We start from the raw sequence: 72,089 nt of genomic DNA, 5'->3' as shown, positions 1-72,089 counted from the left end.
GAACACCGTAGAGAAAAAGCTTAGAATTGATCTTGCGGATGTTGAAATGATCGGATCCACTTGAAGAGAAGCACGTCAGTTGGAAAAGAGTTGACATGACAACCTCAGTGATCAAGAAGGATTAGTATCCACATATGAATATGAGAACACCACTTAGAAAAGGTAGGGAATCAACAACTGACAATGAAGCAACTCGAATACCACAACTTAAAACAAAACAAAGGACTAGCTTGCAGAATAAGCCGGAACAAACATATGATAGAGATTTCGTCCGAAGTTTTCGTGGTGGGGCCCACATGGGCTCGATCGTACAGCACCATCATGTACAAGGCAGTGCACATGACATACAAAGCATCCCCGAGTCGGCATAGCCAAGGACTCTTTTAAGACACTATGAGACCACTGTAAAACTAACCGTGGAAAGGCGGACCACTAGACGTCGAACCCCAATCTCATATCATGCATCTGTCGAAAAGATACCCTAGGAGCTACTTGAATTCCCACTTGTAAACTCCCGAAACTGTCTAGTTATGCAATCAGGTGTTGGGGATACAGGGGACACAATATATCTCACCCAAACTAACAATACCTAGACCCAGCTGTATCCATCCTTCAACACATAACCAAGAAACCTTCGGAAATCATTTACCTCAACCTTCAAAAAGCATCCGTTATACGAGTTATGGCAATACTCCCGAACTCCCGCCCTAGTACTGGGTGGCGTCGAGGTGATCTCACCAACAACTGCATAAAAGAGATTTTCGATGTCGGCGGAACTCAAGTATTCCAGAACTACAACGATAAAATTGTGACGACAACACCTCGGAGCTCAACTCCCCGGGACACTGCCACAACCCCTAAATGTTAGGAGGCACCAAGAACAATGTTCTCATCACAAAACCATCGGAACGATTCCAAGATACCCACGTGATCCTAAATTTATTTTAGTGAAATTTGAGGAGAGAAGAGTCAAAACTTCTACGTCAGGAGACCTCACCAGAGCGACGAAGGGACTGAGGAGTAAAAAGAATCCTACTCTCTGATATATATAATCCTAAGACTCAAAACATTTTTTTTCTAGACTCAACAACGCCAGCGATTCGATCAAGCAGGGGGCTCCTAAGTCGGGGATGGCCCTGATTACCAACTTGTAACGCCCACGATGCGGCTATATCTCCCACGTATCGGGGCATGACTTAGAGGCATAACCGCATTGTAGGTTTTGTCGCAAGAAGGGTCATCTTCACACAATCCCATGTAATGAACAAGAATGGGATAAGAGAGTTGGCTTACAATCGCCACTTCACACAATACATAAATAAATTGATACATCATCCAAAATACAAACATAGACCGACTACGGTCAAATCCAAAAGAAAAGAATATAACCCCAAATGTTAGATCCCCGATCGTCCCAACTGGGCTCCACTACTGATCATCAGGAAACGAAACATAGTAACGACCAAGTTCCTCGTCGAACTCCCACTTGAGCTCGGTTGCGTCACCTGCACTGGTAACACCAGCACCTGCAACTGTTTTGGTAGAATCTATGAGTCACGGGGACTCAGCAATCTCACACCCGCGAGATCAAGACTATTTAAGCTATAGGAAGGATGGGGTAATGAGGTGGAGCTGCAGCAAGCACTAAGCATATATGGTGGCTAACATACGCAAATGAGAGCGAGAAGAGAAGCAACGCATCGGACGAGAAGCTAGAAGTGATCCTGAAACTACTTACATTCATACATAACCCAGACTGTGTTCACTTCCCGGACTCCGCCGGAAAGAGACCATCACGGTTACACACGCGATTGGTGCATTTTAATTAAGTCAAGTGTAAAGTTCTCTACAGCCGGACATTAACAAATTCCCATCTGCCTCATAACCGCGGGCACGGCTTTCGAAAGATAATACCCTGCAGGGGTGTCCCAACATAGCCCATTATAAGCTCTCACGGTCAACGAAGGATATTCCTTCTCCCGGGAAGACCCGATCAGTCTCGGAATCCCGGTTTACAAGACATTTCGACAATGGTAAAACAAGACCAGCAAGACCACCCAACCGCGAACAGCTGGAGAGTTTTATTCAAGGCGAACTGTCAAGGGGGTCCCATAAATCACCCAACCGCGTAAGGAACGCAAAATCAAGGAACATAACACCGGTATGACGGAAACTAGGGCGGCAAGAGTGAAACAAAACACCAGGCATAAGGCCGAGCATTCCACCCTTTACCAAATATATAGATGCATTAATAAAATAAGAGATATTGTGATATGCCAAAATATCCATGTTCCAACATGGAACCAACTTCATCTTCACCTGCAACTAGCAACGCTATAAGAAGGGCTGAGCAAAGCGGTAACTTAGCCAAACAACGGTTTGCTAGGAAAGGCTGGTTAGAGGCTTGACATGCCAATATGGGAGGCATGATAAACAAGTGGTAGGTAGCGCAAGCATAGCAATAGAGCAAACAACTAGCAAGCAAAGATAGAAGTGATTTCAAGGGTATGGTCATCTTGCCTGAGATCCCGCAAGGAAGAAGAACGAGTCCATGAAGAAGACAAACGAACGTAGTCGAACGAATCCTCACAACTGCTGAACGAAACCGAAGCTAACGAGAGGAGCAAACCGGAAAGAAGCAAACAACATGGTAAAACACATAAGCATAAACATGGCATGATGCACAACCAAGGATGATGCATGTCCGGTTTAAAGATGCATGGCATGGCAAAGTGCAACAAACAATACTACAAATTAAGTGGAGCTTAATATGCAACGAGTTGCATATGGACGAAACACCACATTAAGTTATTTAGTTCTCTCTCGATTATGTACCCAACAATATTAAATGTTGATTAACATGGCAAGAGGTGAAGCATAATAAAACTATCTATTTAAGAAAGTTTAAATGAGGCCGGAAACAACAAACAACAATTCCAGAAAATCCTCATATGCATATTTTGGAATTGGTACTGTTCTGCCCTAAACCATATTTTAATGTTGTTAAGCAGTAAAACAAAGTGCACCAAGTTAATCTATGCATTTTTCTACCCCATTTACATATAAATTTATTAAAATTGGGGCTACAGTTATTTAGTTATGAAATAAATCATTTTAACGTGGCATCTAAGCAAATTTAAACAAACAATATTTTAAGCATATTAAACAAGGATAGAAGCAGCATATTGTGAAACTAAATGCAATTCTAATCATTTTACATATATGACATGTTTAATTTGGATGCATGGATAATTACTTATTAACACTTTAATATGATGGCATTTTTTCTATAATTATGCATGCACAGGATATTTAGCAAATTCTTCCAGGAAAAAAAACTACACTGGGTCGAAACTGATGGAACTGGGCTGCTCACATTGGGCCTAAAGGCCGAGGCAGAGGAGGCCAGCTGGAGCGCTGGGCCTCGCACAACGGAGGGGGCCCGCTGGACCGAAGCAGAGGTGGCCCAGGCACGGGCGCTGGGGCGTCGTGGTCGAGCTCTCGCGCTCGATCTGGTCAATGAGATGGGCCGCTCGGTTTCGATGCAGAGGAAGCAGGCGAGCATAGGAGCCCGGGGATGGATGGGCGAAGGGGCGCTGGATCCGGGCGATGGCAGGAGGTGAAGGGCGGCAAGAGGTTGCTCTCGTTTGTGGCGGCGTCATGGCGGTCCTGGGTTCCTGGACAGAGAGAGATACATGAGGAGGAAAGGAAGACTGAGAGGGAAAGGAGCAGGGGCTTGGCGCTCATCTGCTGGTCGTTGCTACCGGCGGATCGATGCGGCTAGAGAGCTCCGGCTTGAGGAGGCCAGGGGCACAGGCACGGGCCTGCAGGAGGTCGCGGGAGGAGGCTGCGGGCTCGGGCGCGGCGCTGGTCAGGGAGCTCGGGGGTGCGGGGACGAGGTGGCTCTGGACGGCGCCGAGGCGGGGCTAGATCTGCTGCGGGAGGAGTTCGGCGAGGAGCGGCTCGGGAGGCCTCAAGCACGAGGAGCGGGGATCTCGAGGTGGATCGTGACCGGGCGGCGGCGGCGATGGGGACAAACCACCTAGAAAATAGGGTTGGGATGATTTGGTAGGTGATGGTCTTATATATAGCAAGTGGATTTTTAGGTAGGGGTATTTGGTCCCTCCATTTTAATCGGACGGTCGAGAAATAAATAGATATGGAGTCTAAATAAGAAAACGGAGATGTTTTATAGATGTTTGGGTATGATCCAAATCCAACGGTGATGACTGAGCGGTTCTGGTTCGGGGCAGTTTCCGGACTCGTGTGAGGGGTTTGAGCAATGTGTAGAGAGGGTCAAACGGTCGGGCAACAAAAGAATGGTCGGTCATGAGAAAGGTCAACAGAGACGAGGAAGAAGCGGCAACTATCAACGGGTGCAAGTTTTTTGAAAACATGCGATGCAATGCTCATGATGAAATGATGAATGCAACAAACAAAATAAAACACACGGCGAACACGAAATATATGAAGGCGTCTGGAGCATCGGTCTTGGGGCGTTACAACATTGCTTCGGCGTTTATGTATGTTGCGCCGGAGCTTGCCGGTGCTGTTTTTGGGCTCGGAGGGGCCCGTTTTGTTGGCTATTGTACTACGAGCCAGCCAACTATCCTCTCCCGCACAAAAGCGGGTCATGAGTGTCGTGAGGGCTGCCATGGACCTCGGCTTTTCTTGGCCGAGGTGGCGAGCGAGCCATTCGTCCCGGATGCTGTGTTTGAAGGCTGCTAGGGCCTCGGCATCCAGACAGTCAACAATCTGGTTCTTTTTGGTTAGGAACCTAGTCCAGAATTTTCTGGCTGATTCTCCAGGTTGTTGAACTATGTGGCTTAAGTCGTCGGCGTCTGGTGGCCGGACATAGGTTCCTTGGAAGCTGTCCAAGAAGGCTTCTTCCAAGTCATCCCAGCTGCAGATAGAATTTTCAGGCAGGCTGTTAAGCCAGTGTCGAGCTGGCCCTTTGAGCTTTAGTGGGAGGTATTTAATGGCGTGGAGGTCATCTCCTCGAGCCATATGGATATGGAGAATAAAATCCTCGATCCATACTGCAGGATCGGTTGTGCCGTCGTATGTTTTGATATTGACGGGCTTAAACCCCTCGGGGAATTCATGATCCAGTACTTCATCTGTGAAGCAGAGAGGGTGTGCGGTGCCTCTATATCGGGCCGCATCGCGGCGTAGCTCTGATGGAGTCTGTCTGCGGCATTCGGCCCGGGCGTGGTTAGGTTTGTCACGTCCGAATAGGTAGCCGTCGTTGTGCTTCGAGGCACGTTCTCACGATCCGTACATCGATCTTGTATGTCCTGCTCTACTGTCCAGGGTCTGCCGGAGGTCGTACGTATGACCCCAAACTCTTTCGTCTCTATTTTTACGGGGCGGTGGGGCAGGCTGCTGTTCGGCCTGAGTTGCTGCTTTATCCCGACCGCGGGGTGGCCGGTCGGCCGCCCTGTCTTGACCACATGGTGGTCGTTCCGCATTACGCAAGGGAGATATGTGCTCCGGCGCCTCCTCATCGAATTGAGGTAGCAGTCTGCGTTTCGGGTAGCTCTCGCCTGGGCACTTGAGGTTGTATTCTTCGGCTGTCAAGACATCAGTCCATCTGTCGACGAGCAGATCTTGTCAGCTTGAAGTTGCTAATGTTTCTTTTTCAGGCTCCTTAAAGTGGCTATGAGCTGAGGCTTAAAGTGCTCCTGCTCCAGAGGATCCTCAGGCACGATGAAGTATTCGTTGCCGAGGCTTGTCTCCTCCTCGGAGGGTGGACGGTAACTACCGTCCTCCGAGTCATCTTCTATGGCCTGTTCATCAGGGTTATCTTGCCTGTTGTCGTGTTCCTCCTGTTCAGATGCAGCTCCGACAGGGTCTTCATTGTTTTCGGCATCGCCCGGAGTACTATTTTCTCCGGTGCCAGTGTTGCCATCCTTTGAGCGACGGGGCTTAGAACAGCGTTTGGGCCGCCGGCGCTTGGACTGCGTCTCAGCGGGTTTATTCACATCTGGCTCTTCTTCGTCGTCGCCAGATCATTTACGTGTATCAACCATGTACACGTCGTACGAAGAGGTGGCCGTCCAACGTCCAGTGAATGGCGGGTCTTGGCCTTGCTCCTTGTCGGCATCGTCGTCCATACCGTCGATGTCTTCGGAGCCATAGTCAAGCACGTCGGTTAAGTCATCGATGGTGGCTATGAAGTGGGTGGCAGGTGGGAAGCAAAGTTCCTCGTCATCCGCCTCTAGCTCGAGCCGAACATAGTTCGGCTGTGAGTCTTCCTCCAAGGACAAGTTCTTTAAAGAGTTTAGCACGTCACCAAAAGGTGAGTGCTGGAAGATGTCTGCGGCGCTGAATTCGAAAATCAATAACCGATCCAGCTCGGTGTCTGCAGGCGTACCTGGTCCGGCACTTATAGCCGGAGATGAGTCAGGAGTTCCATTGACGCAAACATTGCAAGATGTCGAGTCCGTGTGTGGCTCCAACACCACGGACTTTGTGGCCTCGAAGGGCATGATCTGCTTCGGTTCTAAGGCCGTTGCAGCAACAGGAACCATCTCCTGGATGTGATCCGATGACAGATCTAAGTCATGTTCATCGGGGCGAGGGAGAGCAATCACTATGGTCTCAAACCCACTGAAGATCAAGTCTCCACGGGTATCCGCGATGTAGTTCAAGCTTCCAAATCTGACTTGATGGCCAGGGGCATAGCTATCGACCTGCTCCAGATGGCCGAGCGAGTTGGCCCACAATAAGAAGCCGCCGAACACAAAAATATGTCCGGGGAGGAAGATTTCTCCTTGGACAGGATCCCTATCGACGATTGAAGGAGCCATCGAACCTTTCGTCGACGGCACAGTGGAACTCTCAATGAAAGCACCAATGTCGGTGTCAAAACCGGCGGATCTCGAGTAGGGGGTCCCGAATTGTGCGTCTAGGGTCGATGGTAACAGGAGACGGGGGACACGGTGTTTACCCAGGTTCGGGCCCTCTCTATGGAGGTTATACCCTACTTCCTGCTTGATTGATCTTGATGAATATGAGTGTTACAAGAGTTGATCTACCACGAGATCGTAATGGCTAAAACCTAGAAGCCTGGCCTGTATGACTATGGTAATGTCTATCCTTTCCGGACTAACCCCTCCGGTTTATATAGACACCGAGGGGATCTAGGGTTTACATAGAGTCGGTTACATAAGAAGGAATCTTCATAATCGGTCGCCAAGCTTGCCTTCCGCGCCATGTAGAGTCCAATCCGGACACGGGTACAGTCTTCGGCCTTCATGTCTCCACAGCCCATCTGTAACACCCCGTATGTAACTTGCCATATTTGTAACTCCGACTCTTGCCATTTTCGGCTATGTGATATGATTTTCCCTCAGTTGTCGGGTTTTGTCTTTCGTTTTGTATTTTGTCTTGTCATGCATTTTCATATCATGTCATCATGTGCATTGCATTTGCATACGTGTTCGTCTCTTGCATCCGAGCATTTTCCCCGTTGTCCGTTTTGCAATCCGGCGCTCCGATCTCCTCCGGTGCACCCCTCTTGTTTTCTTTCGTGTGCGTGTGTCAAACTTTCTCGGAATGGAACGAGGCTTGTCAAGTGGCCTTAATATACCACCCGGAGACTACCGGTCAAGTTTCGTTCCATTCGGAGGTCGTTTGGTACTCCAACGGTTAACCGGGCATCCGCAATGTCCATTTGAGTGTCCAGCAAAAACCCCCTCTAAAACCAGCCCAAAACCCACCAAACTCTCTTCCATGCTCTAGGTCGTTCGATCACGATCGTGTGGGCGAAAACCGCACCTCATTTGGAGCCTCCTAGCTCCCTCTACCTATAAATATGTGAGCATCCCGAAAAACGAATCGCAGTCTAAACCCTAACCCGCTCCTCCGCGCCGCCGGACACGTCCGCCCGGGGCCGGACATATCTCCGCCGACGGCCGCGACGAATCGCGCGCCGCCACGTCATCAGCCCCGTCGCCGCTGCCGCGCCGGCCCGCCGCGGGCCCGCCGGTCCGCATCGCCGCCGCCGCCATCGCCGCCGCCTGCGCCGCGCTCGGTCGCCGCCGCGCGCCGCCCCGGCCGCCGCCGCCCGCCGGCGACCGCCGCCCTCCGGCCATCCTCTCCTCTGCCGGCGCCGCTCCCTCTCCCTCCTTCCTCGCCGGCAGCCCGAGCCCGAGCACGAGCTCGCCGATCCAGATCCAACTCTCGGTAGCCCGTTGACTTTCTCGCCCCCCTTTTTTTTTCTAAGTCCTAATTATTTTTCAGCAAGTGCCTCTGGTCGTATAGCTATAACTCCGTGCATGTAGCTCCGATTCGCGCGTGTAATATTTCAAATTGTTCTTCTCGTGATGCTCTTCATTTTGTTCAATTGCACCATGTTCATTAGAGGTCATCGTGATACCCAAATCTCTGTTGGAAGAGGGCTAGTTGCTGTTATTCTCTGGTTCTTGACAGAACTTGGAGATTTGTCATTTTTGTATCATTTAATCTGTGCATATTTTGAGCATGAGCTCTACATGTGTTTTGAAGTATGCCATGCCATCTTTCCAGTGGTGTAGTCCATGTATTTTGTGATCTCTGTGGTGACTAGCACAAGCATGCAAAGTAGGCCCCGTAATATTTCTGATTTCAGGGACTTAGTGAATTCTCCAAGTCCTTGTCTGCTGTAATTTTGTTCCCATGTAAACTTGATGCTACAGAGAGATCCATGTAAACTTTACTTCCAGAGCACGCATATGCATCGCATATCATATCTTGCATATCATACATGTTTTGCATCATGTTGCTTGCGCATTTCTCGTTGTTGATTGTGGTTCCGTTTGCTTGTGTTCTTGTCTTGGGTAGAGCCGGGAGACGAGTTCGTGAACGAGGAACCTGTCGAGTACGCTTACGAGGATCAAGCTTTCAACAACTCTGAGAACCTTGCAGGCAAGATGACCACCCCTCGAAATCACTTCTATCTTTGCTATGCTAGTTGTTCGCTCTATTGCCATGCTCGCTACCTATCACTTGCTATATCATGTCTCCCATTTTTCGCCATGTCAGCCTCTAACCATCCTCTCCTAACAAACCGTTGTTTGGCTATGTTACCGCTTTTGCTCAGCCCCTCTTATAGCGTTGCTAGTTGCAGGTGAAGTTGAAGTTTGTTCCATGTCGGAACATGAATATGTTGGGATATCACAATATCTCTTATTTAACTAATGCATCTATATATTTTGGTAAAGGGTGGAAGGCTCGGCCTTATGCCTGGTGTTTTGTTCCACTCTTGCCGCCCTAGTTACTGTTATACCGGGATTATGTTCCTTGAGTTTGCGTTCCTTCCGCGGTCGGGTGATTTATGGGACCCCCTTGACAGTTCGCCTTGAATAAAACTCCTCCAGCAAGGCCCAACTTTGGTTTTACTATTTGCCGCCTAAGCCCTTTCCCCCGGGTTTTCGCGAGCCCGAGGGTCATCTTATTTTAACCCCCTGGGCCAGTGCTCCTTCGAGTGTTGGTCCGAACCGAGCAGTCTGTGGGGACACCTCAGGGAAACTCGAGGTCTGGTTTTACTCGTAGCTTGACTTATCCGGTGTGCCCTGAGAACGAGATATGTGCAGCTCCTATCGGGATTTGTCGGCACATTCGGGCGGCTTTGCTGGTCTTGTTTTACCATTGTCGAGATGTCTTGTAAAACGGGATTCCGAGACTGATCGGGTTTTTCCGGGAGAAGGTTTATCCTTCGTTGACCGTGAGAGCTTATGATGGGCTAAGTTGGGACACCCCTGCAGGGTATTATCTTTCGAAAGCTGTGCCGCGGTTATGAGGCAGATGGGAATTTGTTAATGTCCGGTTGTAGATAACTTGTCACTTGACCCAATTAAAATACATCAACTGCGTGTGTAGCCGTGACGGTCTCTTCTCGGCGGAGTCCGGGAAGTGAACACGGTCTATGTTATGAATGACGTAAGTAGGTGTTCAGGATCACTTCTTGGTCAATGCTAGATGGCGTCCGTTCCATTGCTTCTCTTCTCGCTCTCATTTGCGCAAGTTAGACACCATATATGCTTTTGCCGCTGTAGCTCCACCTCACTACACCATCTTTTCCTATAAGCTTAAATAGTCTTGATCTCGCGGGTGTGAGATTGCTGAGTCCCCATGACTCACAGATTCTACCAAAACAGTTGCAGGTGCCGACGATGCCAGTGCAGATGATGGCGTCGATCTCAAGTGGGAGTTCGACGAGGAACGTGGTCGTTACTATGTGTCTTTTCCTAATGATCAGTAGTGGAGCCCAGTTGGGACGATCAGGGATCTAGCATTTGGGGTTATCTTATTTTCATCTGGTTTTTGACCGTAGTCGGTCTATATGATTGTATTTTGGATGATGTATGATGATATTTATGTATTGTGTGAAGTGGCGATTGTAAGCCAACTCTTTATCCCATTCTTGTTCATTACATGGGATTGTGTGAAGATGACCCTTCTTGCGACAAAACCACTATGCGGTTATGCCTCTAAGTCGTGCCTCGACACGTGGGAGATATAGCCGCATCGTGGGCGTTACAAGTTGGTAATCAGAGCCATCCCCGACTTAGGAGCCCCCTGCTTGATCGAATCGCTGGCGTTGTTGAGTCTAGAACAAAAAAAAAATTTGAGTCTTAGGATTATATATATCGGAGAGTAGGATTCTTTTTACTCCTCAGTCCCTTCGTCGCTCTGGTGAGGTCTCCTGACGTAGAAGTTTTGTCTATTCTCTCCTCAAATTTCACAAAAAAAAATTTTTTGGATCACGCGGGTATCTTGGAATCGTTCCGATGGTTTTTTGACGAGAACATTGTTCTTGGTGCCTCCTGTCATTTAGGGGTTGTGGCAGTGTCCCGGGGAGTTGAGCTCCGAGGTGTTGTCGTCACAATTTTATCGTTCAGTTCTGGAATACCTGAGTTTCGCCGACATCGAAATCTCTTTTATGCAGTTGTTGGTGAGATCACCTCGACGCCACCCAGTACTGGGGCGGGAGTTCGGGAGTATTGCCGTAACTTGTATAACGGATGTTTTTCGAAGGTTGAGGTAAACGATTTTCGAAGATTTCTTGGTTATGTGTTGACGGATGGATACAGCTGGATCTAGGGATTGCTAGTTTGGCTGATATATTTTGTGTCCCCTGTATCCCTTACACCAGATTGCATAACCAGAAAGTTTCGGGAGTTTATAAGTGGGAATTCTAGTAGCCTTAGGATATCTTTCCGACAGACGCATGATATGAGATTGGGGTTCGACGTCTAGTGGTCCGCCTTTCCACGGTTGATTTTACAGTGGTCTCGTTGTGTCTTAAAGAGTCCATGGCTTTGCCGACTCGGGGACGCTTCGTATGTCATGTGCACAGCCTTGTACATGATGGTGCTGTACGATTGAGCCCGTCTGGGCCCCACCACGAAAACTTCGGACGAAATCTCTATCATATGTTTGTTCCGTCTTATTCTGCAAGCCAATACTTTGTTTTATTTTGTATTGTGGTATTCGAGTTCCTTCGAATTCATATGTTCATTCCATATCTTTTTCAAGTGGCTTCTCAACTTATGGAAGTGTGATGTTTTACTACGGAATTCATTCGTTCATCTTCGTTCGAATGTTTATTGTGAAGACTATATGTTGCAATTTCTATCCGTTGATTCTACTTATCTATTTGTCTATCAAGATGCTAACGGACGTCACCCTCTTCAGGATGGCTCCGCCAACGCGTCCGAATCTGGATCGCAATGAAGGGAGTCAAGCGAACCCTCCGCCACCACCTCCACCTCCGGAGGCATGGCAAGCAATCATGGCAGCCACCAACGCCAATGCTCAGATGATTCTGCAACTCTTGCAAGAACGTACTCAAGGGCAAGGCAATCAAGGCAATCAAGGTCAAGGCAACAATCAGTTTCACTTTGCCACTCTCAACCAGTTTCTCGCAAATGAGCCCAAGTCTTTCAGCTACTGTGCCGAGGCCACGGATGCCGATGATTGGCTCGTGGACATCAACAAGCATTTTGAATGTAGAAATGTCAGGCCTAAGGACTATGTCAAGTTCGCTTCTTTCCAGCTCAAGGACCAAGCTGCTGATTGGTATCTACAATACAAAGATTCCAGAGGAGGTCGTGTGATCACTTGGACTGACTTCTGTCGGGACTTCAAAGCGCACCACATTCCACAAAGTGTTGTTGAGAGCAAGCATGAGGAGTTCCGTAATCTCAAGCAAGGCAACATGTCTGTGTATCAATACAACATTCAGTTTCAGAAACTTGCTTGCTTCGCTAAACAAGACGTTCCTGATGAAGAGAGCATGATCTATCACTTCAGAGGTGGCCTTAAAGAGGATCTTTAGTTAGCTCTCGTTCTTGTTGAGCCTACTCAGTTTGATCAATTCTACAATATGGCACTGAAGCAAGAGGCTGCTCAGCTCAAGTGTGAGGCTTCTAAGAAGAGGGTCAGAGACGCAGTTCAGTCTTCTTCTTCCTCACTTGTGACAGCTAAGCAACAGAAGTTCTGGTTGCCTCCTCCTCCGCCGTTTCGTCAGCCTTAGTAGCAGAAGAACAAAGGTGGCCATGGTTCTTCCAACTCTTCCAACTCTGGCTATCAGAACAAGTCTCAGAATCAAGCTCCCAAGTCCAATGCTCCTTATCACCGTCCACTCTCAGAGGCGTCTTCCTCCTCCTCCTCCTGTCAGATCTTCCAGCAATGCAGTGGTCAAGCATAATCCAAAGTCTGCAAAGGTGAACATGATGAATGCAGCTCAAGCGGAGGAATTTACTGATGTGATAATGGGTAATCTTCCTGTTAATGATATTCCTGCAAAAGTTCTTTTTGATACTGGTGCATCGCTTTGTTTCATGTCAAGACCGTTTTTTGCCAAGCATGAATTCACTTGTTCTCATCTGAGTAAACCCATGGATGTCGTTTCTCCGGGTAAACGTTTGAGTTCTAGTATGATGGTTCCGGATGTTACCATCAAGATGGGCGACTATAAATTTCAGTCTTCTCCAGTTGTTCTTGGTGACTCGGATATTGATCTTATTCTCGGGATGGACTGGCTTTCTAAGCACAAGGCTCAACTTGATTGTGCTGCCAGGGAAATTCAATTGACACACTCTTCTGAGGATGTGATTATTTTTGCCGCTCGTGATGAAACCATTCGGTTTTTCTCTCTCAATGAGAAGGGCGAATTGAATACCATCTCTCAAATTCCAGTCGTTTGTGAGTATCAAGATGTCTTTCCAGAAGAGCTTCCGGGTATGCCTCCTCATCGGCCAGTTGAGTTCGTTATCGAACTAGAGCCTGGCACTGAACCCGTTTGCAAGCGTCCATACAAGCTTGGACCCAACGAGCTGAAGGAATTGAAGAAACGGCTCGATGAACAAGAGCGTCTGGGTTTGATCAGACCGAGTTCTTCTCCATGGGGTTGTGGTGTTCTTTTTGTCAAGAAGAAGGATGGCACGGACCGACTTTGTGTCGACTACCGTCCATTGAACAAGAAGACAATCAAGAACAAGTATCCACTTCCCAACATCAATGAGCTATTTGAGCAACTCAAAGGGGCTAAAGTATTCTCGAAGCTTGACCTTCGTATGGGTTATCATCAGATTCGCATTCGTGAAGAAGATATTCCCAAGACAGCATTCAGAACAAGCTTTGGTTCTTATGAATATACCGCCGTGTCTTTCGGCCTTGTCAATGCTCCTCCAGTGTTTTCTCGGATGATGAATTTCATCTTCAACCCCTATACCAATGAATTCGTTCTGGTGTATCTTGATGATATCTTGGTCTTCTCCAAGAATAAGCAGGATCATGCCAAACATTTGCGATTAGTGCTCGACAAGCTCAGAGAGTATTAATTCTATGCGAAGTTCTCCAAATGTGAGTTTTGGCTCGATGAAGTCCTTTTTCTTGGTCACATCATCTCTGCCAAGGGCATCGCTGTTAACCCCGAGAAGGTGTCCGCAGTTGTGGATTGGGAACCTCCTCAAAATGTCAAGCAGCTCCGCAGTTTTCTTGGTCTTGCAAGCTATTGCCGAAGATTCATTGAGAATTTCTCCAAGATTGCAAAGCCTCTTTCCAACCTCCTACAGAAGCATGTGAAATATGTCTGGTCTCCTGAGTGTGACGTTGCCTTCAACACTCTCAAAGAGAAACTTGTCACAGCTCCTGTCTTGACTCCTCCTGATGAATCCAAGCCGTATGAAGTTTTCTGTGATGCTTGTCTCCAAGGTCTCGGTGCTGTGTTAATGCAAGAGAAGAAAGTTGTGGCTTATACCTCTCGTCAGTTGAAGCCCAACGAGAAGAACTACCCCACTCACGATCTTGAGTTGCCGGCAGTTGTCCATGCATTACTAACGTGGAGACATCTCTTGTTGAGAAGACAAGTGGACATTTTCACCGATCACAAGAGTCTCAAGTATATCTTCACTCAGCCCAACCTCGACCTAAGGCAGACTCGATGGGTCGAAATGATTCAAGAGTACAATCCGAGTATTGAATATACTCCAGGCAAAGCAAATGTCATTGCAGATGCTTTAAGCAGGAAGGCTTATTGCAACAGCTTAATTCTCAAGCCTTTCCAACCGGATCTTTGTGAAGCTTTCCGCAAGCTGAATCTCCAAGTTGTTCCTCAAGGATTTCTTGCCAACCTCATAGTATCTCCTACTTTGGAAGATCAAATTCGTGAGGCACAACTCCTTGATGCCATGGTGAAGAAGGTGAAACATGGTATCGACAAGGGTCTTTCCAAATACAAGTGCTATCACATTGATGACAGAGACACTTTATTCTTCGAGGACCGGATTGTGGTTCCTAAAGGTGTTCTAAGGAAAGTCATAATGAACGAGGCGCACAATTCTCTCCTTTCCATTCATCCTGGAAGTACGAAGATGTATCATGACCTCAAGCAGTCGTATTGGTGGACTCGAATGAAGCGAGAAATTGCTCAATTCGTGAATGAATGTGATGTCTGTCGAAGAGTGAAAGCAGAACACCAACGACCAACTGGTCTCCTCCAACCTCTTGCTATCCCAGAATGGAAGTTTGATCATATCGAAATGGACTTCGTGACTGGTTTTCCCAAGTCCAAGCGCGGAAATGATGCTATCTTCGTTGTCATTGACAAGCTCTCTAAAGTGGCTCATTTCCTTCCAATCAAAGAATCTATCACAGCAGCTCAGCTGGCAGAGCTCTACACCTCCAGAATTGTCTCCTTGCACGGCATTCCATAATTGATTTCTTCTGATCGTGGAAGCATCTTCACCTCTAAGTTCTGGGACTCCTAATTGTCTCCTTGCACGGCATTTATTTTCATCTGGTTTTTGACCGTAGTCGGTCTATATGATTGTATTTTGGATGATGTATGATGATATTTATGTATTGTGTGAAGTGGCGATTGTAAGCCAACTCTTTATCCCTTTCTTGTTCATTACATGGGATTGTGTGAAGATGACCCTTCTTGCGACAAAACCACTATGCGGTTATGCCTCTAAGTCGTGCCTCGACACGTGGGAGATATAGCCACATCGTGGGCGTTACACCATCAGTCCAGCCCATGGATAACAGGCCGGACGCCCGACGACCCCTTAGTCCAGGACTCCCTCACTCCTCAGGAGTGGCCTCACCAGGTTGGCTCGTGAGGGGCAGAGAGATCAAGGCAAGGCAACCCTCACAAGGTTCTCATGACGTGAGCCATGACGATCAAGATCAGGCGGGTGCCAGGCGGGTGCCAGCGCGCAGCGTCCTTGTTTCCTCTTTGGTGCTAAGGAGGCCAGCGCATGCGCGCAGTACCGAGGCGTCAAGCAAAGGTTTCCATATCAGTGCAACGAGACCAAGACCAGCAGGACGGCAAGATGGAGGTCACCATGGAACCCAAGGCGGCGTCACCACCAGAGCCTTCTACAGGAGAAGACCGCTTTTGTCAGGATAAGTTGTACTAGCTCTCCCCTTTTGAATTGGCCGTTGTTGGCTCCCTTCCTGCTTAATATTTGGGGAGAGGACCAGGGCCTATATAAGTAGAACTAGCCACCACCGTAGGGGAACAGATCCGGAACCAACTCATTCAGAGGCATCGCATCTGATCCTTAGCCGCACACCAAGCACAAGAACACCTCAACCTCAGGAGGCTGTTCTTCCCCTTGTACTGTTCATCATTAGCCCAAGAGGCAATCCACCACCACCACACTTGAGTAGGGTATTAATCCACAACGGTGGCCTGAACCACTATAAATCTTGTGTCTTTTGTGTTGTGAGTTCATCGAGTTCGTCCGCGAGATCTTAGCAAACCTAGGGCGTGGATCGGTAGGAGGGAAAGAACTTCGCGTGCACCCCACAGTTCGAACCTTAAGGGTTTTGCCGGAACCCGTGATCCGACATTTGGCGCGCCCGGTAGGTGTGCGCCAAAGCTTCCCTTACGTCACTCCGTGTCGCGTCCCTTCGTCGTCTCCATGGCAGACGCACGCCGTGCCCGCGCTGAGCGATGGGCTGCCCTCGCCACCCGCGTTGCTCAAACGTCCCCTGTCGGCGGGCCACCCTGTCGCTCTCTAACGCCTGCTGCCAACGCCGCCACTGGCCCGGTGGGGAATGAGCAGCAAGCGTCCTCGCTGGACCCGTCGGTGCGGCGGGACGGCCACACCGCCACTCCATCACCGACTCCCGCTGGTTCGTCATCCCACGCTCGTCGCGCTCCCATGGACGCACGGCCCGTGCTCCTCATGGCGCACGAGCTCTTGCGCTACCGCCCGATCGACGACCTCTACGAGGACTGGCTCGACCGCATCACCGAGCTTGTCTGCGCCGCAGGGGGCTCCCCTGCGCCGTCCCTCTCACTGCCTCACCCTCTGCCAGCTACGGGCGACGTAGCTCATGGAGTGCCTCCACCACCTCTGCACCAAGACGGCGCCCTGGCGCCAAGACGTGCGGCTCCGCGGTGCAACCCACCGCGTCCGGCGCCCGCGCGTGAAGAAAGAAGCTGTCAAGAAGTTCCTCGACCGCAAGAGAACGCTCCACCACTCCTCCCAATGCCGTGCCAGGATCGTTTGCCACGGCAAGGCCCTGCGCCACTTGCCATAGCAGTGCGCGGGCATCAAGACAAAGCTCCATCTCCAAGACGGGCCCCGGTGACCACAGCTGGCTGCCGCACCTTCACCCCCGAGCTGCGTAGCGTCGCCTTGCCGGGCAAGTTCAATCCAGATCTGCCTCCTCGCTATGATGGCACCCCTGAACCCGCGGAGTTCCTGGAGCTCTACGAGCTGAGCATCGAGGTGGCCAACAGCGACGAGAAAGTCATGGCGAACTGGTTTCCCATGGCTCTCAAGGATGGCGCCCGCTCCTGGCTCCTGAACCTGCCTCCGGGCTCGATGTCCTCCAGGGACGAGATGCGCAACCGTTTCGTTGCCAACTTCCACGGCACTCGCGACCGCCCGCCGGCCGCGGGTGACCTGCGCCGCGTCAAGCAACAACCATGAGAGACCCTCCAGAAGTACATCCAGCGTTTCAACAACGTTCGTCTCAAGATACCCAAGGTGACAGACGAGGTCATCATCTCCGCATTCTCTGATGGCGTCCGCGACGTCAAGATGAAGGAGGAGCTCGCTATCCACCAGGAGCTGTGCACATCCCTGGAGCTGTTCAGCGTGGAGGCGCCGTCATAGTCGAAGTGGATCGCGAGGGCACCCTCAGCACGGCAAACCCGCGCAACCTCACCCCAGCCGCGGGTCATGAAGATCTTGCCGGAGGAGACCAGTTCAACCTCGCTCCGGTCGCCGGGGTGTCGCAGTCAGCGTGCTGCAACCAGAGCTCGAGGGGTCCCCTCGGCGGCATCACGTCAGAGAAGAACCGCGGGAGGGGACTCCCTACTGCGAAGAGCCCCCGGGGCGTGTACAGCCCGGCCCTGACACGTGGCTTGCACGGTAGGGCTAGACAAGGTGTGTCTGGGCACCCGTGATCCAGCGCAGGACTCACGAGGCCCTACCTCAAGGCGGGTTGCGCCTGGTCTTAGTTCTTGATGGCTGTGTTGTTCCTGCGAGATGGTTAGGCAACCTGCACCGAATAAATTTCCTGAGGTTATCGCACGAGAAGGCCAAGCACCAACGACCCGAGGAGGTGACGTGAACGGGGCCGGGCCGCCAGACAGAGCTCAACCATTGCATTTATCGACGATGCAGGGACGGGCCTGAGCACAGACGCCGTGCCTAGCCTTCTTATGCGAAGGATCCTGAAGAAAGAGGATCAGCGCGCGGCTCCCATGGTGGGTGACAATCAAGGAGGTGATAACAATAGATAGATTATGCATGAAAAGCAAACTAGCTTAGGTAAATGCAAGAACGACACATGCAAGTGGGCTAGATCCAAGCGGCCTTGGGATGATGCAGCCCGAGGGGCGCCCCCAGCAGAGTAAGCTAAAGATGTAAATGGATACATGCGATAGGGGCAGGCCCACGCGGCCTGGGAATGATGCAGCCCGGGGGGCGCTCCTAGCTAAGTTAACATGGAAAATGTCACCTGGTTCCGTTGTCGAATGGGTGTTGGGGTAGCTGAAGGTGCGTGGCGAAGGGGATGCTCCTCATGAGCCACCGAGGCCCTGAGCCTCGGGAGGCTCTGAAGGTCCAGGCGGCTCCTGGAGGACCGTCTCCATCTCCGCCAGGACTGCGCGATGCCTGGCCTCCTGACCTGCCAGGATGCTCCGCAAATTGCACTGGAAGGCGGTTGCCACGCTCCGCAAGCTGAATGGCATGCGAACATAGCTGTGAGGTGGGCCCTCGCAGCGTCCCACGCGCAAAGGCCAGAAGAGATCCTGAGAAGCGGCCCTGTTGAGCCCTGGGATGTCGACGCAGACGCGCAGACCGCCATCCTCGCCTGCATGGGGAGCTGCGCCAGGTGGGCGGCGGTCGCCACGCATGGCTCTTGCATCCTGCAGCTCCTGAGTGGCCTTGGTGATGAATTCCTGAGCGTCGGGCGCTCCTCACCTGGTATCCTCCTGAGGGAAACGTGCCGCAAAGCACGCCTCCACGTGGTGCCCGAGCGCCTCCCTCGTGTTGTTGGCTAGGTCTGAGGCCCTCGAGAAGAGAGCCCCCGAGCCCTGCCCGAGGAGGGTGTCGGGCGTGCCTTCCTATGCGAGGGAGGGAGGCGCCCCAAGCGCGGGCGCCGATCCTGATGTTGCGCCACCAGAGGCACCGCTCCACTGAGGCCCTGTGCAGAGTAGCTGCTTCTTCTTCATGGGGACGGCCTCAGAAGTGTACTGTGCTGCATTGTTGTCGGGGTCTTCGATCGCTGCGGCTTGGAAGGCGCGCTCGAGGGAGCACATTGCGTCTCTTTCTTCGCAGGGGACGGTGATGATCCCGCCGCTTCCTGGCATCTTGAGGATGTTGTAGCCGTGGTGGGTCACCGCCATGAACTTGGGCAGGGTCGGATACCCAAGGATGGCATTGTATGGCAGGCGGATGTGAGCAACGTCAAAGTCGATGAGCTCGGTGCGGTAGTTGTCGCGCTGTCCGAAGGTGACAGGGAGGCGGACCTGCCCTATCGGGGTGGTGGAGCCGTCGGTCACTCCTGAGAAGGGTTTGGTAGGCTGAAGCTGATCGTATGGCACTTAGAGGTTGTCGAATGTCTCGACGGACAGGACGTTAAGACCTGTGCCACCGTCGATGAGGGTCTTGGTGACTTGCATGTTGCTGATGACGGGCGAGCAGAGCATCGGGAGTGCACCAGCGGTGGCCGCGCACTTGAGCTGGTCCGCCGGGCTGAAAGTGATGGCGCACTTGGACCACCTGAGCAGGCGCGTGGCCTCAAGCCTGGGAAGGGCAGCGTTCACCTTGCGAGCAAACTGCTTGAAGATACGCTGAGAGGCTGGGACCTGAGCTCCGCCCAAGATGCAGGCGATGGCACGCGGTTCTTGGAAGGCCCCAGCCCCCTCGTCCTGATGGTGGTCGTCGTTCCTTCTTGGCGGTGGCGGCAGTGGAGGAATTCTAGAATTGCCCTGAGGGCGGTCCTCGCGAGGCTGGTCCCTCCATGCACCCTCACGAGGCTGGTCCTGCCAGCGGTCCTCGCGAGGGCGGTCGCGCCACTCCTGGCGGGGGGCGCGGTCGTCCCAACGTCCTCCACCTCGTCCTCCTCCTCGGTCGTAGCCCCGGTCGTTGCGCTCGAGGTGTCGACCGAAGTGTCCATCTCGAATGGCCATGAGCTCTTGACAGTCGTTGGTGTTGTGGCTGTGTACATTGTGGAAGGCGCAGAACGGCCGGCTGCTCTTCAACGACTCGGGATGGTCACGGCCGCCCTTCGTGTCTGGCTCCGCCGCGAGAACGGCCACTCCCTTGCGCTTCACGTCCTTGGCCTGGGCTTTCTTCTCCTCCAGGTCGGTAGCTGGGAGCTCGAGGTGGGAAAGGCGCCCCTCCTAAGCTCTTGCGCACTTGGTCGCCAGGTTGAACAGCTCCAAAGCCGTGCATAGCTTCTTGTGGATGGCGAGCTCCTCCTTCATCTTGACGTCGTGGACGCCATCAGAAAACATCAAAATGATGGCCTTGTCTGTCACCTTGGGGATCTTGAGGCGAACACTGTTGAAGCGCTGGATTTACTTCTACAGGGTCTCTCCTGGCTGCTGCTTGATGCGGCGCATGTCACCCGCGGCCGGAGGACAGTCGCGAGTTCCCTGGAAGTTGGCGACGAAGCGGTCGCGCATCTCGTCCAGGAGGAGATTGAGCCCGGGGGCAGGTTCAGGAGCCACGAGCGAGCGACATCCTTGAGAGCCATGGGGAACCAACTCGCCATGACTTTTTCATCGCCGTTGGCCGCCTCGATGCTCAACTCGTAGAGCTGCAAGAACTCCGCGGGTTCGGGGGTGCCGTCGTAGTGAGGAGGCACGTCCGGCTTGAACTTGCCCGTCCAGGCGACGCTATACAGCTCAGGAGTGAAGGCGCGACAGCTTGCGGTGGCCACCGGGGCCCTTTGCTGATGCGGAGCCTGCCCTTGATGCCCACGCACCGCCGCTACACGTGGCACGCGGTCTTGTCGCAGTGGCGCTGGGAGCGCGGGCGCATTCTCTTGCGGCCGGGGAACTTCTTGGCAGCTTCCTTCTTCTCACGCGGGCGCCCAACACAGAGGGTCGCGCCGGGGGGCCGCGTGCCTTGGCGCCAGAGCGCCGTCTTGGTGCAGAGGTGGTGGTGGCGCTCCGTGAGCCACGTCGCCCACAGCTAGCAGAGGGCGAGGCAGCGAGAGGGACGGCGCGGGGGAGCCCCCTGCGGCGTTGACGAGCTCGGCAATGCGGTCTAGCCAGTCCACGTAGAGGTCGTCGACTGGGCGGTAGCGCAGGAGCTCGCGTGCCATGAGCAGCGTGGCCTGCGCGTCCGTGGGAGCGCGACGAGCGTGAGATGACGAGCCAGCCGGGGTTAGCCACGGAGTGGCGGTGCGGTCGTCCCGCTGCACCGAGGGGTGCAGTGATGAAGTGTGCTGCTCGTTTCCCGCCGGGCCGGTGGCGACGTTGGCGGCGGGTGACGGGGGACGATGGGGAGGCCCGCCGACAGGAGCGGTCTGAGCGACGCGGGCGCCGAGGGCGGCTTGACGCTTAGCGCGGGCCCGACGAGCGTCAGCCATGGATGCGACAAAGCGAGGGGACGCAGATCGGTGGGAGGAAAGCTTCAACGCACCCCTGCCTGGCACGTCAGATGTCGGATTTCGGGTTCCGGCAAAACCCTTGAGGTTCGAACACTGGGGTGCGCACGAAGATCTCTCTCTCCCTAGATCGCTCTCGCTACAATCGCAAGGCCTAGCTCGACGAACCCAAAGAACGAGAGACAGAAGAGTTTATATTGGTTCGGGCCACCGATGTGGTGTAATACCCTAGTCCAGTGTGGTGTGGTGGATTGCCTCTTGGGCTGCGGATGAACAGTTACAAGGGAAGAATAGCCTCCTGAGGGGAGGTGTTCTTGTGCTTGGTGATCTAGTGTGTGGCTATGGATGGAATGGCATCAATCCCAGATCAGATGCCTCCTATGGTGGTGGCTAGTCCTATTTATAGAGGCCCTGGTCCTCTCCACAAATATTGAGCGGGAAGGGATCCAACAACGACCAAATTCGAAGGGAGACAACTAGTACAGGTTATCCTGACTAAAGGCGGTCTTCGCCTGCCAAAGGCTCTGGTGGTGACGCCGTCTTTGGCTCCACGGTGACCTCCGTCCCGCCGTCCTACTGGTCTTGGTCTAGTTGAACCGATATGGAAACCTTTGCCTGATGCCTCGGGACTCCTCGCATGCGCTGGCCTCTTTAGCACCAAAGAGGAAACGAGGACACTTCGCGTGCTGGCACCCGCCTGGCGCCCGCCTGGCTCCAGTCATCATGGCTTGCGTCACAGGAACCTCGCGAGGTGTCCCTTGCGTTGGTCTCTCCGCCCCTCGCGAGCCAGCCTGGTGAGGCCATCCCGAGGAGGTCTTGTGTCATCCGCCTCGCGAGGGTCTTGAGCGTTTGCTGGTGAAGATGGGTCGTACAGGGCCGCTGGTGGAGCCACGCCGTGGGCCACAGGTAGGCAAGTCTGGGACCCCTGTTCCCAGGACGCCGACAAATTGGTTAGCTAAATGTTCCTAATTTAGTTTCGAAAATGCATGTACGCCACTCGGGTGTGTATCTACAGGGTGCCCACTCTGGGTCGTGGCCCACCCTGGGATTTTGGATCGGCCTAGGCCCCGATTCCCCTATGTTATGCTACGCTTCCAATCTCTACTTGCCCCAAGCCGCTTACCTCGCCGGTGACTTGCCGTCCCCGGATGGCATGACTGTAGGAAGAGACACTAGACTAACAGGAGGTGAGGAGCCGCACGCCCAACAGCGTCGCCACTGCCCCGGCGCACCACCGTGCCTACCTTCCTAGTCTGTTCAGGGCTCAGGGGTGCAGCAGCCACTAAGCCAACCTGATTTATCCTCAGATACGTCCTCAACACTCAGCAGCCACTCCTCATCACCCATTTTCTAATCGATTCTTTACTCACTAGGCAGAACTGTCATTAGGGTTTGTTGTGTACTGAGTGCTACCTACACATAATGGTTCAGATGTATTTCAGTAATCTTTAGTACCTGTAAAGTTCACAGGGTTCAAAATTCCTGCCCTAGGAATAGACACTAGTCATTTTGGATTGTTGGTCATAGTGACAGCGACCCAGATTACTACTGCAGGCTAGGTTTGTTGACAATTTTACTTTACTTCTTTACTCATTCGATATGTTATTCACATCGATTAGTTGCAAACAATAAGTGCTAGATCAACTTCTTGATTCAGATTTTGGATGGTCTCTTACTGTAGTTACAATTCTGCATACTTGTCCTAGTAAGCTCACAAGTAATGATTGATTCACTACATTTATGCTTGCCTTTTCATATTTGTTGTCAATATTTTTTAGGGTGGACCACCCTATTTCAAAATACCGGAACCGCATACATGAGTGAATGGTACTTCTCTGTGTGATCCCTTCCATCATGTGTGGGCAACGAACACTGCATTGTATAGAAATAAAGTGTCATTTCCACCTTTTACATAGACTACAATCTTTTACATGGAATACAATCTACGTACTTGCTTTGTGTCGCACTACCAGCACTTCACCCTTGAAGCTAAACATTATGCCACTCATAATTCCTTAGTTTATTTGTTCAAATACGAATTTGATATGATTCTAATGTTCCCACTTCAGTTTTGAAATGTGTGTCTACCTATTATAGAGACATAAGAGGTTTGTATTTCTATGTGTGGTCTAGTCAGCACGATTGGGGGTGAACTTTGCATATGCAGGGGTTTATAGGGAGACACTCTTCGAGTTGAATCCGCAATGTATTCCATAGATAATCAGACTACTCTTTATGTTTTCATGAATCTCATATACCGAACATCATCATAATGATTATGAGCTTGCGCGTATGAAAAGAATAAAGTAGAACAATGCCATGGCTGTCAAACTTGTAATTAAGGGACTGAAATCATGTCTGGATGCAATGCAATGCAAATGCTCTCCACCTACAGATTCATGCTCAGAATATAATCCTAACAGTGATTCTGAGCAAGAGGGAGACCTAAGTCAATGTAGCTCCCCAGTGGAGGAATCACGGGAAGATGCCCTATCTTATTCACCCATCAAGGTGCTTGCTCTAACTTTCCAAGGTTATATTGGTCGCACATATCTTGCTACTGATGATTTTCATTGCTTCTACTTTGTTGGAATGCCATTAGCTTAGTTTACACATCGTGTATGTGAATACGCCCTACCTTTCCATTTTCGGTACATATTCCATCTGTCATCATACCATATTTATCAATTCAAATGTTGTTCTTGTGTATGAGACGTTCAAAAGGAAGAGGGCGATTGCTGATCATGGAGGAGCACGAGAAAAGTATTTGGAAAAGGTAGTGACACCTGATAAATCAAATAGCCCATTAGGTGTAGTTGCAATATCACCTGACTTACAAAACACGGCCCCAACTCTAGCAGACTCTTGCCCTACTACACTGTTCATCTGTGATGCCCCAACTCAGCAGACCCCAACTGTAGAAATAGTGTGATGATGCCAGTTGACATAGCACCAGCTCTATGACGCAAAACCCCCATTCCAGCAAAGAGTACACCAAATCCAGTTGCCAAATCCCTTTTCAAGCGAGAGAGAGCCGCAATTGCTGCAAGTAGGACTCCTGTTCCATTTCTTCCCAGTTTATAAGACGAAGCTTATATTGTTGTCAGGAACTTTGTGCGCATCTTTCCTTCATGGAAAGATTATACCGCAGACATAGAACAATTTCTAGTCTTCCTCCGCAACTTACGCTTAAGTAATGTATTAATGTCATTCATGGCAATTACTGCATATGTTTCTGCTGACAAAAGACACAAGATTTCATTCTTTTAAATAGGCGAGGACCAAACTGGATTGTCAAGATGAGCAAGGGTTGGTTGCGCTTTCCAAGCACTCGTTGATGAAGAATCGTTTCTACCTGAGGCAAGCGCACTTCGATGGCAAGCCTCTGAATGAAATTTCTGTGAAGTCTCTGGAATAATCTTGTTACACATTGGTCTCATCTACAGCGTAAGGTATTGTCTATGATATCACATCACAATTTGAACTACATTTCTGCATGTGCCTTAATGTCTCACTTGTACAAAAACTGTTTGCAGAATCTCGCAACTATACTTCACATTGCATTGCTCTTGTGAGTACCTCTTGCCCTGTATGACCATACTTACTTTCATATTTGGTTGAATATGTAGCATCACTGCACATGTTAGCCTCGTTATCGTCCATTTGGTGGACATTATAAGATCCGTACGGACTCTTACATAAATTTAGAATCAACCCAATGCTTTTGAAGAGGTTTAGCTCTGTAGTCCTCTTGTAAGGACTGAATGTCGTCTATCACTGTACTTACATTAACAGCTACTCCCTCCGTCCCATAATATAAGAACGATTTGTATAGTACACTAGTTTTAAAAACACTCTTATATTATGGGAAGAGGGATTGGTTCATTTTGTAGCATTCTGCATCTTATCCCCCTCGCCCACCATTTACTAAAAAATATCAGATCTATATTTAATCTTACCAAAAAGTTGAATACACAGACACTGGCAGTGTAGAAGTGTAGCCCATTGCTCTTGTGAGTACATTTTGTCCTGTAATGCTTGTACTTCCAGGGATTGGTACTTGATTATGTAGCATCAATCTGCATCTTATCTTCATTATCCTCTATCCCTTCCAATATTATCATATCTATAATTACTCTCTACAAAATGTAGAGTACAGGCAATGCTTATGAAGAAGATTTTGTGCTGAAATTCTTGCGTTATCCTTCCCTTGACATGGAGAAGGGCATTATAAAGCCGGTGTTAACTGTTAATGTAAGTCAGTCCTTCTAAAGCCTTTATCCTCAACTGCTATTTAATTTGCACATACTCCCCATCGTTAACTGCTATTTAGTTTGTTGTTTCCATCAAAATGCATGTTCGCAACAATCGTAAGTTCCATGTTTTACTTGTAAAACCAAATTCCTTATTCATACCATGCACATTACTCAATACTCCCTATATGTATGCTTGTTTTTGTGGATCTATAATCCAGTGTGTGGTGCAGCAACCCACATTTGCACCTTGTCATCTCATGTTTTACCTTTCTGATGTGGCTAATGATATGAACAACATGCCATGCACATTAACCAAAATCGATACAATGATTGTCTTTGCCCTTCATCTATGCTTGTTATGTTGACATGGTAATCCAGTAGTGTGCTGAAGCTCCACACATTATGAACAATGCCAAATTATGCTATTGATATTTTGAACTTACTCTTTATTTTCTAATTTGAAATTGGATGGAATTGTCAACACAGTTATCATCTTTGTTTATACACGTGCAAAACCTATCATCTCTCTGCTTGTTTCAGGGTGATATGCCTGAAGGAATGCACAAGTCTGCTGAAGGCTGTGAGACAAACCCAACATATATTGCAGCAAAGAAGGCAAAACATCTTGAAGATAGCAAAACAACCCCAAAGTCTTGTCTAGATGCAGTGTTCCAGTTACTTGAGACTAGCAGTCAGACTAGCTCACAGAATTTGTTGTCTGAACCAGTTCAACTTCTTTAGTCCCAAGTTCTAGCATAAAGGCATTCTACAACCCAACTTCGACTTGAAGTCCTATGTCTAAGAAAGATTGCGGAGAACACCAATGAGAACCTCATTGCTAAATAGCTACACCTGGAAGCTATGACCGACATACTAGGCCGGTCTCATAGCCTTGCTCAGCAGCTTGCGCAGCAGTTCCCGCGCAAGGCTAACCTTTCTTGAACTGTCTTGGAAGTGGTGTTGGTTCAGTATGATTTTGTTATGCTGCAATGGTGCCCAGTTTTTGTAATCTGCTTCTTTGTTGCGCTTTATGATCACTGGTGGCGAACTTGGATGCCCAGTGGATGTAATATACACTACTAGGGAAAACCCTAGCAGTAGCGTGGGTATTATGTACATTAGTAGCGCGGGCTCCCGCGCTGCTGATACGGCGGTACAGCTAAATTGTAGCAGTAGCGCGTGTTGGCCCACGCTACTGCTATACATGCATATCGGTAGCGAGCATTGCAGTAGCATGCTACTGCTAATAGCAGCAGCGCTTTATATTAAGCCGCGCTACTGGTAAGGGCGCGCTGCTGCTAACTTTACTCCCCTCGCTACTGCTAATTTTATTTGTTTCTGATTTTTTTTCTACATATTTGTTTTGTATTTGAAGAGGATTTATACAAGAATCTTTAGCACATACAAATGTCATCATCATACACATACAAATGTAGTTATAGCATATACATACAAATAGTCTCATCAAATCATGTCATCATCATAATCATCATCCAACACAAAGTGGTCTCTCGTCATCATCTCAAAAATAGCGATACAAGTCTCGAATACTTGCAACTACATCGTCATCCATCTACACAATGATATATGCGAGAAGAGTTATCACTAGGAGTGACAACGGAACTATGCAGTACTTGAGGCGGCGGTTATGAGTCCTCTCTCACACTAGCGTGAACCTCAAGTAACTAGCTTCTGCTTCTTGTCTCCTTTTGACGCCTTTATGGCTGGCGGCCGAGACCCCCTCCACTTGTGCCTGACACTCAGGCCACTCGTCGTACACTCCCGGAACATTCCCTTTGTACACGACATAGCACTGCTTCTTCGACATCAAGAATCTAGGTACCTGTTAGAGATGCATCTTCATCAAGAGAATGTACAATCATATGTGCAACAAAATATACTTGAGCAACACGAAAAAGAAAGGGTTAGCAACTAGATGCAACATATAGTAAACATACAAATAATGAAAGTACTTTCATCATACGCAAACTAATTAACTAGAGGTACGTAGGTCATCATACCCAAACTATCAAAGTAGTGTTATGCAAGTTCGGCAGGGACCTTGGACATCACAAAGGTTCATCGCTACAGAAAGTATACAAGTTCAAGCATCCCATATCATCATCATCGGCATCGTAAATCACTAGAAGTTCCATCCTTCCATATCACGAGGATGTAACCTAGCTTCTTTAATGGCGTGAGGTCTTGACGTTGCATGCCTATGCGAGTTCGGACGTCAGCTCGCGATATAGGACCGTGGTGGAACATCCCCTTCTCATCAACGATTTATTCCATGATGATCATCGCAATGTCCATCTGGATGCGAAAGAAGTCATCTCTAAGTTTATAATCCACTTCTCCATGAGATACTACCCACTTGCGGATATGATCATCGTGTCTACTTGTCATGCGAAGCTTTTGGTGATCCGTTCTGAAATCCATCATGAGATGGAGGAGGTAGAATCCATCGTTCTTGCTTGGTTTTGGGACATGGATGTAGCAGAAGTTAGTTTTATGCGAGAAACCGAACTTCATATTCCTTTTTTTCCTGATCTGCAGGTGGCCACCCCTAATGCTGAAGCCTTGGAGAACATCATCTAGAATATTCATTACGTGGGTGTAGTCCTTCTTCTTGTAGTTTCTGGTAGGGTCAAAATACACGGCGTGGGAGACTCGCGGGTAAAGAATGATAAGGACGGCGGTCCCGTTGCTGCGGGGAAAAAACACCTCAAATTATTCTCCATATGAGTGAGAAGGAATGATTGAAATGCACGAAAGGGTTGTCCGACACTGACTTACTTTGAATGATAAGGCAGGACGACAAGACTCCCTAGCAGTTTCATTCTCAAAGTCGCCGAGACTCAAGAAGGACTCATGCATGTAGTATGGATCCGCCACATAGATTTGCGATACTTCTTCTCTCTTCATGACGGTCCTCATATGTAGCGCAAAAAGGCGGACGATTGTAAAATCGAGCCGCCTTGTCAAAAACATCTCGAAGATATGGTCAAACCCCAGGAAGAACACCTCCACGAGCCATGTGTCGACGTAGCACTTCCCCTCAGGCACACGAGCCGCGTATGTCGAATATCCTGGATCCTTCGAGGCTAGTAGGCTTTTCTCAGTTGATAGCACATGGTCATGCAGTCTCCTGAGATCCCCTGATAGTGCCTCCAGCGGTTTCGGCGGTAGCATCGGCTCGCCCGTGACATGGAACATGGCCGCACCTTCGACACGTACACGCTCATCAAAATCTGCCGTGTGGCTGCTATGTGCTATGGCTTGTCTGTAGGGAGCTGAGCCTATCTTCCCCAGTCTCTCCCTCTCCTTTTTCTTAGGCTGACCTTCCAAACCCTTCCTTAACCCCTGCCCCAGTGTTGTCGGGCTAAGCACTGTACGACCCCCGACTATTTGAGCCTGTGTTGAGGCGGCGGCATCTTTAGGTGTGTCCTGTGAGGATTGCATGAAGAGAGACTTCTTGCAATCCATGCTAGGACGTTCCTGCCCAGGCAGATCATCCATATCCTCATCAGCATGCCGATAGCCCGAGTCCTCATATGGCTGACTCATCATATCCAAGTCACTGTCATAGGTGCCTGTATTGAGGAAACTCATTGGGTCCTCCTCCATCTCTTCATCCATTCTTTGTTCTACGGGGGCGATTACATTAGCCACTATTGGACCCCCTTCATCACTTCGTCCGTCGCTCTCACCCGACACTACAGGCGCTCGTAATTGCGTAGGTGGGGTGGTGGTGTCCATACCTGGTAGTTGATGTGTCGTTATTGGTGTCCTCTAGGCCGGCTATAGATGAAGAAGATTCTTCGGCCATAGCAGCACCCAACCCTTGCAGCTTCCAATCCGCAGCGGGGTCTCGTCGTCGTCTCCCCCTAGCCGTACTGGAGGAGGCAAATCCTTGCGCCCCTATATCACACTCGACAAGGTATCCCTGAAGTGCCCACTGGGCATCGGCTGGCCATGGAATGTGAGTTCCAAGGGCTTCGTTATCACCCCCTTTCCCACGTCTACCTTCTGGCCTTTGATCAAGTAGAGTACGGTGCACGGAGATTCGTCAGCCTGCAAACACATGTCTGCGGCGTAAAACATCCGAAAGGCAATGAAAATGGAATATTCTAGATATATGTTGGTGCGACATGTAATTACAGTGAGGGCGTCGAGCTCAGCCAAAGACGAAGGCCCGCCTAGCGCGCCAGAGACTAAGGACGGGCTACTATGAGTGGGTGCGGGTGCGGGAGCAGGCCCAGTTGTGTGAGCAGGTGATGGTGCGGTGGTGTTGTTCACCGAGTTGCTCCCGACGAAACTGGGCATGGGGAAATCATCTATCGTCTTGTCTAGATTTTCCTTCGTCCAGTTGATCATAGCCGGGATCAAGTTAGTAGCAAAATCATTTCTGCAATCATGTACAACTGTATCGACTGCCTGCTGTAGCAACTCATTTTTCTCCACGACTGCTTTTTTCGCGTCCTCAGCTGCTTTTTTCTCGAACGCAAGCTTCACCTTCTCGTCGATGTCCGCCTGACTAAACTTCTTTTTCTGCTTCTTGGCTGCCTGACTAAACTTCTCGTTCTAAAACACCTTCCACGTTCAACATGTTTCCTATGATTAAGTCTCATCATTTAATTCTAAAACTATAAAAATGAGAAATGGCATAAAAAAGATCTATGTTTGCCGGAATGCCGTTTCCCAACAAATCCTAGCACAAGTCATGCCAAAATTCACAGAAAATTTCGGAATGACCTTTGCTAAAATGTGGACACATCGAGCGCCTGAAATTCACCGAAACGAAAATGAATCAACATTCCAGCGAAACATAGGCCACTCAGAACATTTACACTGCACATAACCATCATTTTACAAACATCACATGTCCAAATATGACATGTCCAAATTCTAAATATGACATGTCCAAATGACACGTCCACTTCAAATTTGCATATCAAAGGAAGAAAGAGTGATTTGCAACTAAAAAAATTCAGCCTACTTAGACTTGAAACTAAAACAATTCCAAATATCACATGTCAACATAGCACAAGTCATTTTTCTTCATAATATTTGAAACTAAATTCAGCCTACCTAAATAGGAATCTAAAACAAATTGCTTTAACTAGGGTTCATACAAATTCTGTTTTTTTTTTAAATAGCAAGAATTGCTTAAACTAAAAAATTTAAATAGCAATGGTTGCTTTAACTAATCTGTCCTAGGTTTCATACTAATTCTAATTAACGAACTAGCACCATAAAATTTAAATAGGGTTCATACTAACTAGGGTTCAAATTGGACCTAGGGTTCATAATATAGCCAAATTAACCTACTAGTTTGATACCTAGCTAAATTCGTAACTAAATAGGTAACCTAATTAACCTACTACCCTAAATAAAACCTAACTAAATTAATCAAAGAACCCTAGGTAGCAGAGAGAGGAGGGGCAGTGGGGGCTTACAGAGGGTGCAGGGGCGAGGAGGCAGGCCCGACGACGGCCGAGGTCGGGGGGTCGGGGGCGAGCGCCAGGACGGGGGCGAGCGCCGGGGTCGGGGGCGAGCGTCGGGCGCGAGCGCAGGGGTGCGCCGAGGGCAGGGCTCTGGCGACGACGAGGGGGTAAGAGAGAGTGGGGATTTGGGGGAAGAGGCAGAGGCGGGAAGAAGCAGACGAGTGGGGATTTGGGGGGTTAAGTCAACATAGCAGCAGTGCGTTTCGGCAAAACGCGGTACTGCTAGTTTGACTACCTATAGCTCTTTTTCAGAAAAGCGCTACTACTATAACCAATACCTATAGCGGTTTTTCTATTTGTTTTCTTCTTTTTTCCTTTCCTTTTTTTCTCTCCCTTTTCTTTTCTTCTTTTTATTTTCTTTTATTTTCCTTTTTTCCGAGTGAGGGAATCCTGGATTAGGGGGTCCTCGGACAGCCGGACTATGTCCTTTAGCCGGACTGTAGGACTATGAAGATACAAGATTGAAGACTTAGTCCCGTGTCTAGATGGGACTCTCCTTGGCGTGGAAGGAAAGCTTGGCGATACGGATATGTAGATCTCCTCCCTTGTAACCGACTATGTGTAACCCTAGCCCCCTCCGGTGTCTATATAAATCGGAGGGTTTAGTCCGTAGGACAACAACAACCATACCATAGGCTAGCTTCTAGGGTTTAGCCTCTACGATCTCGTGATAGATCAACTCTTGTAATACTCATATCATCAAGATCAATCAAGCAGGAAGTAGGGTATTACCTCCATCGAGAGGGCCCGAACCTGGGTAAACATCGTGTCCCTCGCCTCATGTTACCATCTGCCTTAGACGCACAGTTCGGGACCCCCTACCCGAGATCCGCCGGTTTTGACACCGACATTGGTGCTTTCATGGAGAGTTCCACTGTGCCGTCACCGTAAGGCTTGATGGCTCCTTCGATCATCGGCGACGCTGCGATCCAGGGTGAGGTTTTCCTTCCCGGACAGATCTTCGCATTCGGAGGCTTCGTATTGCGGGCCAACTCGCTTGGCCATCTGGAGCAGATCGAGAGCTACGCCCCTGGCCATCAGGTCAGGTTTGGAAACTTGAACTATACTGCCGACATCCGCGGAGACTGATCTTCGACGGATTCGAGCCCATGTCAGGTGCGCCGCACAATCACGACGAGCATGACTTAACTCTGCCGTCGGACAGTGTTCGGGAGATCACACCTGCAACCACTCCGGCCCTCAACCCGGAACAAATCGCGCCATCTGAGGATGGGTGGATGGACCCCGCCACGGAGGCCGCACACTCAGTGGCGATAGAGCCGAATACTGACTTCACCTCCTACGAGACCCGTGTTGCCGAACCATTGGATTCATCCCCGGCCATGGGCTCCGAGCTGCATGTGTCTGTGCCTATCGAACCCGATTGGGCACCGATCATGGAGTTTACCTCCGCGGATATCTTCCAGCACTCGCCCTTTGGCGACGTGCTAAACTCGTTGAGGTCTCTCTCTCTGTCAGGAGACCCTTGGCCGAATTATGTCCGACTAGAATGGGATGCGGACGACGAAGAAATTCACTCCCCACCCACCACCCACTTAGTAGCCACTGTCGACGATTTAACCGACATGCTCGATTTCGGCTCCGAATACATTGACGGTATGGACGACGATGCAGGAGACGAACAGGAACCAGCATCCACAGGGCGTTGCACAGCCACTTCATCACATGATATATACATCGTGGACACACCCAAAGAAGACAATGATGAGGAACGGGAGGATGCAGCGAAGGATAACCCCCTCGAGAAGCAACCAAAGCGACGACGCAGACGCCGCTCCAAATCCCGCCTCGGCAAAAACAGCGATAATAGCGCAAGAAAGAATGAGACCCCGGTCGACTCCAATGCAATAGAGCAGGACGAGCCAGCGGACGGTGAGCCACTGCCCGATCATGGCGACGCCGAGGGTAGAAATCATCAACCTGTCTCCGGAGAGGAGATTAGTCCAGATGACGATGTACATATCATCCCGGAAAGGAACTTGGAACAAGAGAACCTCCACAGAAGGCTTATTGCCACCGCGAGGAGTCTCAAGAAGCAGAAACAAAGGCTTAAGGATGCACAAAATACACTCATCAGTAGATGGAACAAAGTGCTGGACACTGCGGAAAAGTACGGTGGCAGTCGCCACACAAAGAGTTACCCAAAGCACAAGCTGCTGCCTCAATTCGATGACGAGGCCTTAGAGCCTACATAGCCGAAAAATAAAATGGCTGATCGGTCGGATCGACCACCTCGTGGCCGCGACAGGGCGGCTAACGAGGCCGCACATAAGTCAGCACATGATTTACGTGAGGACTTGCATCAAAAAGACGGCATTACCAGATCCATCTACAGATCTAGGAAGCGCGCTCCAGCGCAGACTCAAAACCGAACACTACAACCGTTAGAACGCCACGATACATCCAAATACAGGGGTGCCGCACACCCCCTATGCTTCACCGATGAGGTACTGGATCATGAATTCCCAGAGGGATTCAAACCCGTGAACATAGAGGCATACGACGGAACGACAGACCCTGGGGTCTGGATTGAGGACTTCATCCTCCATATCCATATGGCTCATGGAGACGATCTCCACGCCATTAAATACTTGCCCCTCAAGTTGAAAGGACCAGCTCGGCACAGCCTGAAGAGCCTCCCCGAAAATTCCATTGGAAGTTGGGAGGAGCTTGAGGATGCTTTTAGGGCTAACTTTCTAGGGACCTATGTCCGACCTCCGGATCCAGACGATTTAAGTCATATATTTCAACAGCCCGGGGAGTTAGCCCGAAAGCTTTGGAATAGATTTCTCACTAAGAAGAATCAAATCGTCGATTGCCCGGACGCCGAAGCCTTAGCAGCTTTCAAACACAGCATCCGAGACGAATGGCTCGCCAGACACCTCGGCCAAGAAAAGCCAAGGACAATGGCAGCCCTAACAAGCCTCATGACCCGCTTTTGCGTGGGCGAAGATAGCTGGCTGGCCCATAGTAGCACCAGCGACCCAGGCACATCTGAAGTCAGGGATGGCAATGGAAAACCATGACGCAGTAAAAGCAGGGTGTTGCCGAGTATCCTAAACGCCTAGCGATAGTCCTAATGACCGTCACCGATTGCCCGCAATCGACGATAATCTCGGGGACTACACCCAGTGGGTTCACTTAGTGTGGCCCCACTAGAAAGTGACTCGTCGATGAGCTAAAAAAATACAAATAGTCTCAAGGTGAAACGGCCACAAGTTCTAAGACTACCACCGACTGTTCCAGTCAATGTTAGCCTCGGGAGTAAACCCAGTGGGTGCACTCGGCGTGCCCCCACTAGATCGTGGCTACTTGGATACACCCCGACTAGACTACGAGTGAATACGACAAAACACACACACAAAGAGTTCAAAGACCCCTCCCGACTAATTCTAGTCGATAGGAACCTCAGGGACTACACCATGTGGGTGCACTCACATTCCCCCACTGGATCATGAACACCCAGTGGTTGTGCCCTGTGCAAACCCACTGACAGGAATCCTACCTAGGGAAAAAGAGAAAACTTCGACTAGAAATAATACTCGCAATGGTACTTACTCAGACGTTGGTCTGCAGCACCGCGGTGGCGTCATAAGCCTCCTTCAGTCGGTCACACATGAACCCCGACCTAGAACAGAGCCTCCTTGCTCGCCCCCGCCTGGTCTTCTGGGACATGGTACAGGGGGAAGGAGGTAGCTGGGGCCGAGGAGACATCGACGCAGGCCTCGGAGCCGGAACCACCACCAACCAAGTCGGAGGAGCCTGGGTAGAACCTGTGGGTGGGATCGCCGCGGTCGAAGGCAATCGGCCTCCGTGAGCCAGAGGACTCAGCCCCACAGCCCTTGCAGCGGCCTTCGCTGAAATGCGGGCCACCTGGCGCAGGGAGGCATCCCGCATGGGCACGTCAACACTCGTCGCTCCCTCCCTGATGGCATCTGGATTGGGCGGACCGGTCCTCTCATCATCATCCAACTAGATGATCTCACGTGGAGCTGCATGAATATATGAACGAAGGAAATCATTAGAGTTTAGACGGAGAAGACCTAACCATCCAAGTCAGTCAGGGCAACATTCCTTTGGAGGAGGAGGCATCCGCCCCATCAGCATCATTCGGACCTGGCTTGCGGGCATGCGGGTCCATTGAAGTTGTCGAGGTGTCGTTACTACAAGGTTCGTCACACTCGGTCATCCACAGGATCAGCACAAAGGTGAGTAAAGAATTGGAGAATACACTCACATCAAAGACACAGGCACCGCAACCTTTCGGGGCTTCGCGGAGACATGCTTGGGCAGCTTGGACTGCTTCTCGGCCGAGCTTTCGGCCTCAGCGCGCGCAAGCTTGGAGGTGCGAGTTGTCCGCCCTGAAGCAGTCAGATGTGACGCCCCTCCCGCCTTGCCACTCGAAGCGTGCTGGGCCTTCGTGCGGGGTTCCTTGGGAACCTCATAAGGCGAGGAGGACTCATCCTCCTCCCCATCCTCCGAGCTCTCGTCTGTGTCACTCTCCTCTTTGTCGTCATCATCATTAGATTCTTCCGAGTAGCGGCGCTCAGAGTCACTCACCGCATCCTCGGGCGACCAGTCAACCACCGGGATATTGGAGATCATGTTCTGGAACTCCAGAAGAGCAGACACATCAAGACAATAGAATCAGATAAACAGAAAATAACGCACCAACAAGCTGACTGAGCAACAGACGATTACCTCAATGGGCGGCAAGTCCTTGTGGAAGGCTGGCACCAGCCGTGTCCCCCGTAGGTTGCCCCGAGCATAGGTGATGGCATTGATCTTGGCCCCCACATCCTTCTCGATGATCTCCTCAGGGTGCAATCGGGTGGGATCACTCGGCCCTTCATATAACAACATGGGGTGAGCCCTGGCTTGCAGCGGCTAGACGCGCCGAGTGAAGAAAGTCTCCAACAAGTCCATGTTGTTTATTCCAGCATTCACAACACTGATCAATGCACTAGACAAGATGTCAACACCCGCCTTCTCCTCCTTCTCCATGAAAAGAGACACAGGGGCTCTTACTATCTCGGACGAATACGGTGGAAGGCCCGATTGATTGTTGGCGCCAGAGACATCCCTGCAGTAGAACCAGGTTCCCTGCCACCCCTTGACGGAGTCAGGAAAGCTCATCTTCGAGAAGGACCTCCCCCACGAACCTGGATGCCTAGGCCCCTGCATAGCTGGGTGACATTGGTCTTTTCGCCAGTCGGCGAGTCCTTCTTGACGGTCATGGACCTACAGGTGAAGATGTAGTTGAAGAGGCCCCAGTGGGGATGGCATGCCAGGAAGTCTTCACAGAGAGAGATGAAAGTCGGGAGATAAATGATGGAACTGCGTGCCGAAGTAATCGAGGAAAGCTCGGAAGAAAGGGTGGGGAGGCATAGAGAAGCCCTGCGTGATGTGGGTGACTAGCAGGAGACGCTCGTCCTCCTCCGGCGCAGGCTCGACCTCACCCGCGCCCGGGCGACGCAACCCGTCATGCGGGATGAGCCCTTCCTCCGCAACCTCCTCCAGTCGCCGAGCCGAGATCCGCGACGGGATCCGGTCCTCGCCGCACCTCCGGCCACCGCGCCAGGGCCTGAAGAGGAGGCCTTGACATCCTTCTTCGCTTTCTCCATCTTGGTCGTGGAATCCCTCGCCATCATTGCACACTCGAGGGGAGAAAGAAAGTGGAGGAGTCGGAGAGAGAGAAAGGGGATCTGGGGTCCCGACCTCAGCCCCAAATCTTTCATATCTGAGGCGAATCGCGGGCCGGATCTCACGCCGCTGATCTCTGGATCGACGGCCCGCGCAATGGAATGTCGCGCAGAGCTAAGGAGGCACATGACAGATATTGTGCGTGAGAATCGAGTAGCCATGCCCCCATTTTACCCACTAGCGCACGACATTACCGTTTCTTAGCATGAACGCGCAAATTCAAATCCCAAGATTTTCGGGACGAGTCAATCCGATTGATTACCCGTGATACCTTTCCTCAAGGATGCATGTCAGTTCGACTAACCACCCTCCGGGGGGACTCGTGCACTCGACGATGTTAAACACCCAACTATAGTCTTCTTCAGGATCGTTATGCGACGATCTTGATGCCCCTCCGTGGGTTCATTTGGCCCTCTCAGTAAGCTCCAAGGCGCAAGACTCGTAAACCTGGATTCGTAAAAAGCCTGCGTTGGCGTTCGCCTGGGATAAGGAGCGGCGTTTCTCCGGAGAGTCAGACCACGCACCTGCGTCTCCACTCGAGTTGTAATGGCATGCTCTCACTCGGGCCCCTAGTCTATCTCCTCCGAGAGACAAAACGAATGCCACTGGGTTTTTCTCGACGTTCAACAATGCCTGGTCATCTGGGTAAACCTGTAGTCCAGAATCCATTGTGCTTTCATCCAAGGAACAACAAGCCACGACTTGGAAACATATTTGGAATGCTCCCGCAGCACTCAGATTCAACCAAGGGATCGGTTTATTTGTCCTACGAAATCCCAACCGATTCGGGGGCTAATGATGTGGTCGCCTATAACAGGTAGGGTCAATGACCCATCATCTGCGACCTACATGTGGACCATCACCATCATAGGTAGGTTCCTGGATCATACCAACATTCGGATGCTGACATCATGAAGTCCACTAGGGCAGCTCGACGGCACTCGGATGACCACAAGTCACTCGGCTGATGGACCACCACTCGGACACAGATGGCAGGAGGGCATTGTGAGAGCTGCAACGGTCGAGGAATCCGAAGTCGTCCACTAAATGGAGTCAAGACGACCATTACATGTAACTGCTTAAGTAAATTCTCATTACACCAGTAACTGACTCATTCAGTGTCATTTATTGCCACGGCGGCGTAGGAGACAGGGGATGCAGCGTAATCTACATTAGCCGCAACCCTCCCCATAGCTAGGCAAGAGAAATCTTGGTAACCATGCATACACATCAAATCAAAGCAAGCCTCACGGCACGAGACGTAGGGCTTAACCTCCACCGAGAGGGGCCTGAATTCGTTAAACACCAAGTGTTACACCTGCACTGTGACGCCCCCGATTCGATCGTACACTAATCATACACGCAAATGTGTACGATCAAGATCAGGGACACACGGGAAGATATCACAACACAACTCTAGACACAAATAGAAATAAAACAAGCTTTATAATACAAGCAAAGGCCTCGAGGGCTCAAATACATAGCTCGATACACAAGAGTCAGCGGAAGCAACAATATCTGAGTACAGACATAAGTTAAACAAGGATGCCTTAAGAAGGCTAGCACAAAAATAACACAATCGAAGAGGCAAGGCCTCCTGCCTGGGACCTCCTAACTACTCCTGGTCGTCAGCGGTCCCACGTAGAAGTAGGCATCCTCCTGGTAGTAGTAGTCGTCTAGGGTGGCATCTAGCTCCTGTGATCCACCATCTGGTTGCAACAACCAGAAAGAAGAAAGAAGGGGTAAGGGGTAGCAAAGCAACCGTCAGTACTCATCCAAAGTACTTGCAAGCATCAGATCTATACTAAGTATGCAATTGTATGAAACGGCAGGGTTGTATCTGTGGACTGAACTGTAGAATGCCAGAATAGAGGGGAAGGCCTAGCCTATCAAACACTAGCATCTTCAAACAACTCCAAGCATATTGTGTCATTCAGAAGAGTATAGAATAGCAGTTTGTATTTAACAAACATGTTGTAACATTAATGCCCAGAGATCCTTCCTCGACTCCCTGTGAGAAAGCAAGGTCGGAGACAACATATCTCAAGAATCCATTTCTAGTTACAATAGATCAGGATACAAGTCTGGACGTCCGTTACCGTGGACACGGTATTCGAATAGATAACTTCCTTGCAGGGGTGCACCACGTTACCCAACACGCTTGATTACTCTGGCCGGACACACTTTTCTGGGCCAATTCCATGATTCTGAAGATCAACACATCGCAGCCCTACCTAGGCTCAGCAGAGAGGTCCCCGCCTGTCTACATCCTAAGCAATCCGGGGTCTTGGGCCCATCGCCCGTTCCACACCGGGTCGTTGCGTGTAGGGCGGATCCAGGCTGCCTGGATGGGGCCGGCCCACCCGTGCTGCAATGCTGAACTGGACGTTTGACAAAGCTTCAGCTGATACTACGACATCGAGGCCCATAAATATTCTCGCATGGTGGTTAGTGGGTAAAGGCCAGAGGCCAACTCAGAACAAACACCCAAACCATTAGTGCTTTAGTAGCTTGCCGAGATGAGCAAAGACTCACGATAATGTGATCCCATCGCCCCGTCTCAGGGACTTACGGCAAGGGCCCAGAATGCTCGGCCATGCCACGTAATTATCTTGCGGGTGCTCTCCGGGCCCGCCTGACTTTCACAAAGGTCTCAAGTAAAGTCAAGATAACCGTGTGTCCAAACATCAAGGGGAAAAACCCAAGGAATCACACTCGGTGGATTCCACTCGACATAATCATCAAGGTGAATGTAGGAGGAATCACCCTCGAGGTCCACACTTGAGGGGTTGCACGACAGAGTCGTATCGGGAGTGGTGCAGGAGGAATCACCCTCGATGACCACGACCGAGTAGCTACACTACAGAGTTATCGTCAGGAGTGCGTTACGAGGTATCAACCTCGGCACTCGATAGTATGTCTGCAGAGTCGAGCAACAAGGGGGTGTGATGTGGTGTGAGGTGTCAGGCTCTGGTCGTCGATCACGTTCATCGAGTCTTTGATGATGAAGCAGGGGCAACAAGGACAAGGTGGGGTCACTGATGGATCACTAACCAACCTATACTAAGTTGTTTAGGATAAGCAGGTAAGGTACAACAGCAGGTATGAAAGCAGGCTATGCGTCAGAATAGTAGCAAACAATTACAGTAGCAAAATCTAATGCAAGCATCAGAGAATGGAATGGGCGATATCAAGATGATCAAAGGGGGGGCTTGCCTGGAAGCTCCGCCGAAAGGGAAGAAGGGTCGTTTTTTTTTGAAAGCTTGGGACAGTGAGGGCAACCCCCACTGACTTTGTATTACATATCAAGACACCAGATTACATGGGGAATAGATTACATAGAGACAGGGGGAGTTAGAGTATCCCTATACATCAAAGGTATAAGGTTGTAAAGCTAGAGCAGAGCAACAATCTGGTCAACAAAGGGCACTAAGGCCTCTTTGATCCTGTGTCTCATCATGCCAAAGTCCCCTTTGAATCTCTGGCTCCACCCATCAATGGTCGACGCCACACTTCTAAACAGCATATTGTTACGTTCCTTCCATATGCTCCAAGAGGCTACGATCAAGACATCCATGAACATTGGCCCGATCCACATATTCTTAGCTGCATGCAGAAGTTGCACCCGGTTGCCATGTATTGGCCATGCGATCCCCAGCTTCCCCCAACATGCTTTGCTGAATTCACAATGGAAGAACAGATGTTCCACAGTTTCCTCGGGTGGGTGGTGGCATAGCAGGCATGCATAGTTATCATCTCTCAGCTTCATGTGTTTCCTCTTGAGCAGCCCCCGGGTGTTCAGCCTATCCGCAAGAAGCAGCCACGCAAAAACCTTCCATTTGTTGTGCATTTTGCTTTCTAGATCCATTTAAACACATCATCCGCTTCCATGTCCCGAAAACAGTGCAGATAGAACTTACTGGAGGCGAGCTCATCCGATCCCCAAACCGTGTGCCAGGCATCATTCACCTCCGTGAGCTCCAACGAAGCCAAGGAGGTTTGCAGAACATCAAGTTCATCTCTAGCCTGAACCGAAAGCGGCAAGTAGAAGTTTTGTACGAGTGTAGGCAACGTCAGGAGCATTTTGACAGATATGTCTTCATGTTTAGCGAAGGAGAAAAGACGGGGGTGACTATCAGCCAGTGTATCACCATGCCAGGCATCTTTCCAAAACAAGGTTGAGCCCCCATCTCCCACCTCGACCGAAGTGACAGCTCTGTAGGTAGGCGCCAGGTTCATGACATCCTTCCACCAGAATGACCCACAGGGACCCGAGGCATGCGGTACTAAGCCGTCATAGTATGTGTTCCAAACAAGATCAACCCACGGAATGTCCCTGTGGTTATAAAATTTGTGCAGTTGCTTAAGCAGCAGGCCCTGGTTTTGGATCTTCAGATCAAGCACCCCGAGTCCACCTTTGTGCTTGGGCCTGCAAACTAAATCCCAGGCTGCCATGGAGACTGCTTTCAAGCCATCATTCGTGTTGTTTGCCCAGAGACAATATCGCCACAGTTTATCCAGATGATCCAGTATTTTCAGCGGGAGTCTAATGGAACACATCGCATAGATCGCAAGAGAGGTAATCACCGAGTTCACTAGGGTGAGCTTCGAACCAAGGTCAAGCAGAGAGGCTGCCGTAGAGAGTTTGCGCTCAACAGACGATACCAGCAGCATGAGGTCTGCGACCGTTGGCCTGGCCGTTCCCATGGGCAACCCTAGATATGTTAACGGCATGGCCCCGATGGAGCATCCAAAAACCTGCGCCAGACGCGAGGTGGTGTCTGAGGCGGTGTTGACTGTAATAAGAGTTGATTTTTGGAAATTAATTTGCAACCCCACTGACGACGCGTAGTCTTGTAGGATGGATTTGATGGTTTCGGCTTGGATCTCATCAGCGGGCATCACAAGGATTGTGTCATCGGCGTACTGGATCACAGGGTAATCACCCTCTCAGGCAGGCATGGGCAGCTGGAGATCCCCTGCTCTGTAAGCGTTGTTGATGGCAGCTTGCAACAGATCGGCTGCGAGCACAAAAATAAGAGGAGACAGTGGGTCTCCTTGCCGCATGCCACGCAAACAGAAGAACCTTCCTGGGGTTCCATTGAGTAGAAATGAAGACTTGGCCGTCAAAAACAAGCATTTGATCCACCCAAGCCACCGATCATCAAATCCCATGCACTTCATAATCTCCATCACCGGGGCATGTTCGATCGTGTCAAAAGCTTTAGCGAAATCCAGCTTCAAGATCGCGATCTCACGCCCCGAGGCTTGACACTGATGAATGAATTCGTACGCCCAAGCAACACAGTCTTGGATCGATCGGCCTTTCAGAAACCCATATTGATTTCGATGGATAATCTTGAGGATGACTCATTGTAAACGGTTAGCGAGGAGCTTGGTCAGGATCTTGAGGCAACAGTTCAACAGAGTAATTGGTCGATAATCATTAGTTGTTTCTGGCGATTGGATTTTAGGGATAAGAGTGATAAATCTCGTGTTCAGGCTCTCAAGATCCAAAGTACCTGCATGAAACTCAGAGCAAAGCCGATAGAAATCATCCTTAATGATCTGCGAGCACGACTTGATGAAACTACCACTAAAACCATCCGGGCCTGGAGCACGGTCGGCCGGCATCTCTTTGACCACCTTGTCAATTTCCTCGTGGGTGAAAGGAGCAGACAGAGCTTGAAGTCCTTCTACCCTTTTGATGATCCGAGGCAAGTCAAGTTTCATGTTGGTCTGGTTGGAACACCCTAGTCTTTCCTTAAACGCCTGAAAGAGCACAGCCTCCTAGCCCACGTGATCATGAATGACCGAGTTGTCAGGTAGTCTGAGAGATGCGATACTGTTTCTACGGTACCGTTCAGTGGCCACTCTGTGAAAGAATTTCGTGTTGCCGTCTCCAAATTTGAAGTATCTGACCGTGCAGCGCTTCTTCCAATAAGCTTTCTGGCAGTCCAACAGATAAAGAAGATGTTGTTTCAGGATAACTCTGAAGTTGGTCTCAGGGGCAGACAGTCTTCTCCTCTCCTCTAGGCCGTCAATCTCTAACAGGGTCTTGTTACAATTATCGATGAGCATCGAATGCTTGGAGATTTTCCTGCTCCACTGCTTGAGATCATAGCGCAGAGTTTTAAGCTTCTTGCACAGCACCGCGGCTGCGTTTGGGGCATAGCAGCGTTTGGCCCACGACCGTTGAACCACATCAAAAAACCCAGGCTGTTTGATCCAGTAATCTTCAAAACGAAAGATTTTGGACTTGGGTATTTTGGATTGTATGCTGACATAACAAGGGACGTGATCGGACGTGGGTTTACCCAGAGGCATAAAAACAGTGTTGGGGTACTTCGTGGCCCAATTAACGGAGGTAAAGTGCCAATCGAGTTGCTCAAGCAACGGATCCGATTGCATGTTACTCCAGGTGAACGAACGCCCCTTGATTGGTAACTCAACCAGGGATTGCCGGCGGATGAACTCATTAAAGAGTAACATATCATTTGCGTCTCCCCCTCCTCTGTTACGGTTGTCCGGCGCACGAATAAAATTAAAATCGCCGAGAATGAGCCAATCTTCACTGTTAGGGATATCAAGGTCAAACAACCAAGTGGTAAAAATCATCCTATTAGGATCGACACATGGTCCATAAATATTAACTAACGTCCACGAATCGTTAGACTGCGTTGAAGTGAGCCTGACGCCGAGTGCAAAGGATTCAAAGCAAATTGGAACACCAGTGAAAACCGAGCTCATCCACACAGTAATAAGACCACCAGAATTCCCAACAGAAGGCACAAATTCGAACATATCAATTTTTTTTGGACAGAACTGCTTAACAAACGAAGCATCAAAAGAGGTGCGCTTAGTCTCTTGTAAACAAACCACTGAACACCCACTAATATCGATAGAATTATGAATCGCCAACTACTTCTTTTCAGAGTTGATCCCGCGCATGTTCCAGCAGAGAACATTCCATTGCTTATTCTGCGACATCTCACCTAGTGCAGCTGCTGGTCTTCCTCCCCTTGATCGCCCTCTAGGAGCTTATGGGAGCTTAGATCCTCAGGTGGAATCCCACAAAGAGTAGTGCCAACAAACTGAAGCTGATGGATAGGAGTCGGGGGAGGCACCTGGTCATCTGTCGCGGAAGAGACGTTGATCCGCAGGTTGGTGCATGGAGCTGTTGCTTTGGAAGAACAGACAACAGAGGGTGCGCCCCTCTGCTTGACCCTGGACTGTCCCCTCTTCATGTCAGTGACCTGGGGGATTCTGAAGCCGTCATATTTCGTGGAGCAAGAACTGCGGCGCAGAGGTGCAGTGTCAATGGGACCCTTTTCCGCCGCGACCATCTTCTGAAGATACTGATTGGTTGGCTTAGCAGCAGATAACATAGGCACTAAAGAATCAGGAGTTTCAATAGATGCTACAGACACCAAGTCATTGCTAGCAGTTACAGGAGAGAGCTGTGTCGCGTACCTAGCCCAGATATCCAACGGGATGATGACTGGCATGTGGAAACATACTGTCATGCTGCCGCCAAGGGCACTGCTCATAGCACACCTCCCTTTGTTGACCGCCTGAGTTACAGCAATACAGAAAGTGAGAGGGTGTATCGGCAGGCACCCATGGCACAGTGTTGAAGCAGAGCAATCTTCGGGCCCCTCAATGCAACGGGTGAATCTGCCCAGAGAAATCACCCAGAGAAATTGCATAAAAGAAAGATCATCCTCAGTTCTCACCCTCATCGTGTGAGAGGTGCCCATAGCACGAACGAAGTGGGCTCCAGGGACTTGTCTGCCATTGATCATAGCACCTGCAGCTTCCTCAATCTCAGAATAGACAGACCATTCATCCTGTGGATCATCAGAGATGTTACTGTCCTGCTCCACTCCATCCATAAGCGAGGGGCCAGTGTATTGAAACAAGGTTCTGAAGCTAAGTCCTCTGTATGGCGTGGTACCACAGGCCAAGCCCCCCAGCCGTCATTTTGCATTTGCTGTTGAAGAGGAGCTTGCTGTTCCCACGCTGCATCGATCTGCTGTTGCATCATCTGCTGGTGATCAAGCATCCATTGCTGCGCTGCTGTCAGATAAGGCAATTCATATGGATGGGGGGATGCATTCATTGGAGGAGCCTCATCCTCATTGCCAACCAGCTCAGGGAGAACATGTCTACCATTGAGGACATACACCGGAACTGACCAGGATCTGCCCATGCCCGGCAAGGTGCCAATACGCTTGACAACCAGACTATGCGGCACCTGTGCAATGTTACTAATAAGAACTCGGACTAGAATCCTCTCCTTATTCTGCCCCGGCCTGTGCCAAAGATCTAATTTCCCAAAGCAAGAAACAGCCTTGTTAATGTAATGATCCGTCTGATAGTCCATTGGGAAAGCTAGAAACAGAACCCAGGCAACATACTGAAAGGGGCACTACCGCATATTTTCTCCTTCATCATGTGGCACAAAAGAAAATGTCATCTCATCATCCAGCGGATCTAACTGGTGTGGGCTTTCCTGAATAAACTGATCCCTGAGCGCTACATCCGCAAATGCAACCATGCCAACCCCAATGGGATACACAAAAGCATCAGACACCTCTAGGTGAAAATCCTCAGTCATGATGCGGACTACTTCATTCAGCACCATATGCTTCTGATGATCAGGAACCGGAGGGGAAGCAGTGACCAAAGCGTACCTTTCATGGCTGAGTGGCGGGTCATCAACAACGATCATATTGCGCGCTAGGCGATTGTCCATCCCACCTCGATCTGGGCACCCATCGGCACGAACTGGAAGGGGCGGACCGGGAAGTTGGCCATGGTGGTGGAGAGCTCGACCGCGGTCGCTGCTGCAGAGCAAGGAAGAAGATTTCCTTGCTCCTCGTTGGTCGACTGGGGTGGCAGAATAGGGAAGTGGCGAGGGGTCGGAAGCGGAGTCGTCAAGCCAATGGCATTCGGGGGAAGGGCCCCAGATACTGGTTTCTTTTTCGGTCGCCAAATCTGTTGAATTTTTGGGAAGTGTGGATTCCGCTTACGTGTCCTGCGCCTAGGATTTGTGGTGGGGATATGCTGCCGCTCCAGCTTCTTCTTGCGCCAAAATAAACGGAGGCAAAATTGATCTGAGCAGTGAAGTGGATCATGGCCCAGGAACGAGCAACGTGTGCAGCATAGGAGTCCTGGGCAAGATGCCCGACGGTGGGCCGGGTTGTTGCATATGGTGCAGGCCATGGTGGGCTGGTCGTGGGGTAATCTCAGGCAGAAACACGCTCGCTCAAAATTATGACAAGAGTCACAGAACTTGGCATTACAGTGACCCACCTTATGGTTCGAAGACCAGCACCTAGAGCAACGACCCAGAAGAATGTGGATAACCTTCGAAGATGGCAAGTCAGATAAATCGCAGATTCGCTGGATGTGTGTCTCCTCAGAATGAGCCTGCCGCAGATCCAAGATACGCTCCAAAACAGCACAAGGAATGTCCCTCCAATTACTCTCTCTGCGTTCCTTTCCAATAAAACTTTTGGAAAGGAAATTACTGCTCACCACGGAGAAAGGAACTTCCAAACTACCAAACTGCACCATTGCATTGGCCGGAGGTTCATCGGAACAAGGATCATGGCAATCATCCGAAATGTGGCCAACAGCATCTTCAAAAGAGCTCATCAAGTTTGTAGAAATCTGCTTAGAGAAACCAAATTTCGCCAATTCCCTGCTAGAAGAAAAATCCTTAGAAGCACTTTTCTCAAGGAAATCCAGGTTGGAGCGAATGGCTTTAGGATCACGAGACCGTAGCTCGTTGATTTCATGTGACGTGCTCCATCTATCAGACCCATCATAGCGAGCAATCCATGGCTGTTTAAATAACCCAAAATGGCAGACAAAGTCTGGCCAAATTCTATCCCTTAGGGCATAGATAAAATGTCCCACTTTGTTCGAGGCCACTGAGAAACGAAAATTCTTGGCACCAATATGGGTCACATTGAAACCAGAAGCAAGACCCCCAATACAACATAGCAAAGCCAATCCAACCGAAACACATGAGAGGGGGAAGGAAGCTGAGGAAAAGGTGGCCACCAAGAAGAATTCCTTGGAGGTAGAGGATGGAGAGAAGTGCACTGTAGTTTTAAAGCGCCTACAAACCTGGTCCTCGACCTTGAGGCCGGGGTTAAAATCCCAATGGAGTAAACCATCCATGATGCCAGCCCATAGATCATGATCGCCGTGGGAGAGGAAGAAGGGTCGTTGTCGACGTAGTCGATCACAGGGGCATCAGTAGCGGTCTCGGGGTCTAACAGAGAAGAAGAGGGGGAAGAAACAGTAAATACAAGGCACACATTTGCATGACATGAAAAATAAGCGGTGCTAGGGGTGTTCAAAAGCGGTGCTACACGATACTAGTGAAGGAAGATAACATCCGGGAATGTTTCCCCAGTGTTAGGAATTTTCAGACAGACGAACCGGAGGGGGGCGGTTCCAGGTTCGCTATGCTAGGTTCGTGTGGCAGACGAACGGGTTGCGTACTCGGATTCGTCTCGTCCTTCTGAGTAACTTTCATGTACAAAGCATTTTCATCCGAGTTCCGGATTATTTTCTATTAATTTTCAAAGATTTAAACTTTTTCTAAAATTGTTATTATTTAATTTAATTCAAAAAATAGAATTATTACTTTGGCGTGACGTCAGCATGACATCAGCAGTTAGCAGGGCGTTGACTGGGTCAAACTGACGTGTGGGGTCGCTCTGTCATAGAACAAACTAAACTAACAGTTTTAATAAACTAATCTAGTTAATTAAGTTAATTAATTAAAATTAATTAAGTTAGTTAGGTAATTAATCAACATTATTATAAAATATATTTTTTTGGAAAAAGGGGCATGGCCCAGGAGCCTACCGGGCCGGATTTAGCGGGTAGCAGGCGCGAGGGTGCGGGCAAACCCTCCTGGGCGATGGCGGAGCCCTCTTAGGGAGGGCGCGGTTGCGCTGGCAGGCTGTGACCGCGGCGGCAGGCGGTGGCGTGAGGGGGGCTGGTGGCCAGGGGCGGGGCAGAGCGGTGTGCGAGGGTGGGGCCTCGGGCTTGGCCGAGCAGGAGTGGCCGGAGGCGTCTGCGTCAGGAGTGCGGTTCAACGGGTCGGCGACAGGGGCGGGCTAGCGTGGCTGGGTGCGCGGCCAAAGAGCCTAGGGCGCGGACCCGAGCGCGGCGAGCGCGCGGTCAGGCGACGGCGGGTGGAGCAGCAGCGGGCAGAGTAGCATGTAGTAGCAGCGGAAGTAGTGGGAAGCTTCGGCAAAGAGCAGTACCAAGCAGAGCAGCCGCGACACAAGCAGCAGTAGCGGCAAGCAGGGAGTAGCATCACGCAGCAGAAGCAATACAAGCAGCGACGGCAACAGGCAGCACAGGCAACAGCGATAGCAGAAGCAGTAACAGGCGGCAGCAAGCGCACGCATACGTGTACGTGGGGTTTCGAGCTCGACGGAGATGGTGGCCTACGGCGTTCAAATCAAACGGCTAAAAGGGGGACCCGAGGGAGAAGCTCGCCCATAGGCACACGGTAGCCGATGAAAAGCTTAGGAGCTTCGGCGTCTCGAGGTAGACAACGACGGTGATCCGGCGATGGGTTTCTCCCCTGCTTGCGTGCGTTGACGTACAGGTAGGAGAGGTCGAGGCAGAGCTCTTGGACATATCGGCGAGGCGGAAGAAGCTCGGTGGCCGCGAGCTTCACCGGGGCGCATCCATGGCAGCTCTCGGCTTCGAGGGAGACAAGGGGGAGAGGCGAGAGGAAAGGGAAGGGGAGCGCTAGGGTTCGACAAGGAAGGGAGGAGGGCGAGGGCGTCCTCTTAACCATAGGGAGGAGCGGGGATGGCCATCACGGGACCAGGGCCGCCATGGGATGGCCGCCACGACCCACGTGCTCCTGTAGCGTGAGGTGGGGGATGAGTGGGGGTGTGGGTTGGGCTGGTTGTTTAGCTAGATGGGCCAAGAGGCTCGCGGGGGAAGATTTCTCGTTTCTCTTTATTTTTTGCCTTTACTTATTTTGTTTGCTGCTTTGCTTTTATTTTTAGTAGTAAACTAGCTTTATAAAACATAGGACTTGGTCCATAATTAGCATTGCATATTTATACACTGCCAAAAAATGGTTGGGGTAATAATTGAATTCATTTGATATTTTTTTAATAAAAGTAATAAGACTAATGTGGCTGTTTTAGTCACTGTTATCAAAAGGGCATTTAAAAACTTGACAAAAGTGTTGGGTCACCACAATAATTAGTTATGGAATATTTGCCACACTTTGAACATTTCACTTTGCATGTTGAGAAATTTGAATTTGAACCAGTTTCGAATCAATCAGAGTTTAACAACAGAAATCATGGTGACATGGCTTCATTAGCAGAGGTTTACTGTAGCTTGATTATCCGGGTGTCACAATTCTCCTCCACTACAAGAATTCTTGTCCCGAGATTTAAGGGGTGGAATAAGGGGGAAAGTTATAAGGACGGATGTCTGAAAGGATCGGCATCTGGTAGTTATCTCAAGGAGGGAGATTTTAGAAGCAACAGGAAACATACCGAGTGTGCTAAAAGGAGGTCCAACAAGTTTCAACCAGGTAGGCTTCCAGCTAATGCCTAAAACATGTGGAGAAGTGGTTCGGAGCAGTGAAGAATAATGTTGCCTCTGATACCAAAATGAAACATGGTGAGGAAGTTAGCTCGTGAATTACATACGAAGCCAAGTGCAAGGAATATTTTAGAATCAAGGTTGTATAGGAGAGTCAGGTTTCGATCCTGTGGAACTATGGGTTAAGGGCCCACCATGTTGGTTAAGAGCAGGAAGGGGGCTAACATTTTGCATGGTCATGATAGCAGTGCAGGTCAGAGGATATCCTATTAGTTATGTTCGCAACAACGTTGGTACCAACGGCAAGGGACGAAGAGAACCATTTTCCTGCTCGCAAGGCGAGGCGAACCAATAGGTAAAGTTCTCGTCCATCAGTGGCTACCAGAATATCATCAACAATAGTAACAAGGTCTTACTGACAGTGCTTGTACACCAAGGTGTATACATAAGCAGGAAATTATCAGTGCTCAGGTATGTTAGGTTACAAGAAAGGTTAAACAAAACAATGGAAAGGAAAGTGTAGACTTGAATCAGTTGTCGGTGTTCTCAAGTGTCTAACAACTTAGAACCCGTGGGAAGTTTGAATCGGCAATAAATAATAGTTGATGAAGAACTCATAAGAAGTTATGTAGTTCCATGATATTCTCTAGATACCAGAGGGTATTGCTCGAAGGTAGATCAAAGTAGAGGTTGGAAAGGTGAAACAATCTGAAGAAGACAAGTACTTTAACTTGTTCGAGAAATGGAATCAAAGGAGAATAATCATGGTCAGAACCACTGTTGCAAATGACCAAACATAGATAGAAAATGAACTTATCACAAGGGGATTATTATTATAACAAGAAGATTCCATGATAAGTTCCACATTGATCGGGTCCATGGGCATGAACACAAAGGTTCAAGGTCGACTCCCACTTCATCAATGCATAACCTTCCATCTACTTCTCGTCTTTGACAAAGTTGTGGAATTGAAAATTTATCCGAAGAAAACGCCAGTAGATATAACCCGCATAAACTTCGGATTCACACAAATTAGGGAAGGCGTAGGTTCAACCCACTGGGGCATCATAGGAACATATACCGCAAACTTCAGGAGTAAATATCTCAAGCTCGGAAGTAAAGCATGGTTGAGGAAGCAGAGAATACAATTTACCAAAGGCATTACATATCCAAAGAGGGGCTCACAAGATTATTGAATCCAACAAAGGATCTGGTGGTCCACAAGGGATCTAATGTGAGCAACAGTACTCAACCAGAAGAAGAAAGAATGCAAGGAGATCAAATTATAGAAGCAACTGATTAATTCAAAGTTCGAATGCAAAGAATGATGATTCCCAAATGAAGGGATCAGAAGCAAGTGCTCTGATCAAGGATGGGTAAGTTGAATCGACTTAGGGGTATAATCGACGACAATTTGATTGGTCGATATCCAGCTCCTGTTCAAAATGACGTCTGAGTGAAGGAAAGAATTCTAGTTGTGACAGATGACTGCGAGCATGAACAAACATATCGAATCAAATGCTCAAAATGACAATGACAAAGGATACTACTGAATGTTGCTAGACATATGGAAGTAACCGTAATGCAGGTAGGCAAGACTTTCCAGAGCAATAGTTTGCAGAGGATTCTTGGAAGATCGGATAGTATGTCAAATTATCTTATGAAGCATACGAACAACTGGGATGAACAAATCCTCGATAAGTGTGAGGAGTTACTCTTAGGTGTATTCTCTCTGAAAAGAACTCGTAGTAGGCACAAAGGATTCTCGGAAACATCAAAGAGTAACTTCAGAATCTTCTGGTGGATCGGGCGATCATCTGTATCAAGTGGCTCTCTGGGAGAAATAGTTTCGAGAACCTACAGTTATAGTTAGTAAAATCTTTGACCCGAATAGAAGAGAGATCAGAGTCCCAAAGTTTAGACAAAGAGTAAAAGATCCTAATCCACCCAATGGCAACATGGTCCTGTAAGCCACACAACCATGTTAGTAAAAGTTTTTCACTTACTAGACTCAACTTCGCCAAGGAGATGGAAAGGGGGGGTTCCTACAGGCAGTCGGCTCTAATACCAGCTTGTGACGCCTCAGATTCGACACTACACTAATCATACATGCAAATGTGTACGATCAAGATCAGGGACTCATGGGAAGATATCACAACACAACTCTAGACACAAATTGAAATAAAACAAGCTTCATATTACAAGCTAGGGGCCTCGAGGGCTCGAATACATAGCTCAATACACAAGAGTCAGCGGAAGCAACAATATCTGAGTATAGACATAAGTTAAACAAGGATGCCTCAAGAAGGCTAGCACAAAAGCAACACGATCGAAGATGCAAGGCCTCCTGCCTGGGACCTCTTAACTACTCCTGGTCGTCGGTGGTCACCACGTAGAAGTAGGCATCCTCCGGGTAATAGTAGTCGTCTAGGGTGGCATCTGGCTCCTGGGATCCACCATCTGGTTGCAATAACCGGAAAGAAGAAAGAAGGGGGGAAAGGGGTAGCAAAGAAACCGTGCGTACTCATCCAAAGTACTCGCAAGCATCAGATCTATACTAAGTATGCATTGGTATCAAATGGAAGGGTTCTATCTATGGACTGAACTGCAGAATGCCGGAATAGAGGGGAAGGCCTAGCCTATCGCAGACTAGCATTTTCAAGCAGCTGCAAGCATCTTGCAACATTCAGAAGAGTATATAATAGCAATCTATATTTAACAAACATGTTGTAACATTAATGCACAGAGATCCTTCCTCGACTCCCTGTGAGAAAGCAATCTCGGAGCCAACATATTTCGAGAATCCATTTCTAGTTATAATAGATCAGGATACAAGTCTGAACGTCCGTTACCGTGGACACGGTATTAGAAAAGATAACTTCCCAGCAGGGGTGCAACACGTTACCCAACACGCTTGATTACTCTGGCCGGACACACTTTTCTGGGTCAGTGCCCGACCTTGGAAGATCAACACATCGCAACCATACCTTGGCTCAACAGAGAGGTCCCCGCCGGTCTACATCCTAAGCACTCCGGGGTCTTGGGCCCATCGCCCGTTGCACCGGGCCGTTGCATGCAGGGCGGATCCAGGCTGCCCGGATGGGGCCGGCGCAGCCGTGCCGCAATGCTGAAATGGACGTCCGATAAAGCTATGGCTGATACTACGACGTCGAGGCCCATAACTATTCTCGCGTGGTGGTTAGTGCGTAAAGGCCTGAGGCCAACTCAGAACAAATATCCAAACCATTAGTGTTATAGTAGCTTGCGGAGACGAGCAGAGACTCATGATAATGTGACCCCGTCGCCCCATCTCGTGGACTTACGGCAAGGGCCCAAAATGCCCGGCCGTGCCATGTAATTATCTTGCGGGTGCTCTCCGAGCCCGCCTGACTTCCACAAAGGACTCAAGTAAAGTCAAGGTAACCGTGTGTCCAGACATCAAGGGGAAAAACTCGAGGAATCATCCTCAGTGGATTCCACTCGATGTAATCATCAAGGTGAACGTAGGAGGAATCACACTCGAGGTCCACACTTGAGGGGTTGCACGACAGAGTTGTATCAGGAGTGGTGCAGGAGGAATCACCCTCGATGACCACGACCGAGTAGCTACAGTACAGAGTTATCATGAGGAGTGCATTACAAGGTATCACCCTGGGCACTCGATAGTATCTCTGCAGAGTCGAGCAACAAGGGGGTGTGATGTGATGTGAGGTGTCAGGCTTTGCTCGTCGGTCACGTTGATCGAGTCGTCGATGATGAAGCGGGGCAACAAGGACAAGGTGGGGGTCACTGATGGATAACTAACCAACCTATACTAAGCTGCTAAGGATAAGTAGGTAAGGTACAACAACAGGTACAAAAGTAGGCCATGTATCAGAATAGTAGCAAAATCTAATGGAAGCATGAGAGAATGGAATGGGCGATATCGGGATGATCAAAGGGGAGGCTTTCCTAGAAGCTCTGCTGAAAGGGAAGAACAGTCGTCGTCGATGTAGTCGATCACAGGGGCATCAGCAGCGGTCGCGGGGTCTAACGGAGAAGAAGAGGGCGAAGAAACAGTAAATACAAGGCACACAGTTGCATGAAATGACAAATAAGCGGTGCTAGGGGTGTTCTAACGCGGTGCTACACGATACCGGCGAAGGGGGATAACATCCGGGAATGTTTCCCCAATGTTAGGCATTTTCGAACAGACGAACCGGAGAGGGACAGTTGCAGGTTCGCAATGCTAGGGACGTGTGGCAGACGAATGGGTTGCGTACTCGGATTCGTCTCGTCCTTCTGAGAAAATTTCATGTACAAAGTATTTTCATGCTATTCCTCATTGGACACTTCCGTCCTTGGCTTATATGACCCGGGGCGAGTTACCTGAGGATGAAACTTTGGCAAGGCAAATCTCCAGGAGATCTAAGTGTATGACTATTGTTAATGATGAGTTACACCGATGCAGTGTGACAGGCATGTTCCAACGTTGTGTTTCTCCTGAAGAGGGCAGTGATTTGTGGCTAAAGGGCTCATGTGGTCATCATGCGGGCATCAAGTCTTTAGTGGCTAAAGCTTTTCGTCATGGGTTTTATTGGTTGACTGCTCACACTGATGCAGAGGATATCGTCAGTAAGTGTGATGGATGTCAGAAATTTTCTCAAAGGGCTCATGTGCTGGATCAAGAATTGAGGATGATTCCAATTACTTGGTCGATTGCCATCTAGGGGCTTGATATATGATGTTTACTATGCAACTTTATTCTCGTAAACATGTGTTGGGCTTCTAGGCGCTGAGTTTTGTAGGACAATAGCAATTATCCCTCAAGTGGATGACCTAAGGTTTATCAATCCGTGGGAGGCGTAGGATGAAGATGGTCTCTCTCAAACAACCCTGCAACCAAATAATAAAAAGTCTCTTGTGTCCACAACACACCAAATACAATGGTAATTTGTATAGGTGTAGTAGTTCGGCGAAGAGATGGTGATACAAGTGTAGTAATGATAGTAGATGTTGATTTTTGTAATAGGAACAATAAAAAACAACAAGGTAGCAATTGATAAAATGGATCACAAACGGTATTGCAATGCTAGAAAATGAGGCCTAGGGTCTGTACTTTCGGTAGCGCAGTCTCTCAATAATGCTAATCTAATTGGATCATATAACCATCCCGCAACGTGTAACGAAGAATCAATCCAAAGTTCTTATCTAGCAGAGAACATAAGAAGAAATTGTTTCTAAGGTACGAAACCACCTCAAAGCTATTCTTTATGATCAATCTATCCTAGAGTTTGTACTAAAATAACAACAAGCTATTCTTTCCGGTCGATCTAACCAAGAGTTCGTACTAGAATAACACAATATGATACGCATCAACCAACTCTAATGTCACCTAGATACTCCAATGTCACCACAAGTATCCATGAGTTAATTATAAGATACACATCAAACAATTTCATATTCATAATACTCAATCCAACACAAAGAACCTCAAAGATTGCCCCAAGATTTCTACCGGAGAAGCAAGAAAGAAAACATGGATCAACCCCTATGCATAGATTACCCCAATGTCACCTCGGGAATCATTGAGTTGAGTGCCAAAACATAGATCAAGTGAGTCAATATAATACCCCATTGTCACCACAGGTATTCATATGCAAGACATATATCAAGTGCTCTAAAATACATAAAAGTATTCAATCCGATAAAACAAAATCTCAAAGGGAAAACTCTATTCATCACAATAAGATAGAGAGGGGGAAACACCATATGATCCAACTATATTAAGAAAGCCCGCGATACATCAAGATCGTGCCATCTCAAGAACACGAGAGAGAGAGAGAGATTAACACATAGCTACTGGTACAAACCTCAGCCCCGAGGGTGCACTACTCCCTCCTCATCATGGTGGCCGCCGGGATGATGAAGATGGCCACCGGTGATGATTTCCCCCTTTGGCAGGGTGCCGAAACGTGGTCTAGATAGGTTTTTCGTGGCTACAGAGGCTTGCGCCACGGAACTTCTGATCTAGGGTTATCTTCGAGAGGATTTGGAATATTTGGGAATTTATAGGGTGAAGAGGCGGTGTGGGAGGCCACTGAGGTGGGCACAACCCAGCAGGGCGCGCCTAGGCCCCCAGGCGCTCCCAGGTGGGTTATGCCCCCCTCGGGGCACTCCTCTGGTACTTCTTTGGGCCACTAGATGTCTTCTGGTCGAAAAACAATCCCCAAAATTTTTTGCTGCGTTTGGACTCCATTTGGTATTGATTTTCTGCGAAGTAAAAAACAAGCAAAAATAGCAACTGGCACTGGGCACTATGTCAATAGGTTAGACCCAAAAAACATATAAAGTTGCTATAAAATGATTCTAAAATGTCCAAGAAGGATAATATAACAGCATGGAACAATAAAAAATTATAGATACGTTGGAGACATATCAGCATCCCCAAGCTTAATTCCTGCTCGTCCTCGAGTAAGTAAATGATAAAAACAGAATTTTTGATGTGGAATGGTGCCTAACTTGTTCATCACATATTCTTTTCTTTTGTAGCATGGACATATGGACTTTTATATGGTTCAAATCAATAGTCTAGTTTTAACATGAAGATTTCAATACTCAAGCATATCAACAAGCAACCATGTCTTTGAAAATATCAACACTAAAGAAAGTTATCCCTAGCCCATCATGCTCAATCATTGATCCAATCATGAAACACACTTGCATATCAGCTACATCCAATGCTCAAGTATGATCATAGTGCTCCCATGTTGGTGCTTTATAAGAGAAGATGGAGAGTCAAAATAAAAAATAAAAATGGCATAAAGTAAATAGATAGGCCCTTCGGAGAGTGAAGTAGGGATTTGTAGAGGTGCCTGAGCTCAAAGCAAGAAAGAGAGATAAAAACATTTTTGGGTGGCATGCTTTTCCTGTCAATGAAAATGATCGAGTAGTTCCCAATGATCTTCATGAAATTTTTTATTTTATCCCTCTTGAATATATATCACTTTGGGACTAATTTCATATATTGCAATTGCTTTTGACAAGCTCAAATAAATTTAAGTGAAGAACATGAGCATAGAAATTTTCATCTCTCAAAATATTATAAGTGAAGCACGAGAGAATTTCTTAAAAAATATTAAAGCACACCTTGCTCAAAAAGATATAAGTGAAGCACTAGAGTAAATGACAAACTACTCCAAAAAGATATAAGTGAAGATCAAGCGAGTAGTTAAGTAAATAGGTAGCTATTTGAGGACTCTCCTTTATTTAAAACTTTTAGATCTAAGTGTCTTATCAAAAAATCAAGCAAAACAAAATAAATGACATTCTATGAATAGCACACATCATGTGAAGAAGAAAAAACTTAGCTCAACCGATACTAACCGATAATTATTGATGAAGAAAGGTGGGATGCCTACCGGGGCATCCCCGAGCTTAGATGCTTGAGACTTCTTGAAATATTATCTTGGGATGCCTTGGGCATCCTCAAGCTTGAGCTTTTGTGTCTCCTTAATTCCTTTTATATCACAATTTCCCTAAATCTTTAAAACTTCATCCACACAAAACTCAACAAGAACTCGTGAGATAAGTTAGTATAAATCAATGCAAAAACCTTATCATTCTCTACTGTAGCAAATCACTAAAATTATTATTTAACATTGCATACTAAATGCCTCTGCATATTTAATAGTCCTATCCTCAAATAGAATAATTAAACAAGCGAACATATGCAAACAATGCAACCATAACAACAATCTGCCAAAACAGTATAGTATGTAAAAAATGAAAGAACATTCATACTTCTGTAACTCCAAAAATTATAAAACTTTGTCACACTGTAGAAAATTTATCATAGCTTACTGTGTGCAAAAAGTTTCAACATTTATCACATTCTGACTTTTCTCGGGAAATTTTGCAACAGCAATAAACTTTCTGTTTTGAAACAGCAACTCATATTCTTGCAAAATAAGCATGGTAAAGGCTATCATTGCCACTTTTATTGAAATAAAGGATGCAAAACATTATCTAAATAACAACAAGAAAATACTAAAAAAATAAAATGACGCTCCAAGCAAAACTCATATCATGTGATGAATGAAAACATAGCACCAAGTGAGGTTATCGATAATGTTGGAGACGAAAGAGGGGATGCCTTCCGGGGAATCCCCAAGCTTAGTTGCTTGTATCTTCCTTGAATATTACATTGGGGGTGCCCTGGGAATCTCCAAGCTTAGGGTCTTGTCACTCCTTATTCTACACATATCAAAGTCTCACCCAAAACTTGGAAACTTCAATCACACAAAACTTAATGGAACTTCGTGAGATAGGTTACTATGATAAAGAGCAAACCATTCACTTTGGTACTGTCAAAGACAAGATTCATAATTGTTCTCACACAATGCCTACTGTATCATATCATTTACACAATTTATATTGGGCAATATTAGCCATAGAGACTAGAAAACAAGCAAACTATGCATTGAAAACAGAATCTGTCAGAAACAGAACAGTATGTAGTAATCTGTACTCCAACCATACTTCTGTAACTCCAAAAATTCTGAACAATTATGAAAATGTAGGAAATTTTTATATCAATCATCTGTAAAAAAATTCAGATCAAAATCACGTTCTAGTTAATTTTTAAAATTCTTGGACCGAGTGCAAAAGTTTCTGTTTTTTCACAGAATCAAGTCAACTATCATCCACACTATCCCAAAGGCTTTACTTGGCACTTTATTGAAAAAAAAGCCATAAAACATGATTACTGTAGTAGCCTAATCATGTTAACACACAAAAACAGTAGGGTAAAATGTTGGGTTGTCTCCCAACAAGCGCTTTTCTTTAATGCCTTTTTATCTAGGCATGATGATTTCAATGATGCTCGCATAAAAGTAAAGAATTGAAACATGAAAAAGAGCATCATGAATCACATGGCAAGCACACTTAAGCCTAACACACTTCCTATGCATAGGGATTTTGTGAGCAAACAATTTATTGGAGCAAAAATCAACTAGCATAGGAAGGCAAAACAAGTGCAACTTCAAAACTTTCAACACATAGAGAGGGAACTTGATATTATTGCAATATGCAAAAGCATACACTACAAAAAAAAGACACATCCATGACATTTTGGGCCGAACGAAATTTTTTTCTGTCATACATATGACACTTCTATGACGATAATTGTGACAAAACCCGGTATCATCATAGATGTGGTGGCCTCCTACTTCTATGACAAAAAATCATGACAGAAAATGGGCTTTTCGTCCTGGGCGGGCCGGAGACGCAGCTGCATGACATTCTTTGGGTCGTCCATGACGGAAAAAACCATGGTAGAAGCGAGGGCGAGGAAAATTTCAGGGAGTTCCCGGTTACGGTGGGAGGTCGGGGGCCAAGCAATGCGCGTTTCTCTCGTACACATACGCACGTGTGTGCGAGGCGTTGGCTCTAACTGAACCCGAGCGAGGCGTTGGGCTCTAACTGAACCCGAGTGATTGCACTGCAGGCTACGCGTTACTGAACCCGAGCGATCGATCGATGGCTGTTAAATAAACCCGATCGAGCGATTCCTTCGCTACTGCTGCTAACTTAAGCCGATCGATGCTGCCTCTGGATGAACAGTGAGCATTGCTGGGGGGGTTTGGATGAATAGTTCCTGGTGGGGGTGGATGAACAGGACCCCGTGGTGTTGCCTCTAGATGAACAGGACCCCGATCGATCGAGCCGGTTGGGGCTGGATGAACAGGACCCCGTGGAGGGCAGGATGAACAGGACTACCCCATGGAGGGCAGAATGAACAGTAGACGGTGGAGGGCTGGATGAACAGTAGCCTGTGGAGGGGTGGTTGAACAGGAGCCCGTGGAGAGGGCTGGTTGAATAGTAGCCAGTGGAGTAGCGCGTGGTGGAGGCTGGATGAACAGGAGCCCGTGGATGAACAGTCGCAGGTGGAGGCTGGAGGAGGTCGACGGTGGATGAACAGTAGCCCGTGGAGGCGGGAGGGGGTTGACGGTGGAGATGAACAGTGTCTCGTGGAGTCCCATTTTGCGGTACGCCACACCCGTCCCGATGAACAGGACCCCCGTTTCGACCGTAGCGCTCCAACACAAGTCCGTTTCCTCCGTTTTGCGGTACGCCACACCCCTCCCTGTCAATAGGACCCCCATTTTGACCGTAGGAGGTCCGTTTTCTCCGTTTTGCGGTACGCCAGACCCCTCCCAATGAACAGGATCCCGTTTCAAACGTGGCCGGTCGAACACAAGGCCGTTTCCTCCGTTCTGCGGTACGCCAGGCCTCGTTTCCATCGGCTGTTCCGTCCAAGCCCTCCCGATGAACACGACGACGTAGTCCGTTCCGACCCAGCCGGTTGGCTCCCCATGAACACGACGACGACGATGTTTCTCCGTTCCGACCCAGCCATGTACACGAGCCCTGGCCGTACGTATGCGCGAGTAGGCGTTTGAGACCCTGCCCGTATGTACATACGTGGCCGTATTTTCTTTCTTGCACATTGGCCGCTGTACGTACGTGTACATGCTACGTGCGCGCCTCTACTACGACACGTGCGCGCCTCTACATCGACCACTATGTACGTACACGTTCGCGACCAGAATGACAATGCTACGTATGCTTCGACCAGGTGGGTCCCGACGGTCAGGCACTTCCTTGCATGCGAAGATGTAGCTGGTGGTCCCAGCAGTCAGGGGCGAATCGTTTTTTTTTGCCCGGACGCACTTCCTTGCGTGTGAAGATGTAGCTGGTGGGTCCCAGCAGTCAGGGGGAAATGTTTTTTCACGAAATACAGTGGCCCGTCCGGTGGGTCCCAGCTGTCAGGCTGAGGAATCATTATTTTCCGTGTAATAAGGAGGCACTTCCTTGCTGCGGCCGTGGACCCAGCTGTCAGCCTCTCCACGTATAGTCCATGTCCGATGGACGTCGTTCCTTGACCACGTTGACCACGCCGAGCCGAGAGCACCAGGGCGGTGGATGACGGCGAGGCCTAGGAAGGGGACGACGCGGAGCCGGGGAAGACGCGGCAGTGGAAGCCCGCGCAGAGAGGAGTATGAGGGTTCACTGGTTCGGCTGCGTGAGGCGGCCGTCGCCGCAGGGCCTGGCTAGCAGTGGGAATAGTAGGGGGCGGTGAGGCCTCCGCAGTAGCATAGCCGGCCATGGGAGGCAGGAGCATGCGGCACGATCGACGCTGCTTTTGGCGGCTGGAGCAAGAAGACCAGAGGTTGAAGAAGTACTACGGCCGTTGGATGGACATCGTACGGTCACTGGAGCTAGAATCGTTCATATTGACTTAAGTTGACAAAGGCCCCCGTCCTAGTCAACTTAGTAGGCCCACAAGTCAGCCTCCCACCATGGTAGGTCCCAGCTAGCAGGGGAGTATTCATTTTTTTGTGCGTAATAAGGAGGCACTTCCTTGCGTGCGAAGATAGAGCTGGTGGGTCCGAGCTGTCAGCGGCGGTAACATTTTTTTCGTGAAATACAGAGGCCCTTTCGGTGGGTCCCTGATGTCAGGTGGAGGAATCATTATTTTGCGCATAATAAGGAGGCATTTCCTTGCGTGCAGCCATGGACCCAGCTGTTGGCCCCTCCATGTAGAGTCCACTTCAGATGCATGTCGGTTGTTGACCACGTTGACCAGGCCGTGCCGAGAGCACCAGGGCGGTGGACGACGGTGAGGCCTAGGAAGGGAATGACACAGAGGTAGGGAAGACTCGGAAGTTGTTTCCCACGCGGAGGGGCGTACGACTATACGAGGTTTTACTGGTTCGTCTGCCGTCGCCGGAGAATAATAGCAGGTGTGGGTGAGTAGAGGGATGGCTAGGCCAGCGATAGGAGTACGGTGGGGCGGTGAGGCCTACGCGGCAGCAGAGCCGGCCGCGGGGAGGAGGGAGCAGGCAGTCCCGCCAGCACTTGTTTGAGCGGCTGGAGCAGGAAGAGCAGAGATTGAAGAAGCACGACGGCCGTTGGATGGCCATCCAACAGTCACTGCTTGTGCGTCATCCTTTTTTTAGGAAAGCCTCAAATCTGTGGAAAACAGCATACAGCCCATCTGCCATTATTTCTAATAATTTACAGCCCATTTGCTAATTATTAAGGTTTTTTTGGAGCCCATATTCCTTTTGTTAGCATTACAGCCCATATTGTGGCCACGGTTAAAAAATTATACGAAATTTTGCATATTTCGGTGCGGTCCGAACTGTTTTTAATCCCGAAATTTCGACTCACATTCAAACTGATTTTAAAAATAAATGTATATCAATATAAAATCCAGCAAATTCTCCACGCATAAAAATTAATGTAATTTAAAATCTCGAAATGAAAAAAAAGATATTTGAAACTAATTGCCGGTTTGATGTGTTTTAAAAATGTACAGCCCATTTCTCATTACTGATGGGCCATTTTCTCGGCTAGCCGAATGAAAGCTCTCCTTGTCTTGAAAGATATGCAGCCCAACAGGCCTGACAAAGCGACTTACTTGGCAAATCACAAAAAAAAAATGGGTCGTGGCCGTGGACCCAGCTGTCAGCCTCTCCACGTACAATACTCTTCCGATGGAAGTCGTTCCTTGACCATGTTGACCACGCCGCGCGGAGAGCACCACGGCGGTGGACGACGGCGAGGCCTAGGAAGGGGACGACGCGGAGCCGGGGAAGACGCGGCAGTGGAACCCGCGCGGAGAGGAGTATGAGGGTTCACTGGTTCGGCTGCGGTGTGAGGCTGCCGTCGCCGCAGGGCCTGGCCAGCGGTGGGAATAGTAGGGGGCGGTGAGGCCTCCGCGGCAGCACAGCCGGCCACGGGAGGCAGGAGCATGCGGCACGACCGGCGCTGCTTTGGGCGGCTGGAGCAAGAAGACCAGAGGTTGAAGAAGCACTACGGCCATTGGATGGACATCGTATGGTCACTAGAGCTAGAATCGTTCATATTGACTAAAGTTGACAAAGCCCCCCATCCCAGTCAACTTAGAAGGCCCACAAGTCAGCCTCCCACCATGGTGGGTCCCAGCTAGCAGGGGGAGTATTCATTTTTTTGTGCGTAATAAGGAGGCACTTCCTTGCGTGTGAAGATATAGCTTGTGGGTCCGAGCTGTCAGCGGTGGTAACGTTTTCTTCGCGAAATACAGAGGCCCTTTCAGTGGGTCCCTGATGTCAAGTGGAGGAATCATTATTTTGCGCGTAATAAGGAGGCATTTCCTTGCGTGCGGCCATGGACCCAGCTGCCGGCCTCTCCATGTACAGTCCACATCAGATGCATGTCGGTCGTTGACCACGTTGACCAGACCGCGCCGAGAGCACCAAGGCGGTGGACGACAGCGAGGCCTAGGAAGGGAACGACACGGAGGCAGGGAAGACTCGGCAGTTGTTTCCCACGCGGAGGGGAGTACAACTGTACGAGGGTTTACTGGTTCGTCTGTCGTCGCCGGAGAATAACAGCAGGTGTGGGTGAGTAGAGGGATGGCTAGGGCAGCGATGGGAGTACGGTGGGGCGGTGAGGCCTGCGCGGCAGCAGAGCTGGCCGCGGGGAGGAGGGAGCAGGCAGTCATCATAGAGAGGTGTTGTGTATGGCAGAGGCCACCAACGATGGGGTGCGAGAGAGAAAATGCCCGTAGAGAGGGAAGAGAAGGTGTGTGCACGTGAGAGGAGTCGACATCAAGAGAACGTGTTTGTTCGAGAGACACCGAGGAAGACTACTATATATCGATGGTGCATGTAGGCGGGAATTAAACAAAGGGATGGTCTTATTGGTTTTGGGGATATAGGGGAAGAGTGAGAGGTGGGGGGTAGCTAGAAGGAGATTGTTAAGTGTGAGTGTGTGGTTTACCCATCCAGGCGGAAGTTATGTGCACAAAAGAGGAGAACGATTCGATGTGGCGTTAGGATTGAGGGTAATTAACTACGTATGGAGACATAGAGACCTTGAACGTGCATGTGTGAGAGGTATACATGTATACGTGGGATGTGTGTGTGGGCGCACGCATGATCGAGATAAAAGAAAGAAGACATAAGTCATAAGATCAACGACATGGGAGAGACGGATCGGTATGACAATATGCATGCATGTGAGAATGCAGGGAAGAAGGCCCGACAATTGAGCATGTGTTTTTGTCTTTAAGAGATAGTGGCGTGGGCTGGAGCATGCATCTATGGCGAGCAGAGGGAGTGAGGCGGAACCATTGTGCAAAAGAGACCAACCTATAAATGCATATGTATGGAGAGACATATATAGTGTGGGTGATAGGAAGCAAGACTCCGTGCGAGAAAGAAATGTTGACAGAGAAACTACAGATAGATACAGAGATGGAGATGCTAGCTAGAGGGACATCCACTAGTTTGGGTGTTGGAGATGACCGTCGGGTAGTTCAAAGGGTGAAGTTATATATGTGTGTGAGAGGGCACTTGACTGCATGTAGAGAGAAACATATGTAGTGTGCGTGATAGGAATCAAGAGTGAGTGCGAGAAAGAAGGTTGATGGAGAAACAGATAAATAGAAAGATAAAGATGCTAGCTAGTGTGCGTTAGAGATAGGAGTCGAGTGGATCAGAAGGCTGGGTTATGTGTGTGGGTGTGAGAGAGATAGAGAGAGGGTGCATGTGAGTCACATACAAACAGATATCAGAGAGAAATGAGATCCAGAGAGACGGAGTTTTGTGTCCGCGAGAGAGAACGATATTTCACAACGAGAGTGATAGCTAGAGAGACATACGAGGGAACGCAAGATATCTCTAGGGAGAGAGGGTGTGTGTGAGCGACATACAAGAGAACAATGGAGAAATACGAGACCCTGGGAGACAGAGTTTGTGTTTGTGTGTGAGAAAGAGACATTGAAGAGGAAGAGTCGTAGGTTCTCATATCTAAGGAGCGAAAGACATATCTGTATGAGGGGTGTGAGAGTGGCACACATGGGAATAGTAGAGAGAAATGAGACCCCGGGAGACAAAGTTTTGTGTTTGTATGAGAGAAAGAGATTCCACATGGAGAATCATAGTTAGAGACACATAGCAGGGACCGAGATATACTTAGAGAGAGATAGAGTGATGAAGGTCGAGGGAGAGAGTACCATCAGTGTGTTACGAAGATAAAAGATCATTGTCGACATACAGGTAGCACGAGAGATACCTGAGAGACGATGAACGCGTATAGGTCCAGAGAGATAGTCCTATATAAGCATGAGTGATAGCTATATGAGACGAATATCTGGATTAAAGGGGATTCAAATATTTAAACTAGAGATCACGACATCGATAATATCATAACGCAAATTGGTGTATCAAACATGCATATTCATTTGAATTTGGGCACACGTGTAATGTTATATAGTTTATCAATATTGGTGATCCATAGATTCTTCAATTACATACAATGCATGGTTTATATGCAATTAATGTCTAAACGGGATTACACTATATGTTGCGTGTGTGAAACACATTATACATGTTTGAGAAGTAAAAAAAAACCCGCATGTAACACACATTAATTGGAGACAGTTAGCGAGGAATGCATACATTGGATTTCAACATAAAGTGTTTCAAATATTTGAAAATCCAAATTGATGGATACAACCTTATGAATCTGAGATCATGCCATTTGTAAACCATATTTATGTATAAATGGTGTTGTGCTTTTGAAAGTATATATAAAAAAATGATGTATATAGAATGTAATTCCAATTGAAAATGGATCCCGCCCGAAAAAAAATAGAATACAAACGGGATTCGAATTGAGTTGGCACGGTAAACATGCACTCTGCAAAATGTGAACGAAGCGGGGAAAGTCGCAGTAACCGCTCGAAACCATAACTTGCGAGATGGAAATCACTACTGCCTATCCCTGCCACGCAAAGCCTATCTGCTGGATTTCTATAGGTTTTGATAGGGGTAGGTTTGTAATTTCACCCAAACGTGATGTAACCGCCTCTCACCCGGATTCATACACGGTGGGCGCCAAAACACAGTGTGTCCTCGGCCGAAATCGACTCCCTCCCCGATTCATATCCATACACAGTGGGCGCCAAAAACAAACTCTCGTCGGCAAATATTCGGTGGATGCGAGATTACCGTCCTATCCCCAACCGACTAATGTTGCTGTGACGTAGTAAAAATTTGAAACGGGGGCTAAGTTTGTAAATTTCCTCGCATTTGAGACAAGCACGCCCTGAATACATGGTTCCCCCCCTTCCTCTCTACCTCCCTTTTCCCCATTCGTACTCCCTGGGCGCCAAAACACCCTCTCCACCCCACCCTCCCCCGTCCGCCATCGTCCGCCACCCCATCCACCGCCGTCCTCCTCCACCATGCCGGAGCTGATAACCCGACGCCACCGTCCATTACAAGAGATCGACCTCTCTCATCCACGGCTTCGGACCGGGATCCTTCCATCCCATCCTCTCGCTTCATCCCCGCCATCGTCCACCTTGCCAGCACCGCTCCTACGACCGTCTCGTCCACCGCGCCCTGCCGCCACCGTCTACCCTCCTAGATCTGCTTCCACGCCGCCGATAGCCATCGCTACCATAGCACCGTCAAATTCTCAGCAGATGCGTACACGGCGCCGCACCAGAGGCGGTACTCTTTCGTATCTGCTCAACTTATTTATCACAGCAAGAAAATAGATCGCCACTTCTTTACTCTTATTTCTTGTCTTGGTTGCGATGTTGCCTTTGTCCGGTTTGCACCTTCAGATCCGCCATGGCACGCTCAACACTATACTTCCAATGCTTATGGTTTTCCGCTTTTATATTCTACACTATTTAAATCATAGTAGACTAAATTTCAAAATTGGGTCAGTCGATTTTTCAGAGCTCGTCGGAGTTCGCCGGTGCAAACGAAGGGGCTCGGGTGGTTGTGGGGCCTCGCCGAACGAAGAAAACTCGACGCGGGTGGGGGTTGGGGCGGGGGTGGGGGAGGGGGTGGCGGAGGAACACAGGCGGCGGGGGCCGGTGGTCCGGCCGGCAGCCCGTGCGGTGTTCTGTATGGGAAGAATCAGAGACGAGGAAGAAGATGTGTTAGGAGACGTAGGATCTTCATCCAACCGCCTGAAATGGTCGAGAGACAGCTGGGAGTTGCATTCTTAATGCACTCTGGTTCATCATGTGTGGGCACTGCGCAACCAACATTTTATTATCCAAAATCTGCTTGCTCTTCTTTACCATGTTCCTCTTCTGTTCTTCTTTAATATGTACTCTCTCTGTTCCTAAATACAAGTCTTTGTATAGATTCCACCATGGACTACATATGGAGAAAAATAAGTGAATCTACACTCTAAAATGTATCTGGATACATCTGTATGTGATCCATAGTGGAAATCTCTACCAACACTTATATTTTGGAACGGAGGGAGTATGATAGTGGTACAGTATGTTCCTTGTACTGAAGATGAGCAGGGACTTTTGTGGTGTAGAGGTCTATACGGCCGGTTGTGATGGACACTTTGAGCCTCTTTGATTCGTAGGATCTTGTAAACATAGGAATAGGATTTTTAGTCACCTGCCCACTTGAATCCTATAAGAATAGCAAGGAAATGTGGGGAGTTGTGTCGCCTTTGAGAATAACACTGATATTAACAGTACCGCACCTTCACTTGAAGAGAGCTGGTATCCGAAGCCTTTCTAGCCATACCGGCAATACTAGCACATATATTCCAGCAAGTTCCACTTTGCTGATTTTACTCTGATGCTTACGATTTTCCCCGTTATATCTACACTATGATCTGTGTAGCTGCTTTGTGTCGCACTAGCAGCAGTCCAGTCTTGAAGCTAAACACTGCAATGACTTACAAAATTGGCACCAAGGCATTGAGTGCCATTCTGGATGCAATGAAACTCATACGCTCCCCACCTGTTGATTCTTGTTCAGAATATGATCCTAATGACTCTTGTTCAAAATTGCCACATATAGAGAGACAGCATGGAATTGCATTTCTTTGGGCGCTGTGATTCATCATGAGTGGGCAACCAACATTGTATGCAATGAAGCCGAACCTCAAGAATATGCTTCTCTTCTGTTCTTTAACATGTTCCTCTTTGTTTATTCTGTATTTAGTACGTACAGTATGTTCCTTGTTAGGAAGGGGCGCAGGGACATCTGCAGTCAACAGCTGATAGAGCTGGCCTGTACGTGATCGATAGGCTTTCAATTACTAGCGGCAATACAACACCGTATTTTCAAGCCAGTTCCACTTTCCCGATTTATATATCGTGGTTATGGTGTACCCCTGTTATGTACACTATGATCTGCCTAGTTGTTGTGTGCTCTTGTTATCATGGTTTGGCAATAAACTCTCTATATAGTATATTATGAACCTATCATCTGCCAGCTATCCTTACTTCTGGAGCCTTTTTTGTGTACTTGTGCCAGATTATATAAATGCACGCACCATATTACAGCACACATGAGCTCTCTCATCAGAATCCAGTGATAGCACACAAGTGTTTACAGGGGCGCCCCTATATTAGAATATCATCTGCATTACAAAGATAATCTCACAACTATTTATGTTTTCATGGTTCTCAGATATTATACGCAATTACAGTGAATATGAGAATCCGCGCATCAGAAGAATATTGTGGAACACTGCAATGACTTACAAAATTAGCACCAAGGCATTGAGTGCCATTCTGGAAGCAATGAAACTCATACGCTCCCCACCTGTTGATTCTTGTTCAGAATATCATCCTAATGACTATTCTAACCTCGAGGAGTCAAAGGCAGATGGCCTGTCCTGTTCACCCATCAAGGTGTCTGTTCTAATTTGGCAAGGTTTTATTGATTGCGCGTATCTTGCATATGTTGTCTTGCATTTCTTCTACTTTGTTGCACCGCCAACTGCTTAGTTTACTCATCATATAACTCGAGATGCCATGCCCATCCATTATCAATACATATTCCATCTGTCATCATACCATGTTTTTCCACTCAAATGTTGTTCTTGTGCATCAGACATCAAAAAAGGAAGAGGGTGATTGCCGAACCTGAAGGAGCACCAGCAAAGTCCTTGAAAAACGTGGTGGTGCCGGAGAAATCAGACATCGCCCCACTTATATTGGTTGTACAACCAGTGACACTAAACGTAGGACCGACTCTAGCAGACTGTACCCATACTTCACTAGCCACACCACTAGCCCCACCACACAGGACCTGCACTCCAGCAAAAGGTATACCGATTTCATTTGCCATAGCACCAGCTGTACCACAGAAAAATCCCACTCCAGCAAAAAGTACAGCAAGTCCACCGGTCGAAGACCTATCCCAACTGCAGAGACGGCCGATTCCTGTAGATTGGAACCCCATTCCATTTCTTCCCAGTTTAAAAGACAATGCTTTCAATGTTGTTAGGGACTACATGCATATATTCCCATCATGGGAAGATTATAGTGAAGACAAACACCATTTTCACATCTTCCTGTCCAACTTACGTGTAAGTGCTATTATTCATGGTTATTATTTTCCTGTTTTCTGCTGATCGAACACATCAAAGATTTACATTACATTGTTGTAACTAGGCGAGGGTCAATCTGGATAGTCATGACGAGCAAAGCTTGCTTGTGCTTTTCAAGGAAGCATTGCAGCAGTATAGGTGTTACCTGAGGAAATCACACTTTGATGGCAAGTCTATAAACGAATTTCCGGTGAAGGCTCCTGTGCTAAATTTAGAAGACATTGAATGGAAAAACCTTGTAATGCACTGGTCTCGTTCCCAGGATGAGGTACTGTCTATGAAATCCAATGACAATTTGAACTTCTACTTTACTGCATGTGCCTTACGGATCTTTTTTGCATGAAATCTGCTCGAAGAAGAATTCCGGTTTGAAAAGAACGACAGGTATCGCAAATATGCTTCCCGCTGCTTTGCTCTTGTTAGTACCTGTTGTCCTGTATCACTGTACTTGCATACATACCTTGTTCATTATGTGACGGCAGTATGCATGATAGCTTGATTATCAATTGTTCGCTCCAAATTATCTGATCTGTATGAATGGTTACATTAGTGTAGAATATATCCAATGCCAATGATTTTTTTAGCTCTGCATTGTTCTTGTAAGTACATGCTATCCTTTATCAGTGTACTTATATTGACAGGTAGTTGTGCATGTACCATCACTCTGCAGCTTATTTTCCTTTGCCCTCCATTTTCGACACATCAGATCTATATTTACTCTTACCATAAGGTTGGTATTGAAGAAGTTTAGCTGTGCATTGCTCTTGGCTGTGCCTTTTGCCTGTATCGCTGCACATACATTTATAGCTACTTGGTTATGTAGCATCACTCTTCATATTATCTTAAATAGTTTCCATTTTTTCGTATATTATCACATCTATATTTACTCTTAACAAAATGTAGAATAAAGGCAATGCTTATGAAGAAGATTATGTGGTAAACTTCTTGAATTGCCCCCCCCCATCAGCATGGACAAGGGCTTTATAGAGCCTGTCTTCACCAGTAATGTAAGTTTGTCCTTCTCAAGCCTTCAAACTTTGTTGTGTATATTTGGTTAGCCATGACTGCAACAGCTGTTTATTTTTGGTGTTTGCATCAAATTGCATGTTTAAAGTTTATTATGTAGTTCATAAACAAAAGTTTGTCCTTCTCAATTTAAGTTTTCAGTTGTACAACCAAGTTCCTTCTTCATACCATGTAAATTAAACTATCCAGAGCAAGTGATCTTCTTTTGCACTGCATGTATGCTTCTGTTCTTCATCCGTAATCCAGTGGTGTGGTGAACCTACCCACTACAACACAATGTCATATTCTGCAATGTCTTAACTATGAACAATGTCATATCATTCGACTATTATTTAAACCGTCTCTTTATTTGCCAATCTGAAATGGGATAAATTGACAGCACACTAACCATTGATACTTAGGAGTTCTTGATCTGTAATCCAGTGGTGTCGTGAAGCTGCCAACTCCTTCACAATGTCGTTTCCTGCCATGTCTTGACTTGAACAATACCATATTGTGTTAATGCAATTTTAAACTGTGTCACTTTATTCGTCAGTAAGAAATGTGATGAGTTGTCAGCACTGATACTTTTACGTGCAAAACATGTCATCTATCTGCTTGTTTATCTTTCAGAGTGAGGAAGATATAAGTGTTGAACAAGCGCAGTCTCATCATCTTGGTCAGGTGGTTGCGCTGCAGCTCGCCAGCAGGGCTAACCTTTCTTGAACTCTATTGAAGTGCTGTCGGTTTTGTATATTATTTTGTCGGCGTGTTTATTTGCACTGGTGGCGATCTTTGATGCCCAGTGTATGTAATCTGTTGTCTGCTTGTGCTTTATTATCATAGTGGCGAACTTTGATGCCCAGTGAATGTAATATGCCGTAATTTCTTTATTGTATATTCTAGGTTTTTTCTTGTTCACGATGCTGCAGTAATTTTACTGTATATATATATCATGTCTTCATAGTAAACCGGCCAAACCGTAAAATTACGGTACATAATCGGGCTGTCATGCAATCACGATGTATGATCCGCATCATGGGCCTCGTCAAACTGGCCCACTAGTAGATTCAGGCCTTTAATAGGCCGAGTAACCCCCGGCCCTCTTTTCGCAAGAAAACTCAATGGGCTTTTAGGAGGCTGAGAAGTAGGTTGGGCCTGAAACGTGCCGAACAGCTCACGGGCCGGCAGCAGCCCGAAATGGACCCGGCCCATGATTGTGCGAATCAAATCACGGGCTTTTAACAGGCCAAAATTGTCTCGGTCCTTGTTTGGCCCAATCAGATATCGGCTGCGAGCAGGCCGGATGCAAACCGGGCCGTAGTTAGGCCCAACTATATGACGGGCTTTTAACAGGCCGAAATTAATATAGGGACGAAATGTTAAACGGGCCTTTAACAGGCCGAAACTAATATCAAGCCGAATTACTAAATGGGCCTTTAGCAAGTGGGCCCAAAAGCATAGCGTCCAGTTAACGGGCCCAATCTGATATGGGCCATAATTGAGGCCAAAGCCTCTTAAAGGGCCGGACCTGATCTGGGCCGTGATTTGGCCCAGAACGTGGGAGGCTTTTAACGGGCCGGATCTCATATGGGCCATTATTAGGCCCGGAACGTGGCAGGCCATTAATGGACTGGATCAAATATGGGCCGGCATTTGGCCCAAAACATGGCAGCCAGTTAATGGGCCGGCCTACTAGGGTCCTCAAAATCTTGTGGGCCTACAGCTAGGCCGGCCCATTAGTGTCGGCGAAATCTCGTGGGCCTTTAGCTGGGCCGGCCCATTATGATCCGCAAGAATTTTGTGGGCCTTTACCTGGGCCGGCCCATTATGGCACACAAAGATCTTGTGGGCCTTTACCTGGGCCGGCCCATTATGGCCCGCGAAATCTTGTAGGCCTTTAGCTGGGCCAGCCCATTATGGTTCGCAAAATCTCGTGGGCCTTTAGCTGGGCCGGCCCATTATGGTCCGCAAAATCTTGTGG

This window comes from Aegilops tauschii, chromosome 4, assembly GCF_002575655.3.
Source record: "Aegilops tauschii subsp. strangulata cultivar AL8/78 chromosome 4, Aet v6.0, whole genome shotgun sequence".
Lineage (NCBI taxonomy): Eukaryota > Viridiplantae > Streptophyta > Magnoliopsida > Poales > Poaceae > Aegilops > Aegilops tauschii.
This window is presented reverse-complemented; position numbering follows the sequence as displayed.